The sequence below is a fragment of the Eucalyptus grandis genome, chromosome 11, assembly GCF_016545825.1.
Source record: "Eucalyptus grandis isolate ANBG69807.140 chromosome 11, ASM1654582v1, whole genome shotgun sequence".
NCBI classification, from domain to species: Eukaryota; Viridiplantae; Streptophyta; class Magnoliopsida; order Myrtales; family Myrtaceae; genus Eucalyptus; species Eucalyptus grandis.
This window is the reverse complement of record NC_052622.1, coordinates 13,155,452-13,210,319: the sequence shown is the minus strand read 5'-3', so window position 1 is coordinate 13,210,319 and position 54,868 is coordinate 13,155,452. Positions and strand designations below refer to the sequence as shown.

The window sequence follows — 54,868 nt, the reverse complement described above, 5'->3', positions numbered from 1 at the left end:
GATATTTTACTTTTCATTCGATTAATTCCAGCATATGTATTTGGTAATCAACTATGTGAAATGTTCATAAAAGCTATTGAAATTTGGGTATTCTCAAAATTAAATTAATCTTCAGCATCTTTTGAAATGCCAATTTATTTTCCCAACTGGAAGTCATTTATTAAATAAAGGATATGTTGGACCTCTCTAAGCGGAAGCCTAATTCTCTTTTTCATTGTTCTTTTTATCCTTTACATTTTTTAAATTGGTACCCAATCTCCAATTCCCATTCTAACTGTCATTCAACGCGACGAACGTGAGCTTGCTTTTGCATAATTATTTGGTTATTTGAAAATATAGAAAGTAGAGACAAATTTAGGATCCGTTCATTTGAAAAAATAGATTATTTTCAAGAAATTATATTTCAATTTTTAGATAACAGAAAACTAATCATTCAATAGAAAACATTTTTCATTGACTAAAACAACATAATTTAAATTGGGGGAAAAAACTTCGTCTTTGGACAATCGGAAATCACTTTCTCTAAATCACTAAATAAATATAAAATTAATCAATTTCTTTTAAAATGATTTCCATGGAAAAAATTTTCCTTTATTATGAAGTTTTCAGTAAAACAAACACTAGATTCGTTTATTTCTTGAAAAATGAATTATATGAAAAACACTTCCAAAATAAAATAATTACTTGTATTACTTGATACTCAAGAACCTAAAATCTACTATCTACTCACATTCCGTATGTACTTTTAATTGAACGATTACAGTAAATCATTACCTCTATTGACCATTATTTGCCATAATCCATTGATATTTAAATACACGAAAATTATGAAATATTAATAAAGTAAAAGTCTCAATCATATATATCGTTAAAAATGGAAGCCTAAACAAGTGGTTTCAAATTACACACTTATCATTTGATGCTTTGGAATGTCGCACGATCACTCAAATTAATTGACGACATGAATCTGGAAACTATAGTTAAGAAACAAGTCAAAATTTAATTGACAATATGACTTCAGAAACTAAAAGTGCAGTACATGAAAGTAAAGATAATTGAAAGATAATAAATTTGTTTGTTCACAAACACACTATTCTATAGATAAACGATGTTATTTTAATGGTTATGTCATAATCGCCGCTAAGTAGTTCTTCTATGGTTATAGCCATGTTCTCTTATCTCTGAAAATTTTGTGCCCACACTTTCACGATGTCATGACCTCGTTTCCAAATAGCTGTTCCTTTAAAATCGCGCGTTAGTTGCTCCACAACCTCCATCACTCTCTCTTGATGCCTTAATCGATAATTTGTTGACCTTATTGATCCATACTTTTGTCAACTATCATTAGCCATCCACTGTCGACAACTAAACAATACTAGTCATCGATTTGCGTTAATATCAATAATAATCATTGTGATTGTCGACAATGGGTATATGCTTAATGATACTCTCAACATTCTAGTCATGTGCTTTTATTAATATAGACAATCTAACCATTTTTCAGTGCAAACAACAATTAATATCATTCTATCTTCTGTTTCTCATGAGGTAAATATAAAAAGTTTTTTTATCCCAACTTCGAGGAAATACATGCATTCTATTGATGAGGGTTACTATTACAAAAAATCTTAAATCATTTCCATCGCGACACAAATAATCTAATTTTGTTTATCATTAATAACCTTAAAATTGCTCATTATGACACAAATACTCCCAAATGTTTTTTGTGTCATAAAAACCCTTTATTTATACTAGTATGACAAATTAACCATTGATAGGATTGAAAAAGACGCTAAGTTTGGGTTTTTTGGTCATTAAGAAAAGAATATAGGGTATTTGTGTCACACATACCCTTAACATTTTTTACACAAATGCCTTAAAATTGCTCGTTATGACACAAATACCTCAAATATTTTTTGTGTCATCAAAACTCCTAATTTATACTAGTGTGACAAATTAACCACTGATAGGATTGAAATAGACGCTAAGTTTGGGTTTTTTTTTTGTGATTAAGAAAAGAATATGGGGTGTTTGTGCCATGCCGGGCAAGTTTAGGGAGTCTTTATGTCACGATAGATAAAATTTGAGGTTTTTTGTGATATTAGCCTTCAAGTTAAATTATAAAAGTTTAATTTTATATGATGAACAAGATCCTAATCTAAGAAGGAAAATGTGACAAGCCATATGTCCTCCATATCTCTCACACATTTTACATTTATATAAAATTTCTATCATCCTAATAAAACTTGTTTTCTCTTGACACGACATTCTTCTAATATATTTTCTTTTGATATAACACTCAATTAGTTTCAAATATATTGCATGATATCAATTCGGTCCTAAATTTTCCAATATTGCCAATGTGATCCTAAACTTTTGCGCAAAACTTAATGTAATTCTTCCAATCAATTACCATGAAAATTACTAACGTTACATCTAATTTAGTCACCAATGTCACAGTAACATGGACAATTTATGGAAGGTTATATCAACAACATATTTTCTAAAGAATAATTTATGTCTAAAATAATTTCATGAATAATGATAATATTTTACTCTAATTTACTATCATAAGCAATCCCAACGGTGGTTTTTTGAAAAAAAAATATATTTTTCATCATTTGAAAATGTCTTTGCGAAAATGACTCACGTTACTTTATTCGGCAAATTGGGACGCTTGTCCCTCCTCCACTCACGAACGTTCGAGCGTACCCTCCTTTTTATTAGTAGGAAAACTCATAAATCTCGAGTGGGGTCAATTAAAGAAACGAGATTAAAGGCAATATCTGAAAATCTGCCGACACATCGAGGGCGCCATTTCATACATGGGAAATAAATCCAACAATACAACATATCATCACAACGCTACGGACAACTAACGATGATTACATGAAAAAAAAAAAAAAAAAAAACGAAGAGAAAAGACACGTTCGAAGAAGAAGAAGATGATATCCCACGAAATCTGCAACCGTTGGATGGAGACGCATCGGCCCATCACGTGTTGCCACCTGTCGAGAAAAAACAAAAAAAGTGCGACAAATTAGGATTTTTCGTTAAAACGCCTAAACTCGCACGTATTCTTCGAGATCCTTTTATTAAATATTTTGCACATTCAAAAGCCCGGAAGTGCTGGACACGTGTCATTACGCGCCGTGATCTATAATATCTGGTTTGAAAAAAAATAAAATAAAAGAGACCCGCCTAGTTAGCGGAGTCCCCATGCATGACTCATCAGATAACTCTACCTGCTATTTATTTTGTAAATAATAATCCCATTTTTTCTTTTTTTTTTCTTTTTTTTCCTTTTTTCGGGGGAGAGAGAGAGTGGGGTCCTTCTAACAATTATTGGACTAATAATATTTTTCAATATTATATCCATATATTGAGAGAGAGCTTACTCAATCAAGTTCAGTTCTTGGTAATGGCATAGACGGCATAAATGATACCAGGAAGCCAACCAAAGAGCGTGAGCACCAAACAGATCCAGAACTCCACCTGCATAGAAATACATAAGTCAAAATCGGAATCAAAACCAAAGACCCTCCCAAAAATCATATTTCCTTTTTTTCTTTTCCTTTTTCTGGTATTTTAAGAAACCAGAAAAAAATAAAAAATAAAAAAGATAAATTTTGCGTCCGAAAATAAGACTTTCAACCCCGCATAAAACTGGCAAAACCCTTCCTAAAAAAAGGAAAAAACCCGGAAATCTCGACTTCAAAGCAAATTACTATTTTTTTTTCTCACTCTAAATTAAAAGCAGAGTAAAAAAAGAAAAAAAAAAAAAAGAAAGAGATGAGGAGGGAGATCATCACCTGGCAACCAAACTTGAGGAAGACCCCGAGAGGAGGCAAGATGATGGCGAGGATGATGTCGATGAAGGTCATTGTGCTCTCGTCCGGCATTTTTCCTGTTCCTTTCTCTCTCTTCCGCTAGCTCTCTCTTTACCGAAGTGAAGGAGGAGCGGATTCGCTCTCTGCAGAAAAAGCCCCTTCTCGAACGAGCTCGAGAAAATGGAGAAGAAACAGAGAAATCGAGAGGGAACGGAAGAGCTCGGGAGAGAGAGATTTGAGGGATACTTGCAAGTGAAAGTGAGCAACGGATGGAGGATCGGGGGTCGTACTTATGGCGGCGGGGCCGACGCGTGGCGGCCAAGCCGGGGCAGGGCTTTGCCTTTCTTGGGCTTTGCTTTTGCTTGCTTCTTTTGTACTTTTATTATTTTTTGGATCTGTTTATTAATTACTTATAATTAATTAATTAATCCTTTTTTTTTCATCCCGTTCAACTTATTAGATAAAAGGTTGTAGTAGTTAAGAAAATATTTATGAGCTCTTTAGTTGTTATGTGGATCAATTGATCATGTTGTTCATATTAAAAGTTGACGAGAATGCGTAGGATTTTGACACGTGGAATATTTGATATTTATTTTATCCAGTAATATAATTATATATAATTTTTCTATGTTTATATGTAAAATATTGATGATTATATGTGATTCGATGCTCTGTGAAGGGATTTGGTTTAGCATCGATTTCAAGCATACCACATCATCAAGGCCTATACAAAATAGACCCTAGCATCAATGTGCTGACGCCAATTGGGCAATTGGCCTCCTCTCAACCTTCATTCGATTTTCACTAGGTAATTAGGCTACGGTGATCTCATCTGATCATATACATCGCAGTGATTATGCGAATTTGGACCGAGTTTTATTTCATTGTTCTGTTTGTAATTGTTGTGTTCAACAGTGGAGTGAGAGCGCTGACGTGTCCATCGGAGAGGTCCTATTGAAGCCATGGTAGCCACTTCCTCTCGACTTAAAGCCTCTGTCTCTAGAAGGTGTGTCGGGGGAGCTTCAACGCTAGGCATTCCCAGCGTCCCTCCCGCTTCCTCTCCTTAGATTGACCTCTCGGCGGCGGCGGCGGTGGCGATATGAGGCCATCGAAAGGAGGAGAAGAATCCTTAATTCAACGACATTTCTAGCGCAATAGATGTGTACATAAACTTGCGAATGAGTTTGGCCCTTATTGTTGGTGGTTTTCTAATTTACCTCAATGAGATAGTTCTACTTTTTTGGGTGCCTTCACATGATAAGATGACTATAGTTGGTATAATTACATGCGACTAGATTTAAGGGTGTGAAAGGGCGACTTATGGCGCAACTAGCTTTTCAAACCGTTCGGAAAATAATTTAGTTTTAGAAAAATTATTATTATATTTTGAGATTAGATTTGAATAAATTATACACACTTACTATATGGTTTTACTTCTCTACTGTAATATCCTGGGCATTTTCAAGTTTTTAATGGTGAAAAGAAATCGTAATGGTGATTGAGCAAATTGAGGGTTCCATTACTGGTTGCATTGCCTTTTATTTTGATTTTTAAATCTGCATCCAGTTCCATTTTAAAAAGTAGTGACAATTCCACTAACAACTACATTTATGGTGACATTTATGGTGAAAAGTAGAAATTGTAATGAAAGGGACAGCTCCGGCATAAGAACTAGAAAAGGAATTGTAGTGATTTCACCGGACAAGAAAATTCTATTGATTTCGATTTGACTAAAAAATATAGATATTTGTGGGTTTGAAACTAAAATTGTTATCGATTAAATTATAATAAATTTTTGAAGTCCAAAAAAATATTTGTGACCGATATGAATATCATTTGAAAGTGAGTAGTTTTGATCAGATTCAACTTTCAATTGATTAAGATGCCCATCACATTCATATAAGTTCAAAATTCTTAAGAAAACTTGAACAGTGTAATTTAAATAGATAATTACTTAGGTTTGTTGGATTACAAATATCTCATATAACTTTAAGACAAATACTCACACTTAGGAGATAAGTAATTCACCAAAACAAGCATAACGAGTGATATATAGGTGCGTTGCACAGTATTGAATAACTTCCTCTTTTCCACAAAATAAAAAATGAAAGGTTTTCCAGTGATAATATATCCCGTTGTTAATTACGTACAATAATTTCCTAATACGATAATCGAGAGAATTTTATATGTAATTAACTATAGTACCGTAAATTTGAGAGAAAATAACAAAAGCATTTCAAGGAAATACTTAACAGAAGGAGCTACAAAAAGTTATTAGAATTTTCAATTATCACGGATTTGCAACATTAAAAGTATTAGACACTTTTTTTTTTTTTTTTTTTTTGTTTCGAACAAAACTCATACCATTTAATGAGGCGAGCACAAATACTAAGCGGAAGCAAAATGTGTGGAGAACACTAGAAAAGCGTTCCTCCCGGGGAGAATAATTGATCCTTGCAAATAAGAGTTTTTATATGTCGCTTTTAGAAGCGATCCATAAGGAATTGCTCATTACTGTATACCTATGCTCTCTTATAAGCAAAGAGACAGGCCTCTTACTTTTCCGGGATCTCAAATCTTTTTCTCTTTTTCTCAAATATTATCAAAATCCTCAATTTCATAAATGTCTGTACGCATGCTCTAATGGACAGATTGATAAATATATTCTATTGATATCAAAATCCTCAATTTCATAAATGCCAGATCTAGGCGAGGCCAAGCCTTGCCGTGGCTCAGCGTCTTTGGGGGCAGTGACGCTCTGGTGAGATTGCCGGCCCTCGTCTGGCCCATCACCAATGCCGGCCATGGCCAAAGTTGGCGACTGGCCAACAGGAAGAAGAGGAAGAAGAAGAAGAAAAGAAAGAGAAGAATAAAAGAGAATAGAGAGAAAAATTGATTTTAGAAATTATTCCCGGGAACAATAAGTTATTTTTTATATTTCTTGTTTCTGTTCCAAATCTATTATTGGGAATAAAAATAGATTTTTTGTTCCCGAAAATAAAATTTTTAATAAACACATTTCTATTATTTTTTTGTTCTCTAAACAAAAGAATAGAATTTTTTTTTTAACAAACAGGCCCAAGTTTCCCACGCGTTTGCCAGTTTTGGGCCGGATCTGCGAACGCCATCCGGAGGCCCAAACGCTAAATGGGCCAGACCCGTTTTATTTAAGTCCATCTTCAACCTCGCCAAGGCATTCGGCTTTTGTGTCAGTGCGAACCGAGACTCGTGAGCTTTAGCTTGTGCAGGAGGAAATCTCTCTCACCTTCGCTCCAGATTCTCTCTCCTCTTCCCGTCTCCGAAGCCGACGATCCCTTCCTCCGAATCGGCGGCTAGGGCTCCTCCGCGATTGCGCCGGCCGCTTCTCGATTCAGCCGCCGCGCAAGGTAGCCGCCCCGATCTGGCCCCGCGCTCCGACATGGCGCCCGAAAAGAACAGCTCCGGCACCTCCCGCGAGGAGGCGCCCGTCAAGGTCCCCGCAAAGGACCCCAAGAAGAAGGAAGAGAAGAAGGACGAGGACTTGGTGAGTGCGGTTCTCGGCGCTTTGATTTTGGTTTCCTTTCTTTTTCGCGTTCGATTGGAGCGTCGTTCGAATGCGGGATGTTGTGGGCTGCGTGAGTGCGGCTTTGTGTTGCTTGGGTTGTGCTGTTGAAGTTGGTGATTTTGATGAATGGAGAGCTGAGTCGGGAGTCGGGTGCGGTCTTTGTGGTTTGGAATCTTGGCGTGTCGTGGAAGTGGTACCGGTTAGTTGCTGAGGTGATTATGGAGGAGCTGGTGCGCGTTAATGAATTCATTTCCGTTAAGTTCTTTGTTCGGGGGAGAAATCTTTTCGTTTCTTGCTTGAAAGGTCAAATTATCTGGTAGGAAAGATTTGTTGTTGCTTCCTGTGAGTTTACAATGACTCGACCCATTTTAATTGTTGACAATAATGAACCAAGACTGTGCTGAGACTGAAACTCACTCGTCGAGCGGTTTCCTTACGCCCCCCCTTCCATTGTTTTATGCTGCCGGTGAGTTCTGTAGATGCTATCTCGGGCAGGCTGGTTGATTGGTTGTTTGTGAATGTATTTGCAGTCAGAAGAAGATTTGGCATTGAAACAGCAGCTGGAGCTATATGTGGAAAGGGTTCAGGATCCTGATCCTGGGTTGCAGAAGGTTGCTCTAGAAAGCATGAGGTACTTCTGGTCTTGGAGATATTTTTTGCTTCCATTTCTCCTCCTACTCAACCATTAACTTAAGGGAAATGAAGAATTCTACATTTAGCTTGTCCTTTGTTGGTTATTCCGTCTGCTTGGGGGGACTGGTGTTCTGATTGTTGCAGGTCTGGTGCGAGTATGATATGGCAATTATGCAAAAAAATCTGGCATGCAGCTAGAAGAGGAGTCGAATGGCCAGTTTTAGGAAAATTTGTCAGTAGAAACCGACTATGTAACTATAGGAAGAAGACTACAGAATTGGCATAGGGCTTTTCTGGGGATAATTTGGTGTTTTTTTATTTTAGAATAGGGAAATCTTTATGGCATGCATTTGTACTGTGAATTTGGATGTTATGAACTATATGAGCATTATGTGGATCGAATTAGAGAGGGACTCACCGTTTTTGCTGCTAGAAATGAGACAATCCTTAATAGACACTGGTTGTGGTTGGAACCTAATAATGGAAAGATGTCTCACGAATAGAGTGGCTGTACATGTTTATCTTTCTAACGTGGTCTGATGACACCTATAATCGTCTTTGTAGACAAGAAATTCGTACTTCAACAAGTTCAATGACTTCAGTTCCAAAGCCCCTGAAGTTTCTCCGACCTCATTATGGAACTCTTAAGGCGTATTATGAAACAATGGAGGATTCGGATTTGAAGGTGTAGTATGGATTGAAATGGCATCATTTGCTAGGATACTTCATCTGAATTGCAGTCAATGATCTGGTTTACATTGATGCAGAGATACCTAGCGGACATACTCTCTGTTTTGGCCTTGACAATGTCTGCCGAAGGGGAACGGGTAATTCTTCTTGTGACTTAAAAATCATATTTTGCTGGGCAACATATCTATGACTTGCTTGTAGCCTTGTAGGATGACAACTTATTGAAACTCCAACCTTCTATATTTTTGTTGCCATTGTTCTTAAAAAACATTTATTCGTAGATAGTCACTATCAGTATCTTTCGAAATCATGCCTCATGCCTCCTGATGTAAGATCATCCCACTGAATAGCCTGCATTTATTTTAGGTGTAGTGTAGATGTTTTCCATAACCTTCCCAAGTTCACTTCTCCTACTCCCTTGTAGATTTGATATTGATTTCTTTCTTTTATAAATGGTGTTCCAGGAGAGTCTGAAGTACAGGTTGTTAGGTTCAGAAGGTGATATTGGCTCTTGGGGCCATGAGTATGTCAGGTAATCAGTCTTGATGTTGGATGTGATATATGTGATTTTCTATTGGTTCTCTTTTCCCTCTCCTTTTAATACTGAAATTTTACCTAAAATTTCAGTATATCTAGACAAAGATGTGGTCTATAATGGTTGCGAGTGAATGAATATATTTGCTTGTCAATGTTAATTCGATGTTTTATGTACCCCAGTGGTCAATGTCCCACCTTTTAAGTTGTTGTTAACTGGGGTATAATGATAAAGCTCTGCTATATTTGTAAAGAGGGACAAGTATTTACTGCTCTGAAGAGTTCTGAATTAACATGATCTTTCTGCAATAGCCTCTTCTAGATGCCTAGTTTTGTTGATACTTCTTGAGTCTGGTACAGCTATGTGCCATTAGTATGAGGATTTTGCTGCTCTGCATCAGCCCACTATTTAAGTGGCTGTGGACCAAAAATGAAACCAAAAATTATTTTCAGTTGTTGGTTGTTTGCTCCAACTTTTCATGAACCTTGGAGGAAATGCTTCTCTTGAACCCATAGGATGGAAAATAGCAGCATCTTGGTTCGTTAGACTATATATACATCCATAGTCATTGCTTTTATTTGATTATATGTATTATATTTTTATATATATGGGGAACGATATGGTGATGTTGCTGTCACTTTGTTCTTTCAATTGTGAAATCCTTGCGGAAGGGATTATTTTGAACGTTATTCATTTTCCAGTGCTTGGTGCATGATCTCCATCTGGAGATACTGGGTATTGAGGAATTCTTGTTGTTTTGTGCTTTATCTTGAAGTTACATTGCACTTTGTCTTACCTTAAACTTAACATCTGATCTCAGGAATTTAGCTGGTGAAATTGCTCAAGAGTATACAAAGCGACAGGTAATGTTGGCAAGCTCTTCTCTGTTTTCTTCATATTATGTAAGACAGGTTTTTAAACTCATTCTTGAAGTGCTTTTCTGTTGCCTGCTTATATTTACATTAATTTACATTCTAGTGCTACATGATGTGTAACATCTGGCTTTCACTTATTAGTGTACTTGGGCTTAGTTCTATAGTTCTAATTCCATCAGTGATCCCTATTGACAATACCAACTGCATATGAGATAATTTGTTCTTAAAATTGGCGATCTCAGATATTCTTTGACCAATTTGTATGTTTGACAATGCTTTTTTAAACCTTGGCAGAGTGAGGAGGCTCCTATAAAAGATCTCATGGAGCTTGTAAAACAAATTGTAGCTTTCCATATGAAGGTATTTATCATTGTCTAATTTTCATGTTGGTAGGAAATGGATTAGGATCATTGTATGCAGAAGACACCTTTCCTGGAATTTATTCACAGATAGGTTTGTAACTTTTGATGACGTGTTACTAAACCATTTTATTTTGTTGTAGCACAATGCTGAACCTGAAGCTGTTGACCTGTTAATGGAGGTAAAGTAAATTATTCATGCCAACCTTTTATTTTCTAGTGAGGCTGTTTTGAAGTGAATCTAAGAATATTAAAATGACTTCCAGGTTGAGGACCTTGATATGTTATTGAAGCATGTCGACAGCACTAACTTCAAGAGGACGTGTTTATACCTCACCAGTGCTGCAAGGTATTTGTCATCAAAACAGTGCATAACAGTCAGGGTATTCACTGTGGATTGCTCGGGAAATGGTCTAGGAGCTTAGTAGTCGAGGACTGATTCATGAGTGTGGCTTTTCTCCCTGTCAATTCTCTCTTTTGTATCAATTGCAGATACCTTCCTGGACCTGATGACGGGTTAGTTCTGGATATTGCTTACAAGATCTATCTCAAGTTTGAAGAATATGCCATTGCGCTTCAAATTGCACTGTTCCTAGACAAAACGCAGGTATATTTGGTTAGATATGAATAAACACCTTTTCCTTTCAAGTTGTGTACAGGAATTTCTTGTGAGGAGTTCCACACATATTGGATCTCTCTCTCTCTCTCTCTCTCACTCTCAGAAAATCTAATCTAACACTTGAAAGTACACATGCAGAAAGTGAAGGAGGTCTTCATGTCTTGCAGTGATCTTCTACGGAAGAAACAATTCTGCTATATCCTTGCTCGACATGTGAGTTGTTTCTCAGCTAAATTGAAATGCCTCTTTAATCCTTGCTTCAGATATAGTTGGTGTACATGGCAAGATTGTTTTTGGGTGAATTTAATAGTAATTTGCTATTCTTTTTTGCAGGGCATTACCTTTGAGCTTGATGGAGATATGGTTCCAGATGGAGATGAAAAAGAGGCATTGCAGGAAATTGTCAATAATACCAATTTAAGTGACGGTTATCTTACTCTTGCCCGCGATATTGAGGTTATGGAGCCCAAGTCTCCTGAAGACATCTACAAGGTTTGAACTGCTGATAATTGTTCATGCTTTTGATGACCTGATCTGGTCTTGGTTAGCAAAACTCATTAACTTATTTTATCATCAATATTCGAATCAACCTCTTGGATGCATCATGTTATAAGACACTGCACGTGTAATGAGAGCTGTGTGATTGTTTTAAACAGAAGAGGCCTTTCAAAGAGATGCCCTTAGTGTGGACTACTTGCTGCAAGCTTCTTTGTTTTAGCATGTTACTTTTTGTATGTATCATGTGTTACCTTTTGTTTCTGCAAAACTTTATTCATTCTGATATAGCATTTTAACTTCGGGCTACGGATATACGCCACATGTATAGGTGGCATCATATTTAGTTCTTGTCCCTTAGATCATCTTCCAATATGAAATAATTGACTGAAGGCTTAGCAAGGATTACAGGTTGCTAAAGAGTATGACTGATATATTTTGTCTAATGCATTATATATTCCAATTGTTTCTTGATTTCTAAACTTAAGGTGCAGCGACATGTCACTGACATGAATAGAGTGAGTATGGAGGATGATTTTTGCATGTAATTGATATCCTTGAAAATTAGCTTTCTTAGTGTGTTGCTCTCTCGAAATATTATGATATACTAGAATATGATTTGTAACTTGTTGACCTTGTGCTAATGAAAAATTGAATTGTCACAGGCACATTTGCTCGATGGTCGGGCTAGTGCTGGTGGTGGAAGTGTGGATTCAGCGAGGCAAAACCTGGCTGCTACTTTTGTTAATGCATTTGTAAATGCTGGCTTTGGGCAGGTAATCAAAGAAAAAACATTATCTTTGCAAGATTTCCGTTTTTTAAATTCCTTTGTTGCCTCTGCAGGATAAGTTAATGACAGTTCAATCAGACTCTTCTAGTGGCTCTTCAGGAAATTGGCTTTTCAAAAACAAAGAGCATGGAAAGGCTAGTGCTGCTGCAAGTCTGGTGCGTGTACCTTGCTACTTCAGGATATTTTTGCCAGAAATTTCTTTAGGATCAGATTGTTATGATTTTCTCTGTGGCAGGGAATGATTTTGCTGTGGGATGTTGACACTGGACTGGCCCAACTAGACAAGTACTTCCATAGTAATGACAATCATGTTATAGCTGGTGCTCTGTTGGGTGTTGGGATAGTGAACTGCAATATCAAGAATGACTGCGATCCTGTGAGTTCCCTTTATTGTCTGTTACGCTGATAACATTGTCTATATGTTAAATCTTATTCTTTTTCTTCAATATATCAGGCTCTGGCACTTCTTGGTGATTACATTGATAAAGAAGATGCATCTATTAGAATCGGCGCAATTATGGGCCTTGGACTTGCATATGCCGGCTCTCAGAATGAGCAGGTATGTACACATTTGGGAGAAATGACTCTTTTTCCATTGAACATGTATACTTATGCTCATGCAGTCATTTTTCTTTTGATTAGCATCAAATCCTTTCTATTTTCTTCCAAGTCATCTCACGAGCAACAGCATTTTTAGGGAATTTTGTATAGGTTTGCTGCTGTGAGAAATATTCTTATTGACAAGCATTAATTTGGTTTTTATGAACTTCATTTTCAGATCCGTGCTAAATTGTCCCCGATACTTAATGACGCGAAAGCACCCCTTGATGTGATTGCATTTACTGCAATCTCTCTCGGCTTAATATATGTGGGCTCCTGCAATGAAGAGGTGGCACAGTCAATCATATTTACTCTGATGGACCGCAGCGAGTCAGAGCTGGGAGAGCCTCTTGCTCGTCTTTTACCTCTTGGCCTTGGTCTTCTTTATCTTGGAAAGCAGGTATGTTGATGGAGCCTCTTCAATTCATATTGCTACCATCAGAGCATCTGGGTACTACCTTATTGTTTAACAGATACTGACACAGATATACTGTTTATTAGTGCTCAGTTTCCTTGAATACTCTTCTTATTTTATAGGAAAATGTCGAGGTCACAGCAGAAGTTGCAAAGACTTTCAATGAGAAGATCAGAAAACACTGTGAGATGACCCTCATTTCCTGTGCATATGCTGGAACAGGAAATGTTCTTAAGGTACCTATCTCCACTATAGTTAATAACCCATTGAAACAACTGTCAGAATAATTTGCTGATCTTTATTGGTGCAGGTGCAAAACTTGCTAGGTCATTGTGCACAACATCTCGAGAAGGGGGAAACTCATCAGGCACCTGCTATCCTTGGAATTGCCATGGTTGCAATGGCTGAAGAACTAGGTCTTGAAATGGCAATTCGTTCGTTGGAGCATCTTTTACAATATGGAGAACAAAACATCCGCCGGGCAGTTCCACTGGCTCTTGGGCTTCTATGCATTGCAAATCCAAAGGTAGTTGACATTCATGAATATTTTCTGAAAAAATCTCAACATGAAGCATACGGTACTACCTTATTGGGTTTTGATAGGACTAAGTTTTTAAATGAGCTTAAGTAAGTTTATGATACCATGATCTCAAAGTATTTATATCAAATCATAATCTAATCTGATTGGAAACTATATCCCTAGATATGCCATCAATATGGACAAACCATTTCTGCCCATTTTCTGGGAGGGAATTGATCCTTATTACAAGGGTGTTGACTTTTTTAATCCTGCAGAACTCAGAATGCTTATAGCTCTTACTTGTTTTATGCTGCGTAGGTTAATGTAATGGACACCTTAAGTAGGCTAAGCCATGACACAGATTCTGAAGTTGCAATGGTGAGAAGAAACAGCTATGCTTTGTGCCCCTTTAGTCATTTGAATTGGAATATTGAGGCTGATATTTTTGGTGTTTCTATAGGCTGCTGTTATTTCATTGGGTTTGATAGGTTCTGGAACCAACAATGCTCGAATAGCTGGGATGCTTCGTAATCTTTCTAGCTATTACTACAAGGATGCAAGCCTTCTATTCTGTGTAATGCTCAATACAACTGTTCTCTAATTTGCAGATTATCTTTACAAGATAAGGTTATTATTTGACATGATTTGGCCCCCCTCTGTAGGTGCGGATTGCCCAAGGTCTTGTGCACTTGGGGAAGGGTTTGTTGACTCTTAATCCTTATCATTCAGAACGATTTTTGCTCTCTCCGTAAGTTTTCTTTGCACAATAGATCTGGGATATAATCTGAGATAAGGCACACGTTCTTGAGATTAAATTGAAAGGAATTGATGGTATACTATTGAGTTTCTTTTTAAACATTAACATCACTTGTTATTCTAATGTGCACTTGTCTGTAGGACGGCACTCGCAGGAATAATAACAATGCTTCATGCGTGCCTCGACATGAAAGCCATCATCTTGGGGAAATATCATTATGTTCTTTACTTCCTTGTTCTGGCCATGCAGGTTCATCTCTAGCTGGAAGTCTTGAATTTGGCATTTTTGCTAATTTCGTGCCCTTTAGTAATTTGCGAATTTTTCCTTCGTGGTGTGGCAGCCGAGGATGCTGTTGACGGTGGACGAAAATCTGAAAACGTTATCTGTGCCAGTACGGGTTGGCCAAGCTGTTGATGTTGTCGGGCAGGCAGGTCGTCCCAAGACCATCACTGGCTTCCAGACACATTCGACCCCAGTCCTTCTGGCAGCTGGCGATCGGGCAGAGTTAGCTACTGAGAAGTACTTTAACTCTCTCTAGTAAATTTTCATTTATTCAACTCGGTCATTTGCGGTGCCCTTTAAACTGCGACTGCTTCTTGCAGGTATATTCCGCTCTCTCCTATTCTTGAAGGTTTTGTCATCTTGAAGGAGAATCCAGACTACAGGGAAGATCACTAGTTGGCCTCTTGTGGGGCAAAATTCTACTTCCTCATGGCCCAAAATCTTCTAGGCAAATCAAGTGACTCATCTGCGTCCAGCCTGGGTTCAACTCTTTTACCGGTATCCTCAAATATCTTTTCTTCCGAAGAAAAGGTGAATCAGCGAGCTGGACGTGGACACACGGAAAATAGGCCTCTCGAATGTGCCCCGGGAAAAAAGTTACCTTGTTTGTCGTGGGAAGATGCTTCCTAGTGTAGTGCTTTAGATTATTGCGACAACACAGATAGAAGCAATCTCTCTCTTTTCGCTCAGAGTTATTCCTGTAATTGATTCGATGCTCCGATCACAATGCTTTCATGTGATTTTTGCGGTCATGCATCCAATTGTCTATGGATGGATATTCGTGGACCGCCTTTCTAACGCAGAGGGAATGTGCTATGAAGGTTCATTTTCAGGGGTGTGATGTGAGAATTTATCTAATATCAACAGCAAAAAGTGACTGCGATGCACATTCCCATGTGACGGTCATTCTTTTGACGGTGAATTTCTGACGTTTGGTAGCTGCGATTCTCTCGGGAATTACAAGTTTTCGTCAGAACTTAGGCTATAAATAATCGATGCATGGCAATATTTTAACTCATGAAAAAGAAAAAATTATAAGAAAGAGAAGTGTAGATGCACTCTCGGGCGACCACCAGGCGCGGGGCGACGGGACCTCAGGCAAAAAGCTCGCTTGTGGTCAGTGTAATAACCCTATTGAGCCACTGGCCCGGTGTGCGTGCGGCCCTTGCGAAGCTTTGCTTCAGTTTGTGCAGCCTTGGCTAGGGGCGCCGAGGTTGGTAAAAGAAGAATAATGAAAATTTTCTGTGGGTAAAATGGAGATGAAAAAGAATTGGTCATTTGGAAGTTGTTTTCCTTACAGGGTCTCCAAGCCAAAGCAAGCCGGAGGCGAAACCCCGAGCAGTGTCGCTAGGAAAATGCAAAGCAAATTTGCGGGGCTATATTATTATTATTATTATTATTATTCATGATAACTGGAGCTTAGGCAAATCATAAAAAGCACTTGAAAGAGAAATTGCAATTTTATATCGGATGCAAAAAGTTATGATATAACCGGCGCATGATATTACATATGGATAATGATATAAATTGAACATAAATAAGAAATTAATATTTAGTCAGCAATTATGATAATAACGGTTGTCACCAAAAAAAAAAAAAAAAAACACCAAATCGACTTGAATCTGACCATCTCTTGAGATCAAAATCTACGGTTCTAAAATGCGTCTACAAAACTTCAAGCGACGCATTAAGTCAAGATCGGACTTTGGGCCGGTCTGCGACGAACTTGGGCTGAGCCCATATATCACGAGCCCACTCGCATGGCAGGCCCAAATTCTCTCTTCCTTCCCTCTCCCTCTTCGCGGGGGTCTTAGCTCGCTTCTCCAGCGCCCCATTCTCTCTCTAAGGGTTTTTCGGCGATCCAGAGAAACGGTCATTGCCGATCAGAGTTTCTGAAACCGGCTTACTTCTGGAAAAGGAGTAATCGGCAGATGCCGATGTGAAAGTGATATCGCTTTCCACAGATGAGTTCACCCGAGAGCGCAGGCAAGACCTCCAGGTGAGCGCTCTGCCTTCCCAAGCCCTTTCGGAATTTTCACTGTGTTTCTGCTTCGGTGTCTTCGTCATCGTTGGAGATTTTGCTGAAAAAATTGACCCGAATTCAATCAGAGGGTGTTCCGCAACTTCGACCCCAATCTTCGGACCTAAGAGAAGAAGGCGGTGGAGTACCGCGTTTTAAATGCTTCTGATTCAGTGAGCTTACCCTGAGCTCCGCTATCTCCGTGCGCCACCGGTTTTAAATACTTCCGATTCAGAGAGCTTACCCTGCTTCGCTATCTCCGCGCACATGGCTGCCATCCCGAGCTTCGCTATCTGTGCGCGCATACCACCATCATGACCTGGGATCCCACCATTGTGCGAGTTCTTCCCTTGGAGCCCCTAGCAACTCGTGTTGGAGGTCTCCCATGCTGGTCAGCTTCGCTATCTTCACGCGCATGACCGCCATCCTTGAGTTTCGCTATCTCCGCATGCATGGCTGCCATCATGGCATGGGATGGTACCGTTGTGCGAGTTCTTCCCTTAGAGCCTCCAACAATAACTCCGATCTTCCACGCCAGTTGAGCTCTTACACCGCAATGAGCTCCTCTTAGCAATGAGCTCCTCCCTTCTGGCGTCTACTTCGTCCACAGTCTAGATCTGGTCATCGATCGATCCTTGGATATTGCGACGAACAACTCTAGCTTCGTCATCCATGTGTAAGATCCTCCATTGGATCCCTTGAACTCGATCATCACAGGTTTTTTTCCCTTGGCAGCGCCCTTCTCGACGTCCTCCCACAATCAACGCAGTCACCACTCATGGCGAGATCCTCAATCGGATCGTGGATCAACCATTGCGTTTGATGGCGAGATCCTCAATCTCAGATCATGGATCAGCCATTATGCTTGAAACAACTGTTGCTCTGATATCACTAGTCACGGGCTGATCGATCTGAGCCAATCTTATTCGTGCAACTCTAGGGGCTATTGTGAACTAATCACAGGGTGATCGATTTGAGCCAATCTTAAGGATAGAGAGAAACTCGATCCAATCTACTTGTGTAGCCTTAAGGATAGAGAGAAACTTTAGAAGTTTTGGATTGTATTTACTTGTGATATGAATGAGATGAGTACAATGAGAGAGGAGACCTTATAACAAGGCAAATCGTATCATAGATCTATGTTCAATCTAACGGTGGCCTCAACTACCAACTACCCATTATGTACGAATACAATTACCGTATCGCATTTATTACGTACGAATACAATTACCGTATTGCCCGCCTTCGGGATTATTTAAGAAGACTCGAGAAAATTCTAAATGTCGGGGAAGCCGAGGGTCGATTGATCCATAGATGTGTCACGGCCATCGCTGGGTCCACCTTCATGTGGGCCCACCCAGCATTTTAAAAAAAAAGCAAAAAGAAAAGAAAATAACAAAAAGAAGTGGAAGTTGTTGTGCGTGGGTGTGCACAAAGAAGGAAGAAGAAGGAAGAGGGCTGTAACTTTGCGGCTTTGATTCGAAGGCCAAATATTGACGGAATCGGCTCAAATTTCAGTATGTTGTTCGTGAGACCGAGGGCTATGAGTTGATGGTTTTTGTTCATTGAGAACCGTCTCCGAATTCTCTAGTTGCGGTTAAGGTTTTCTTACTCCAAATTTGTTTGTCTACCTATGTGGTGAGAAGAAGATGATTGTAATGTTGATATTGAGCATCTAGTGTGTGACTAGAGAATAATACTTTGTGTATCATGCTATTCTTGGTGATTAGTGGATGTTTTTGGGTGGTCCGTGGTTTTTCCCGCATCGAGTTTTCCATGTTAAATCTTTGGTGTTGTTATTTGCTTTATCTACTTATCATTTCAGCGTTATATTTGCATTTTGTGAGGTTATATATTGCTGGTTGTTACTGGAGGTTAAGAAATCTTTAGTTGATTTAGCTTCGGGGGAGAAATTAATCTTGGATTGTGTTTGGCCGTGGTGAATTGTTGTACCCGAATTCTCCCCAACACCTTTAACCCTCTTGGATCAGCATTCTTTCGGACCATGACAAGTGTTACTAGGAAAATGCAAAGCAAATTCAAATTTTATAATTATGACTACAAATCATATAATTTTGTAAATATCTAATTTATTTTATGACAATTAGTTTATAAGCCCTCGCTCATAATGATAATATGAATTTTATAAATTATTAATTATAAAATTAAGCCATATTTAAATGATTTCAAATTGATGATAATCATAATATGAAAATAATCATAATTTGAAATTCTAGCAAGGCAAAATACCGAACAACAAATTAATAATCAATTTTACTCAATATTATTAATGACATGTAAAATTGATTAATCATAATATTAGATATTATAAAATCATAATATGTTTTACATTATGGTTTCACATATTACTTCTTTTAAATAACTACCTCTAGCCATTGATGAAATTCTATAAACACAGAAACCCCTCTTGACACCTAATTTGGTTTTTTTTTTTAAATACATATTTAAAAAAATGAAAAAATGCGAGAGGAACTGAGTCGGCCAAATCTGATCAATAATATTGCAAATCATTAATAAATTCTAGGGGTTTCTGTGTTTATAGAATTTCATTAGTTTAGCCTTTGTTAACATAAGTTAATCTTCATTAATTATAACCGATAAATTGACATCAAATTGATTAGTATTGACAAGAATTATAATATTAAATGTAGGTAATTATTAAATTAATCGGTATTGTGCCTATTTGCATATTATTAACATTATATATCACGAATTTTAAATCTATCATATGGTAAGAAATGTGTATAGGAATAAAATTAATATTTACATAGTTGTAAAAAGTATTAAAATTCGGTTTTGGATATATTATCAATCAAATATTTTGTCTTAACGAGCCACCCCGGGAGATTGCCACCTTCCGGACCTTTCACTGGGGGTTTACTAGCTTAGTATGCTAGGAGAAGGTAGTGACCTCCCTCCTGGGGGCCGGAGAGCCCAGGGGGCCATTATCCCGTGCTTCCCCTTCACCGCCCCTTGTGAGAGCCCAGTGGGGTCGTTATCCATTATCCCGTGTTCCTCCCTTTCAATTGCTTAAAAATGGCTTGTGGGGGAAGGGACTTGGGATGGCCTATTTAGGTGGACCAGACTGCTCAGGTCTAATGTCAACGTTTTTCAATAATTGAGTGGAACTATGTAGATCGGACTTTGGGCCGGTCTGCGACGAACTTGGGCCAAGCCCATATATCACGAGCCCATTCGCATGGCGTGCCCAAATTCTCTCCTCTCCTCTCCTCTCCTCTCTTCTTCTCCTTCCCTCTCCCTCTTCCCGGGGGTTTTAGTTCGCTTCTCCAGCGCCCCATTCTCTTTTTAGGGTTTTTCGGCGATCCAGAGAAACGGTCACCGCCGGCGAGAGCTTCTGAAACCGGCTTACTTCTGGCCGAGCAATATCGGCAGACGCCGCGATGAAGGTGAAAGTGATATCGCGTTCCACGGATGAGTTCACCCGAGAGCGCAGCCAGGACCTCCAGGTGAGCCGTGCCGTCCCAAGCTCTTCCGGAAATTTCTTCCGGAAATTTCGCTGCGTTTCTGCTTCGGTTCTTCGTCATCGTTGGATTTTTTGCTAAAAAATCGATCCGAATTCGATCAGAGGGTATTCCGCAACTTCGACCCCAACCTTCGGACCCAAGAGAAGGCGGTGGAGTACGTCCGGGCTCTGAATGCAGCTAAATTGGACAAGGTGAGCTCTTTTTTTTTTTTTTTTTTTTTTTTAAGGGGACTTTTCGGATCCTTGGGTATTTTATGCGATGCGAAGTTCTTCGTCAGCTTCGTTTTCTGACTGGTTTGCTTCCGTACGTGATCGGTTTTCCGTTTCCGTTCTGCCTGCTTATAATGTGGCTGTTCTTCGTTCTTAATTGCGTATCTTGCTCTGTTCATTACTGGCTAGGTTTTCGCAAGGCCCTTTGTTGGAGCCATGGATGGACACGTCGATTCGGTATCGTGTATGGCCAAGAACCCGAATTACTTGAAGGGAATATTTTCTGGCTCTATGGATGGAGGTATGTTGATGTTATGCTCATCCTGTCGTTGTGTTTCCATTAAGCAGTGAATGAGGATGAGTGTGGTGAATGAGGATGAGTGTGGTGCAAGTAACTGTTGATTCGTTATGATACATCGATGTATGAGTTTGAATTTGAGAAATATAATCCTTTAGGAAGCTGCATGAAGTTCTTTTTAAAGTTTTTGATAACATAGTGAGTGACGGTGGAATGGTCTTTGGCCCCAAATCTCCATTGATTGTGACTCCTGCAGCTATTGTTGTTCTTCTTGTTGAGAAATTTCCTGTCCAAGACTCAAAATTTTTCCTGGATTTACGTTATTCGTTTTCCGAAATGGGCAGTGGTGAAATCTGTTGGCATACTTGCATCTAAATTGTATGTGCCATCTATCAAATTTGTTTCCCTGCAGGTGTGAACTGTTGTCTTTGACTAAATAGCTGGAAGACAGCTAATTATATTGTTATTTTCATTTTACAGATATCCGCCTTTGGGACATCGCTTCAAGGTAAGGCTAGTTTGATGTAATTTTCAGATCTTCATGGAGTTTGCATCTAGTGTCTTTATTTTTTTGTAAAGGAAAAATGTATAGTGTAAGCATCTGTTTGAAAATCGATGGACAGGCGAACAGTATGTCAATTTCCTGGTCATCAAGGCCCTGTCAGAGGCTTGGCAGCATCTACAGATGGTCAAATTCTGGTATCCTGCGGAATTGATAGCACGTAAGTCCCATTATTGGCACTTGACAGTTGATAAAGATTTTTGCAATATGTAACATTAACATATGGCAGTTTTTGGACTGGCAAAATTCTGCATGTGTTATACTCCTTACATGGCAAACCTGCTCTTTGGTTGTTCAGGGTTCGATTGTGGAATGTTCCTGTAGCTACTCTTGGGGAGTCTGATGGCACACATGAGAACTTGGCAAAGGTATGCTTGTCGTATTTTGACACTTGTTGGGCCATGAACAGTTGCCCTTTTGAACTAACAACTCAATTTCGTTGCATTCAGCCACTGGCAGTTTATGTATGGAAGAATGCATTCTGGTAAGTTTTATTGTCATCTACCAATTGCGAAATCCAAATCTTTGGGTTCATTTAGATATTCTTGGTATCAAAATTCTTTTATGTAACGCGCAGGGCAGTTGATCACCAATGGGATGGTGAACTTTTTGCTACAGCTGGTGCTCAAGTAGATATTTGGAATCAAAACAGGTGTTTGAAGGCAGTAATATCTCTACTTTCATGTGATGCAACTTAATCTTTTATCGTGACCCTCCATATAATCCTTCTGTGTAGGTCTCAGCCAATAAGCAGTTTCGAATGGGGAACGGATACCGTCATATCTGTAAGATTCAACCCTGGAGAACCTAATGTATTGGCAACATCAGGGAGGTATGTATGCATTGTATTTGTCCCATCCTCCCTTGTCTTTGCCTCTTTTGTTCACATGGTTCAGTAAGATGTTTATTCGAGGTTTCAATGTGCTTTTGTATCCAGCTGTTATGGTTTGTTGTTTGTCAATTTCATCTATGTTCTGGATGCTCAACAAAATATGAACCGCCACCTTCATTTGTCTCAATCAGCTTTGAATTTGATAAATATATTTCCTTTGCTGTTAAATATAAGACATAATAATGGCCTTCTTTTTCCTTGCAGTGACCGCAGCATAACCCTCTATGATTTGCGTATGTCGTCCCCAACGAGAAAAGTTATCATGAGGGTAATTTGGCAAGTTATCACTTCAGTGTTTTATCAAGAGTGCAATCTTTTGAAGATGCAGGAGAAAAATAATAAGAAAACTTCCACCGAGATGACTAATTTTTTTTGAATCAATAATGGTGAATCATGCCGATCAGATGAAGATGCATGCATTCAAATGTTTGTTTTCTTCATTTAGAATATCTTCTCCTTTTAATTTGGAGGTTATCTGAAGAACAACTTAGTGATGTACGGTTTTAGTTATGTAGCCGTTGCTAACTCAGCTCTCTTGTTTCAGACAAAAACTAATGCTATTTCTTGGAACCCAATGGAGCCAATGAACTTCACTGCTGTAAGCGCAACTGTTATATCCTGTTTATACTGTGTTGCAATTCTTTTCTGATAGTTTTCCTTTCTGGTCTTCTCCAATCTTTTAGACTGCGGAGTGTGCTACTGATTGAAAATCTTTCACCTTCTTTTTTCCCCTTTCATTGAAGTGAATCTGACATTTGGTTGACACTTTGAGTTGTGCAAGGCAATGCTATGTAATTAGGGGACTTTCTTTTTGCAAGGTTCTATGTAGATGTGGTGATTTTGTAGATCAGTTGGAACCTAATGGACACTATTGAATGCTATGTCTCAAGAAAAGACAAAAAATTGCGACTGTTGATGCTGAAGGAAGAGGACTTTATTATGTTCTAGATACTATAAAGTACTCCAAATCACTTATCTATGGTTTTTACACGGGCCTTATGTTTTTGTTGTCTCCCTCCGCCTATTAGCTTAAGCTTGCTGCTTTTAAATGTGATATATCATTCCTACTGTGTTTTCAGCTTTTAAGATTATAACTCTTGATGGTTGGCATTGTTGAAGGAATTAGCTGCTAGTTCTGAAGTATCTGTCAGAATTTGTTTTGACAGGGTACTTTTATCTAGGAAAAATATGTACAATTTCCAATTGTTTACATTTATCAAATGTGTTGGCAGATTTTCTTGAGCAGAAAAAATAAACAAGCATAGATTCTGAAGGGGAAAAAATTGAGGTGTTGCTCGAATGTTGTCATTAGGCAATTGTTTTTTTTTTAAAATCTAACCTTGATATGTGTAGCAACTGACCATAGAAGTCCTATGTTGTTTACATGCTTAGGAAGAAGAGTTTTTCTGTTTTCATACATGCCACTTCAACGCTCAGCATAGTAGAACTTACGGTAAAACACTGCTACATGTAGGCAAATGAAGATTGCAATTGCTACAGCTACGATGCTAGAAAGTTGGAAGAAGCCAAATGTGTACACAAGGATCATGTTTCTGCTGTGTAAGATGATGGTTTAGTAGTTTTAGAGACCATTGCAGTCATGTATTTATTGCTGTCATTGTGGATTCCTTGGAATTGAAATCTCTCTCTTTATAGGATGGATATTGATTACTCTCCCACTGGCCGGGAATTTGTAACTGGATCCTATGATAGAACAGTAAGTCCAGTGTTACATTTGCTTTGTGTGAATAAAAAGCTGTGGTCAGTAGAGTCACAATAACCCATGCTCTTTCTCAGGTAAGAATTTTCCAGTATAATGGAGGTCACAGTAGGGAAGTTTATCATACAAAAAGAATGCAAAGGTATCCCCAACTACAGACTTTTGGTTTATAATCTCTCTCTCTTTCCTCTCTCTCTCTCTCTCTCTCTCTCTTCCTCTCTCTCTCTCATGTTCATTAGAGATGTCTTTTAGATGGTAGTATCATTGAAGCCCTTAAATGATAGGGGTCCTTTTGAGGTTGGAATTCCATCGGGTAAGCTCAATCTTATGTCTTCTGACTGGTTTGCTTGCGTGTAGGGTATTTTGTGTCAAGTTCAGTTGCGATGCGAGTTATGTCATATCCGGGAGTGATGACACCAACTTGAGGCTTTGGAAAGCTAAAGCCTCTGAACAGCTGGGAGTTGTAAGTAGTTATCGGCGCTGGTTTATATCAATTTCTGAAACTCTCTTTTGACGATGAAGCATCTGAATGCATGCTTCAGCATAGCTGTGCCAGTGCATGAGCAACAGGACATAGTGCACTTTTCTTTCACAAAGAACCATTGTGATTGGCTAAACAATTGTCATTGTCATGCACAAACATGTATAAGATGTCATTGATGGAAGATTAGATTTGAGGCATGGCTAGAAGAAGGTTGTGTGAATGCCAAAAATAAACGGACTGAAGTTGATTCTTTATAGAATGCTGCTCTGAATCGGCAAATCAAGCTCCTCACATTGTACTTGCATGCCATAGGTTCTTCCAAGAGAGCGCCGCAAGCATGAGTATCATGAAGCTGTCAAGAGTCGATACAAGCACCTCCCTGAAGTAAAGCGTATCGTGAGGTAACAATATCTACTTAAAATCCATGTGCTGATGGGTCTTCATGCTTTTTTGTCTGTGAAAGATGCCAGCAATATCTGAAAACACTACTTTCTGCTTCTAGTGGGAAATAACTCATTAGTCTTCTTTTCACCTTGAATTTCTTTGTATATGCAGGCACAGACACTTGCCTAAACCAATATACAAGGCAGGTATTCTAAGGCGCACCGTGAATGAAGCAGATAGAAGGAAAGAAGAAAGAAGAAAAGCACACAGTGCCCCTGGATCTAGTTCAGCAGAGCCATTACGTAAAAGAAGAATCATCAAAGAAATTGAGTGATGCTTCTTCTTTTAGCGTGTTGTGCTGCATGGCATAATATTTGCATTTCTCAAATCTGTATTGTTGGATGGGGCTCTATCTTTCTCAAGAGGCTGCTTTTGAGTGAAAAGTTAACTTCACCTGAGAGATGAGATAGGGCGACGATGCACAAGCTCCTTTCAGTCTTAACAATTTTGGTAGAATACGGCGGTCCTTTCCTATGAAGGGTGGCCCGAGAGTTAGCCAATGTTTGGTCACGCCAGCTTTTGCCTGGAGCATCACAAGTAGTCAGTTTCTGATCTATTGGCGATTTATCAAGACATGATTTGTTTGTATCATAAGCTTTGATCTTTAACTTGAGTTCAAAATGGAGTGGAGGAGATTTTGTTACCTTGTAAATCAAGAACAAAAAAAAGGATTTTTTTTTAGCGGAACTGGAGTTGAAATTACTGAGCATCAATGCTCTACTTATGTCAGTCTCACGGTGTGGTTGGTTAAGGGTTTGTTTGGTAATAACAACAATTTGTGATGGAAATGATTTTTATTTTATTTTATTCTCCAAACGAATTTTTAAGCATATGAAGCGTTTGATAGTTGCTTAAATTTTTTATTTTCGGAATAGAATTGCGTTTGACATTATACTCAAAGTTTCTAATTCAAACGATTTTCTTTTAATTTTTGTACTACTTATTTCTTTTCTCTCTCTTTTTCTTCAAGCTTTAGCCGATTGCCAACTCGCTAGCCTTGGGATGATCGGTGATCGACTAGATGAGGATTGGCAACCTCATTGGAGTGTCGTCGGCTCTCGACGAGGTTGCGCCTCATCGATGATGGAGCCTTGCTGGCAATTGGGCGAGGCTAGGATCGCCCAATCGTCGATGAGGCTTGACTTCTCTGGGCCACCGTGAGGTCAGCCTTAGCTTGACTAATATAATTCTAACTTCTAAACTTGATAAACAATTTTTTAATATATAGTCCATTCAACTAATTTATGTTAGAATTGACGGTATGTCAATCCAGTTAGTGATAGTTCGAAATTTGTAAACCGTCAATTCGGTCCATAATCTTCAATTTGATAATATAGTTCTAAACTTGATAAATAATTTTTAAACATAGTCCATCTAATTAATTTATGTTAGAATTGACAACACGTGGATCCAGTCAGTGATAGCATGGACGTCCAAATTCATGGCATCTGTTCTCCTGCCAAGTCCTCAAGATTGTCCGTTCTTCTTCTCACAAGTTGTTTACTTCATCCAGCACGTGAGCTGCACTTTCTGTTTACACGTCGCTTCACGTCGTTACCAAAAGAGAAAAGAAAGCGAGAAAATGGGGGAAAAAATTCATTTCTTTCCTGCAAAGCAATTAGGTGTGCGTGTCCTAGCGATGACCCAATTAATAAGGGCCTCAAAGACACCAACAAATCATACCAAAATGCCAAACATAAACAATAGACCCAAAAACAACATTACTTTTAATACAAGAAAAATAAAAATAAAAAAGACTTTTTTTCTTTTTCTAATGTTGGGGCCGACATTAAACAAAATACGATAAAGCCGGTTGCTTCTCGGCGAGGCGTTTCTCGCCGGCCCTCTTTCGGGGAAGCAACCTGCGAACCACTTTCCCGACACGACGCCCTCCACTTCCAGGGCAAAGAATTCCTCGATATTACGAAAACGCCCTCGCCCTCCACGCCTCAAAACCGAGCCACGCGGTGTTGTGACCCGCTCGTCGTCAGAGCACTTCCCGAAAAGCACCACCGAGTCACTCCTCCGTCCGTCGATTTCGCGGAACCGCCGCCGCCGACGGTCGCCGCCGCTGCCGCCGTCGCCGATTCGATCTCCCTCCCCCGCACGGGAGCTCCGGCCGCGTGAAGCCGGATGCGAATCGGGGTCAAATGATCCTCCCCAAGCTCGCCCTCCTCCCATGGCTCCTCTTCGCCTTCTCCTTCCTCTCCTGCCGCCGCGCCGCCGATCCGGGCCGGAGCTGCTCCAACTCGAGCTCCCTCGTCGGGCTCGAATCCGAGCTCAGGATGGTCCAGCACCAGGTGCGCGGCACCGTCAGGGTGATCGACGACTGCTCCTTTAGGGTTTCCCGGTTCGACATGCTCTCCGGGTTCGACGTGCATTGGTGGGGCGCGATCGCGCCCGATTTAGGTAACATGACGTCCGGTTACCCCGTCTCCGATCAGGTCTTGAATCGGACGTACAAAAACGAGTCTTTCACCGTTCGTTTGAGGAGTAATGTTAGCTGGGATCAGATCCCGGTTCTGGCCGTGTGGGACTTGCCCACGGCGTCGGACTTTGGGCATGTGGTGTTTCCGAATAAATCGGAGATGAGCCCGGCCCCAACCCCAACCCCGAATCCTGGGGATGGGGCGGTTAGGGTTTATAGGGAGCCGACGATGTTTGAGAACTGTAAAGTGTTGTCTCCCAATTATCGTGTGTGGTGGACATTGGATGTGGATCAAGATGTTATTGATATAGGGTTAGAAGCGGCAATTGGGACGCAGAATTACATGGCTTTCGGTTGGGCAAACCCGGAAGCCACGTCTGAGTACATGAATGGAGCTGATGTGGCGGTGACGGGGTTCACGGAGGAGGGCACTCCATTCGCAGATGATTATTTTATTACGAGGTACAGTGAGTGTACAATTAATAAGGATGGAAATGCAAAGGGAGTCTGCCCTGATACGATATATGAGCCTACTGACCCCGTTGCAGTGAATAATACTGCATTGGTGTATGGACATAGAAGAGATGGTATTTCCTTCATCAGGTACCGGAGGAAGCTGAGTGTTGTTGATAAGAAGTATGATTTGCCTGTGAATTATAAAGACAATGCGACTGTGATTTGGGCATTGGGGTTGATGAGCCCACCAGATACTCTTAGGCCATATTATCTGCCTCAGAATCATGGAGGTGAGGAGTCTGTGCGATTTGGTCATTTGCCGCTAAATGTGTCCGAAAGGGTCAATGATTGTCTTGGTCCGCTGGATGCAGAGGATAAGGAGGATCAGGATTTGATTATTGCAGATCCGAACATGCCTCTTGTTGTTGTGACTGGTGAGGCAATGCATTACCCAAATCCACCAAACCCTTCAAAAGTGCTTTATATCAATAAGAAGGAGGCACCAGTGCTGCGAGTGGAAAGAGGGGTAAAGGTAAAGTTTTCAATACAAGCAGGGCATGATGTTGCATTCTATATCACTTCAGATTTTCTTGGCGGTAATGCCACTTTGAGGAATACAACAGAGACTGTGTATGCTGGAGGGCCTGAAGCTGAAGGAGTCCCTGCCAGTCCAATGGAGTTGTTTTGGGCACCTGATAGGAACACACCCGATCAAGTTTACTATCAGTCGTTGTATCATCAGAAAATGGGATGGAGAGTTCAAGTGGTTGATGGTGGTTTAGCTGATATGTACAACAACAGCGTTGTTTTGGACGATCAACAGGTAAATTTTTACTGGACTTTGTCTGAGAAATCGATATCCATTGCTGCGCGTGGGGAGAAGAAAAGTGGTTATCTTGCAATTGGATTTGGTAGTGGAATGGTGAACAGCTATGCTTATGTTGGTTGGGTTGACAGTAATGGCACGGGAAGGGTCAATACATACTGGATAGATGGGCAGGATGCATCCAGTGTGCATCCAACAAATGAAAATTTGACATATGTGAGGTGCAAGTCAGAAAATGGGATTATGACAATGGAGTTCACTCGTCCACTGAAACCAGCGTGCAGTCATAGCGACAGGCCAGAATGTAGGAACATAGTCGACCCCACCACTCCTCTTAAAGTGATATGGGCGATGGGTGCTAAATGGACTAATGAGCGCTTAAGTGAGAGAAATATGCATCATGTAACCAGTCAAAGGCCTGTGCGAGTGCTACTTATGCGTGGTTCTGCTGAGGCTGAGCAGGATCTACGGCCAGTATTAGCAGTTCATGGTTTTATGATGTTTCTCGCTTGGGGTATTTTGCTCCCTGGTGGAATATTGGCTGCTAGATACCTGAAACATGTAAAAGGTGACCAATGGTACAAGATACATGTTTACTTGCAGTACTCAGGTTTATCCATTGTCTTGCTTGCCCTTCTATTTGCAGTTGCTGAGCTTCGTGGTTTACGTACGAACTCATTGCATGTAAAGTTTGGCTTCACTGCTATATTTTTGGCCTGTGTACAGCCATTAAATGCATATTTTAGACCGAAAAGACCTGCCAATGGAGAGGAGGTTTCTTCTAAAAGGATTCTTTGGGAATATTTTCATGTGATAGTTGGCAGATTGGCTATTGTTGCTGGTGTGGCTGCCCTGATAAGTGGAATGAAGCTCTTAGGAGCCAGATATGGTGGTGAAAATGTTCATGGACTTGATTGGGCTTTAGTTATCTGGTTCTTGATTGGTGCAGTGATAGTCATGTATCTGGAGTACCATGAAAAGCAGCGGCAAAGGGCGAGAATATATGGAAATGGAAGAAGTAGTTGGGTGTTGGGTAATCTGGAGGAAGATGATTCCTTGGATCTTTTGAGCCCAAGAGGAATTTCTGGAGAAAAGGAGGCTCAACCTACTGGGAGAATGGAAGTTCAGCTAGAACCTTTGGCCAGATAGAAATTTTTGGGCATGAACTCACCAGTTGCAGTTTCCGTTTTTGGACATTTTTCCATGCATGTGGAAAGCATCAGGCCCTTCTTGTCTGTTTGAAAGTTCTTTTGCTGCTCGGTAGGAGCCGAATGCGGATCACCTGGTGATTATTTATGCATTGTACTTTTTATACTCAATACATCTACACTGACACAGTGAAAGGTTTTCTAATCATCAGGTTTTATTCTTTTGTTAGATGAGCTGAGAGTATTCCTATTTCCATGATGTGTATGGTCAGTAATGTAGAAGAGCTTCTTGTGATTTTAGAATCAAATTTTGCTCGAGCTGAACAGCGATATGTACCTGTAAATACATGGAGATTTCTTTATCAAAGTTGAAGCTGCCAACTCCCATTGGTCTTTACCCAATCATTAGCTGATTGGATATGGTTCTTTGATTGTTGAATTATCTGCTTGTGCTTGTGCCATAGCAACCTTCCCAGCTCTTATAATGCTTATTGCTACTAATGATCAATAAGCTATATGCTGAACTAAACTCTCCAAACCGTTCCTTAATGATTTACTTTTACTCTGTGCTTTATCTCGCTGTACTTTTTTGCACTGAGCAATAATCTTGGGGCTAGAGGCTTTGTTCTATTAGCATTTGTTTTCATTGGTCATCACTCTATCTCCGTTACGCTGCGGTTCTTGTTGTTCTTCCCTTGGAGAAATTTCCTGTCCAGGACCTGGTTTTACGTTTTCCATTTTCCAAAATGGCAGTGGTGAAGCCCTTCACATACTTGCATCTTAATTACACGTCATCTATCAAACTTTTTTCCCTGCAAGTGTGAACTGTTAATATTAACTAAATGGCTGGTAGACAGCTAATTGTCATTGTTATTTTCATCTTACGGATATCCGCCTTTGGGACATCGCTTCGAGGTAACACTTGTTCAACGTTGTTTTCAGATCTTCATGTAGTTTGCATCTGGTATCTTTATTTGTTTATAACAGAAAAATGTATAGTATAAGTATCTGTTTAAAAATCTATTGACAGGCGAACAGTATGTCAATATTCCAGTCATCAGAGTCCTGTGAGAGCTTTGATGGTATCTACAAGTGGTTAAATTCTCTTATCCTGTGGAATTGATAGAATCTTTATTGATGTGTGGCAGTTGATCACCAATGGGATTGTGAACTTTTTGATACAGCTGGTGCTCAAGTAGATATTTGGAATTAGAACAGGTGTTCTTGGACAGTAATTTCTCTTCATTTTTGTGATGGTACTTATAATCTTTTATCCTGACACTTCATATTATCCTTCTGTGTAGATCTCACTCAATAAGCAGTTTTGAATGGGGAACGGACACAGTCATATCTGTAAGATTCAACCCTGGAAAATTGGCAACATTAGGAAGGTTTGTATGCATTTCATTTGTCCCATCCTACATTTTCTTTTTGTTCCTTCTTCTCACATGCTCCCGCAAGATGTTCATTGGAGGTTTCACATCTGGTTTTGTTATCCAGCTGTTGTAGTTCGTTATTTGTCTACTTTATCTATGTTTTTGGATGCTCAACAGATGTGATTCACCACTTTCGTTTGTCTCAATCAGCTTTAACTTTGATAAGATTATTTCCTTTGCTATTAAATTTAAGGCATGTCATGATAGCCTTCTTTTTCCTTGCAGTGACTGCAACATAACCCTCTACAAATTGCGTATGTGATCCCAAACAGGAAAAATCATCACTGGGGTAATCTGGCAAGTTGTCACTTCAGTCTTTTACTGGAAGTGAGATTTTTTAGAGATGAAGGAAGAAGTTAATTTGAAAACTTTCACTGAGGCAACTTATTGTCTGAATTGATAGTGTAATATAATCTGGTGAATCATGCTGAGCAGCTTAAGATACATACAACTTTATATGCAGTTATTCTTTGCAGAATATCCTCTCATTCTAATTTAGAGATTAGTTGAAGAACAACTTAATCTATGATGTACAGTTTAGTTATGTAGTCATTACTAACTCAGCTCTTCCTATTCAGACATAGACAAATTCTATTTCTTGAAATGCAATGGAGCTGATGAACTGCACTGCTGTAAAAACAACAGTTAAATCTAGTGTGTATTGTGTTGCAATTCTCTTCTGATAGCATTTCTGTATGTTCTTCTTCAATCTCTTAGACTGCAGCTATTGCAATGATCTGATCAAATAATATTATTATGGTTCGAGAGAAAGTAAGAGTATCTACTCGGACACTACGCGCTGCCCAGGAGTGCACTAGCAATTGAAAATGCTTCACCTTTTTGTTCCCTTTTTCATAATTGACATACGGGGATTAAAGCAAAAATATGTGAAATAAGGCATTGAAGTGAATCTGGAATTTGGTAGATACTTTTTCGAGTTGTGCAAAGGCGTATTATGTAAATGGGTATGTGGATGTGGTGATCTTGTAGATTGGTTGGAACCCAATAAAATGCTACATTTAAGGCAAAAGATTGCATCTGAAAGGACTTTATTTAAAGATTAAGAGGTGATTAGATTGGTTCTTTGAATTTAACCTTATGTTGTTGGCGTCCAATAGATTAAGAGGTGTTTCGATTGGTTTTATGAATTTAACCTAGGTTAAAGTATCCAACATCGTACTTACCAAAAAAAAAAAAAAAAAAAAGTATCCAACATCGTATATGGGCCTTCCATTTATGTTGAACCTGACAATTAGGTTTGACCATAAATCTATTTTGTATGCAAGTGTCACGGGCTGATTGATTTAAGCTTAGATTCACAAGAGATTCACAAAGATCTTAGAGAGAAATTCTAGAAAGAAGTTCTGAATTTGTATTTCACTTGTGAATAGATTGATACAATGAGTGGGAGGAGATCCTATATATACAAGTATAGGATAAATCGTATTCATAGATCTCACCTCAATTTGATGGTGACGGTGACGGTGAAGATCATATCTCCCAAACTTCCAACTATCCACATTTTTTACATACTTGTACATTTATTGTATCTCTTGCCCTTGGGAGTATTCTAGAGTGGGAGTATTCTAGAACACTTGGAAAACCTAAAACTTAAAGATACTAGTTGAGGGTTGCTTGCTCTAAAGGTTGGTTACTGCAATTGTGTAGAACCTTCTTGGATTGTCCCTTTTTTCGGGTTGTGACACAAGGGTCTCGGTCATAATTTCCGCGTGCCATTGGCATTCCTGTGGTTTATAATCTCTCTAGTTGCTTATTCAATTGGTCAGAGAGTTCAGTTGCGACGCGAGTTCTATTATATCTGGGAGTGATGACACCAACCTGAGGCTTTGGGAAGCTAAAACCTGCGGACAGCTGGGAGTTGCAAGTACTGCTGTTGGCACTAGTTTATATCAATTTCTAAAACTCTATCGCCCTGAAGTATCTGCATGCGTACTTCTGCGTAGCAATGCCAGTGCATGGGCAACTGGACAGAGAACCCTTTCCTTTCACTAAGTACCATTGCGATTAGCCAAATAACGGTCATTATCATGCAGAGACATGAAAAAAATGTTAATAGTAAAGCCAGAATCGAGGCATGGGTAGAAGTTGGTTTTATGAGTGCCAAAAATGAACGGACTGATGTTAGACAGAGGCCCCGTAGGAGGCAACCCCCCATAGTTACCTTACGGTGACCACCAGCAATGATCCCAAGATGGCCCCTGGTTACCTGTTTCTCGAGTTGGTTTCACGGTGTGGCTGGTTAAATTAATTCTCCCTGTTCAGTGCGTTCTAATACAGTTCCGGTAAGGAATGAGGGGCCAAAGTCTCTCTATAATCCACCCTATGACCCAGATGTCAGTTCCACCTGAGATGCATCGCCTTTTTTTCTTTGGCCATCCTGAGATGCATCGCCTTTTTTCCTTGGCCATCCTGAGATGCATTATTTTAACTCATCTTTTTTGGTGATGGAATTATACGATAGACGATATCGAGTTACTGAAAATGTCGCACCATTGATCTTCACGATAAAAGAACATGACTTCATCTGTGGTGTATGTAAAAAATACCAATAAAGGGAACATTTTGACCATCCAGGCACCATCGCTTTCTAATATCCACCATACTAAAGGTGGTCCTCATCCAATCAAAATGGAAGGGATTTCACAATCAGATTAATCACTTCATGTTTTTTTTTTTTTTTTTGAACAGGTAATCACTTCATGTTAAACGTTGGAGAAATTTCAAATGAATCAGTGAAGACATAGCTTGTCCATGCTGCATTGGAACTGTCAACTCAGAAGACCTTTCAACATGTTGTCGAAGCAACCAAGCGCCAAATGGTCATAAACCTCGAATAAGAACATGAAAATGGTAATGCCTTTCCCACAGCAGTAAATTGCAAAGACTCTGACTAGTTAAATTTTTGCAGAAACCAATTTTTGTGAAGAAAGCCTCAATGTCTAACAAGCTCATCATTTCCGTTGGTTACTTAACAATGCCGAAGGGTCGACAAGGTCCTACACTTCTACAGGTCATTATAAAATGGTGGTTTGAGATCAATAGCAGATAGCTCGATATTCACTAATCATCATGAGAATGTATAGTATGATTGCTTCAAGATTGCAGTTGCAAGATCCTCTCTATTAAAATTTCAGATGCCACTGCTTGCACCCAATTGTCAATGACAGGAGATCAGGCTAAGCTCGTCTTTTATGATCCTCCTCCTCATCAGAGTCACCACTTTCGCGGAAGCGTGGATTCTTCTCCTACAAAATTAAACAAGACCATAAACTTCCCAAATAACAACATCCAGATAACATGAAGAAACACATAAAGCAGAATCACCATCGTTTGTTCTGTTGTCATATTCATTATCTAAATGTACCAGCCAGCTTTCAGCACGGTTATGACAACAAAAATGGGACATACGAACACACACTCCCTTCTCTCAACTAAATGAACTCTGACATGACAGCATGAAACTATTGGTGGTGCTAACAAGTTGCAAAGTAATTTGCATGCTTCAGACTAGAGGTACATGGTGAACAGCTATAATCCAAAAACCCACTCAAGTGAACCAGCCAGACTAAATTTCTCTATCTCATATTCTTAAGATACAAGTACCGTATCTCCAGTAGATAGATACTTGCAATTTCAGGAAAAATAAAGACACCAAACTGGAATGGATAGACTTGAAGATACAAATACTAATGTTAAACAGTATCTAAAGGTGACATTACCAGTCTCGACTCAGGATCTTGGTCTCTGCTGGATTCATGGTCTGAAGTTCTCTTTGAAGATTCATATGGACGACGGTCATCTTCTCGGTTTCGTTTCCGGTTGTAATCTGTGTTATCAGGTAGAAAGTATAAACAAGTATTGCTCATGAAATTGTTCAAATGTCAAAAGGATCTACAATCATTTTTGCCAATGTCACCTCTACTGTAACGGTATGATCCGCCATGACTCTGGCTTCCACCATGCCTTCCGTCTGAAAAACCATATGGTCATAAGATTTCAATAGTACTCTTCAAATAAAAGGCAATACAAAATAGTCTAAGCGGCACAAGAAAAGCATGGGCCTTGATGCTGCATCGCATTGTAGAGGTATTGGGTATTTCCAGGCATCTGCTGGACTGGGGTAGAGATCGTGAGTTTACACGTTGACTAACGACTCATGTAGCATGAAAGCAGCAATTAATTCCCTGAATTTGGTTAATCCCCTGGTGTATTCATCTTGCAACCAGCAACTCATTCGCCACCGAGGACGTAGTACAAAGACCAGCCCATTTTCCACACTAGAGCACACAGATAGATGTAGTGAAACCAGCCCTAGAACACTTACAAGGAGGTGGCATAACAGGTGGGAAGGAGCCCAAAGAACCAGCACCATAGTCAACAAGCTGCCGTTGCGCTTCCAACTCTTTCTGTACCAACTTCCCATATCCACCTCTACGTGAACATGTTATAGGAAAATTAAATGGCAAATATAAAGTCTTCCAACTATTGTAAGACAGATTTTGAGGAAAAAATACATCAACAATATTTTTCACACAAGATGATATTTCAACTAGTACCTCAAAGAGAGGGAGAGAGAGAGACAGAGAGAGACAGAGAGAGATAAATGTGAAGAAGAACGTTATGAAGGATAACTAAAATCAAAATGAGCAATCCAAGAAACTCAAATATATCCATGGATGAAATTATAAACATTAGTATTTATACGATTTATAAGCTCAGCCAAAAAATTTGTCCGTATTATAAACGTGAAGAAGAACGTTACGAAGGATAACCAATATCAAAATGAGCAATTCAAGAAACTCAAATATATCCATGGATGAAATTACAAACATTAATATTTATACCATTTATGAGCTTGGCTGAAAAATTCCTCCGCATTATCAACCTTAAACGTTTAAACGCCAAACATTCTTTGGATGACAATATGCAGCAGTACCAGTTATTATCATTTGGGCCAAAAGCAGAATGCCAGCACATATCTTCATGCTATTACATAGTTTACTCTAGAAACCATTTCCAACTAAACGGATTTAGTTTTAAAAGGATATTAGACCTTAAGAGGACCAGAGCTATTAGAAATATAATTTTAAAAGGATATCTGGATCATAGTCAGTGCGATATTCATCTCGTACCTGAAGAAAAAAATTAGAAAGAATGATTTAGTTGAAACAAATTAAGTAGCACTAGATTTTTAAACAGAGAAAAGAGGCAATCTCACTTGTCCACCACTTCGACCACGGCCCCATTGCCTTCCTTCCTGAAATCCCCAATCAAAATCTACACGGATCGGACGGTCATCAAGAATTGTCCCACTAATATATTTGACAGCATCTTCGGTATCTTCTCTAGAATAGTATCTACAAGAAGTTTATAAACAAGATAAATTAGAAAACTCGTATACACAGCAAGATAAGTGGGTATAAATATGTCACAGCAATAGGAGCGCCCTCAGTAATGGCTTTAGCTGACACTAATCCAACCGAAGTAAATATAACCAATGTGCTATCATACAAATATGCAAAATTAAAATCACAGTAAGATGGGATAAAAAGATTGTAGTACAAAGAGCATCCGTTATGATGTCAATGGTACACTAAAAACCGCATTGAGTACAGATTGAGCTATTCATTTCCCTTCTGCTAAAGAACACCAGCCTATCCACTTGAGCCATTAGACCTAGCTGATGACATCATTGCTAAAAAGTACTGACACCACCAGCTACTAGAACGAATTATCTTGTTAAATTTCACTAATGCAGTACAAAATCAATTAAGCAATTGAAATTAACCTAATGTGCCTAAAGTGAACAATCCAAGGAAACTTAAGGACTATTAAAGTGAAACTCTATATGAGGTTTTTGAAGATTTAGGCCGTACAAAACAAAACAGAAGCCACAAGGTGTTTTGCTATTCTTATCCAATCCCATGATAATCTTCTTGAGTTCTCCAGCTCTGCTGAAAAGCTCGTAAACTTGTTCTTCAGTTGTGTAGAAGGACATATTCCCAATGTAAACAGTGGTAGAAGACAGCAGTGCTTGTTCAAATTCCTCTTGTGTACCAGAAAATTTTCTGTCTCGGTATGCCGAAAGCTTGTTTTGGTCCTGAGATGAAGAAACAAATCAAAAGAAGGCAAGAAAAGGGAATCACTGCATCCTATCACTCAGATATACACGAAGATGAATATTTTCTTCGCCAAAGCCAAGTCTATTTTATGTTCATGCATCTTTAATCACCCGCAGAACTCATGAAGAAAGAGGGTATCGAGTGATGCCTATGTTAATTCTCTCAAATATTGACAAAAGCTCCAGCCTAGTCCGCAAAACCTTAACCTCAGTCAGACAAAAAGCCCAAAAGAGAAATTGCAAAAGTCGACCAACACATCTCCAGAACAAGCTCTTAATTTCGTCGCAGCCATCGTGCAGCGGGCCTCAGAACCGGAAAAAAAAGCATTAGAGAAACATCCAGATAATCTGCTACACAGAAAGCACCCGGACGAAAAACAAGAAGCCTCCTAACAGCGGCGGCAAAAACCATTCGAAGCAAAAGGGCACATCTTTCTTCAAAGAGTTTTCATCACGGGCGCTCTAAAGACTTCAATGACCAAATAATCTTTAAAAAAACTAGAGAAAAAAAAAATTGATCCGGAATGCCCATCGTGCAATCATCCAACCCAACCAAACCAGAAAACATTTGAATAATCAGGTCCCGCTGGAACTCCCCCAAAAACAAGAGGGTCCATCGGGGCGGGAAAGAACCAAATCAGAACAATCTCCTTCCACAAGCTTTTTCTGGAGCAATCTAAACTCGTCCAATCAATCGCACGGAGCAACGCAGAACGCCGCGCAAATGACGACAGAGAGACGAAATTGCGTACCTTGAACAGAGACGCCATCGCCGGAGAATCTACCAAGAGCCCAAAAAAAAGGGTCAGCAGCCGCTCCCAGCTGAAGCGCGAATCGGTAGCGCGAAGCCGGTAATCATCAACGCGAACCCTAGAGCAGATTGCAGAAGGTGTAGAGAGAGAGAGAGAGAGAATGGCTGGAGCAACTACTGCTACCAGTCCCGGAACGCCGCGAGGGAGACGACGTAGTTTCGGGGTTTCCTCCACGGTCGGAGCTCGGCGGCCCGCTATTTCGGGTCACGGGCCGTGAGAGGGACCCGGGTTTCGGGCTTGGGTTAAACCTGCAGACGGGCGTCTCTATTCCTGAACCGGTGTTACTCTATCCGAGCATCCAAACACTCCGTTTTCGGGGTCCAGTCCCGGAACGCAGCGAGGGAGACGACGCCGTTTTCAGGGGTTTCACGGTCGGAGCTCGCGGGTCCCCATTTCGGGTCACGGGTCGTGAAATCGGATCCGGGTTTCGATCTTGGATGAAACCCGCAGGCGGGCATTTTTATTCCTGGACCGGTGTTACCCTATCCGAGCATCCAAACTCTCCCTCAGAAGGGTTTTAATGCACTGGCGGCTGCTCCAAAACCCTCCTTCGACGACACTTCGTTTGCTCCTCCGCGCACCGATACTCGCCGCGAGAGATGGCCTCCGTCGCCGCCAGATCCATTTTCCGGTCGGCCTCCGCCCGCAGCGCCGCGTCGCGGGTGGCGTCCGGGGCCGCCAAACCCGCCCGGTCCGCGCCCCGCGCCGCCGCGACCAACCGGCCCCTCTCTCATCGGATTTTCAGGTGAGAGTTCACTTTCGATTTCGATTCTTGTCCTGTCTATCATCTTCGCGTCTGCGGTTCGGGCTCGATTCCGGAAGGTGCGGTCTTTTCGTGACGTCTGTCGATTGTGGTCTGAAGGAGCCCCGTGGAGATGAGCGCCTGCGCGGAGACGATGCTGCCGTACCACACCGCTACTTCCTCGGCATTGATGACTTCGATGCTCTCCATCACTCGCCGCTCCTATGGATGGCTTCCCGATGGTAAATTCTCAGCTCCATTCTTTTTTTCCTTTCCAAAGATCGCAACTCTTGCGGAAATTTGAATCGCGCTTGAGCGTTCTTTGGTGGCTTATTTGTCTTTGATTTGCTTGATTGGTACTTAGGCTATGTTAATTCAGAGCGGCATTGAAGCTTATGTTAGTATTCTAGGCTTTTCTGTGTTGTACCTTGTGACTCTATGTTTGCAATTAGTAGGTCAAATGCAGACCGAACGTGTATTGCCATGTGCTACGCTGGTGTGTAAATTTGTGTTTAGATTAACTAGCGTGAACCTTTGTGAAGATATAGTGTGGTTGTCTAGGTGGTCTCACTGATGGGTTTCCCTTCTACTTGATTTTTTAGGTATCTAACCATCACTCGTAGGCCACCTTGATAGCCTTTTCTTGCTTTATATCTTCTGGTGAGTTGCTGCGATATATTTGTTTTAATTGATTTTGATCTCTTTCCCTTGATGTAATGAGGACCTGAGGTTATGTTTGTGCAGTTACTTTCAAAGTTAAGAGTTCAAAATTTTTAGGAATTATACGAGGAAATATAGATTATAGTGTACCTATAGAGAAGTTGGTGGATTCGTATTCAGGGAAAATAAAAGTGCTTTAGAAATGAGAACTATTTTCGTAATTGTAGCTAGTTTTCTTCTAATCGTGGAGAAGAGCGCACTTTTAAAAAAAAAAAAAAAAAATCAATTTCTAAAGTGCACAAGCATTCCTCAGTCATGTTCATAGTATCTTGGTAGTATCGTAGAGAACCGTGAGGGCACCTTGTTGACTGGATGTCTGTGTTTGTGATCAATATCACCAAGAAATGATGCACCTCTTGTCTTGGACATAGATGGTTTTACGTTTCTCCACCTTTATATATCAATAAAGAAGTGCACACTCCTCTTTTTTGTCAATTTTGTAGGCCAAACCAAGACTAGATGAAGGACAAGAAGCAAAGATCAAACCTTTATATTTGGCTCCATTCAAATTCCAGTAGTAGCTTTAAGAGTAGGGAGGATATATCTTCTGTTGTCATGGAACAGTTGTATTGAAACACGGTTCAGTTTATCAAATAATCTAAGCGTTGAATTATCAGAACTTTTCCTTAATTGAACTCTTGTAATCATCTGTTTGTCGTTTTAGATGAAAATTATCCTTTTTGGTTCCATACTATGGTTTTGTTGATCTTTGAGTGCTCTTCGTTGCCAGGATTTACAACTTAATGATGATATGCAATTTTATGTGTTATTGTAAAATTCAAGATAACTCTTGGTTGGAAATGATCCAGCTATCATAGGTTTCGCTTATGAATGAATGTTGTTGCATCACTAGACTTTCATGTTTGGTGTATGGATTTTGAACTTCGGAATGCTGCTCATGTGTGATTTATTACAAGCTTTTTGCATAATTCTTTTGGATGTGATATTCAGACTCCAATAGTTCTTCATTTATTCTAGAATATAGGAATGACATTATTATCAGGAGTTCATTCACTACTCTTTCTCAACAGCTTGCAATGATGACGTGTGATGAGTGCTCAAGGGGTTCATTCTGTGCAAATTCTTAGAGCTTAGAAGCTGAATGAGCTGCAGAGCAGACCAGTCGATACCGTGTGTTCTAAGTCTAGATGGACTAACATCAAGCTAGTTGTAGTTTTCTTTGCAATAAGTGATGCTTCACTTGGCAACCAGAGATTTCTGCTAGGCCACTGTTCATATAGATTTTTGGAGGAACTCTTGCCAAATTTTTGTCTACGATCAGTTTTTTTATCAAATAGAATGCTGATTCTGACATTCAATCAGCTTGCAATGATGATGTATGACCAAGGCATCGGCACAAGTATTGTCAAAGAGTTCATGCATCTGAGAGATCGTGCAACGAGGTCCTGGCAATCCCATTATGGAATTTTCTCTCTTTGGTTCTCGTTTTCTCCTCTTGACTTTCCTTCTAAAAGTATCCTCTTGCACATTTAGGATCAAAGCTGTCATGTTTTTCAATCTGTTCTTTCTTTATTACCCCGACGATAAAGCTTTTAAAGCTGTATTGCTACATTTCTTCTTTAGTTCATTATGACGATAATGTAATGGCATAGAGCAGTTTGTTTAGACCTTGCAAAAGAATGTCTCCGGATGGCCAACATCTTACAATTCCTCTTTCAGAAGGTTGACTATTTCAATGTCCATGGAAAACCTTTAAGGGGAGACTTGATGGAATGAGCCTCGGAATCTCTAATACCACACCCGGTAACTGGGGCTAAAACAAAAAATCTGCAATATGCGAGGAGACTTGTCAACTTACAGTCTAAATAGAATTTTAGGCAATGACCTCATAATCTGATTGCTCTTTACTTTAGACAAATCATCTGGCCTAGAAATAAGCTTCTCAGTCATAGCATAAGAGAGTGGCCCGTGAAGAGCTACAATTTCACTTTTATTTTGACACTTAAAGAATGCTTTAGGTTTTGCCAACTATCCTGTATTTTCATTGTCTTTTGGCCAAGATATCATCGTGGCTTAGCTAGGGATTGTATGAAGTAAGAGTGCAATGCCGGTTAATTGCATCTCAATTTATAGATTTTCCCCCTCTTGCTGACCCCACCTTTTTGTTTTTTAGGTCTGTAATTTCTGGCCCGGGGAAGAATATTCATGCTGGTCACCATGATTTAAGTTACTATTTCATCTTCTTTTTCTTGGTTTTGTAAGTTTCCAAATCGATTTGCATTATTCACTAGTTGTAATAATGAGTAGGAAGAAACAACTTTAGGCGGTTGCCAGCATTTGGGATTGCCCTAATTTTTCTTGAGATTGTTCCCCTTCTTTTCAGGAGATGAATTTTATGTCTTTCTTTGCAAATTTCTCCAACCTTACCTAAACTCGGCTTACACTCGGTTTAACGCACACAGATTCATGTTTCTTCCCATTATAATCTCGAGGATGTTCATAGCAATTTGTATAGGGACCAACAGTTTGAACTTACTTATGGGTTGCATAGATTTGTCCTGATGAATAAATTTCAGGAACTAATGGAATTCCTCCCTTTTTCAATCAACTACATACTCGTACTCTATTAGTATAAACCCCTCAAACGCTTTGGTCACACTTCATGCGGTGCTTCCGGATTGATAATTTTTGGGACTACAATTTATACTAACTTGAATTATGATTTGCATTCGAATGAGCAACCATTTATTCTAAAGTTCAATTATAAAAGAAAAATATTTACTATATTTAGCATTATAATATTTTTTTCCTACTTGCAAAGGACGGGAGGCAACTATAGATACTCAAAAGTGATGGCATTTTGATTTAGGGTGTTTGGTTGGGCATTTTCAAGGGGCTTTGGGCCCCCAAAGCTCATCGGGAGAAATTTTGGGTGTTTGGCAAGGGCTTTTGAATGCCCATTTGCGAAATGTGGGCATTCCAAATGCTCAAAGCCCAATGCTGACATTCTCCCAATGCAAGCTCTACTGTTAGGGTGCGTTTAGGAACCACTTCCCAAAGCTCTTTGGGGTCCAAAGCCCATTAGGTAAATGCAAGTGTGTTTGGCATTTGTTTTTGGGTTTGCATTCCCCAAATGCTAGCTTCACAAGGTTGAGGGCCCGTTTGGGAACCACTTCCCAAAGCTCTTTGGGGGTCCAAAGCCCATTAGGTAAATGCAAGTGTGTTTGGCATTTGTTTTTGGGTTTGCATTCCCCAAATGCTAGCTTCACAAGGTTTACGCGTCATTCACCTTCTTCCCCATGACTTTTTCGAGTTCTTCGCTGCCGCCTTCATTGTCAACGCCGCCTCCACCGTCGACACCTTCCTCTTCTGCGACAGATCCATCCCCTTTGACGAGCGCGAGCAGCATTGGTCGACTCCTTCGGCTCGTGAGAACCAGGCCTCAAGCCACTAGATTTGGCCTTCACCCCCCTTCGACCAACCCGATGGCCCTCCCGCCCGCCGTTCTGGGAGGCCCTCGACTTCGAGTTCTCAACCGGCCCCACCACCGCCTCCACCTCCGCCTCCACCATTGACGCCTTCCTCTTCTACGGTAGATCCATCCCCTTCGACGCAGCATTGCGTCGACTCCCTGCTTTTGTGCTTTGACTTTGGCTCGCACGAATCAGGTTGTCTAGATCAAACGGCCAGATCTGGCCTTTTGATCTGGCCTCTGTGACCATAAACGACGGCGTGCGTCTATGGTCTGGAAGCCAGATTTGGCTGTTCGGCACCGCCGGGCGCCGGATTTGATTTTCAGATTAAAAAAAAAATTAAAAGCAAAATGCCATTTTGTAATAAGTTTTGCCAAACGGTATTTTTACACAAATCACTTTCCAATGCGTAATTTGCTAAATGCCCGAGCATTCCCGAAAACCCCTTTACCCTAAAGATATATGCATTTGGTCAAGGGCATTTTCCCAAAACCAAACCAAACGAGCCCTTAAAAGCCCAAGGCAGGATGGGACTGCTTTGGGCTTTCAGCTTACCGAAAATGTTGAGCTTGAGGGACTATTTTTTTTTCTTCCCAAATTATCCTTATTGATTTTTCGTTTGTCCTATTGCCCTCCCTCACTATTCATCGTCTTCTTCCGCGAGCTTCTTCTTCTTCTGCTTCCGCGAGCGGTCGCCGGCAAGGGGCAGGTAGTCGTCGGCGACCGTCACCTAGACGACTGTTGTCGGGGGGTGGCGCAACCCAAATCTGGGGCGGCAGGGTTGCGGGAGGACCTTGTCGCCCCTGATCTGGGTCGCCCCAGATTCGGGGGTGGCGAGGTCTTCGAAGACCGAATCGGGTTCCCTACACTAAGCCGCCGGACTCTCGCCGATTTCATTTCCTCATTGCGCGGCGTCAACTGCTCTCGAAGCGTCTCTACTCAACCAGTGGGAAGCGGAAGCAAGCCAAGAAATCGAAAATCCGCCGAGCAAAGTCGCCGAATTCTCCCTCCCGACGATTTCATCGTGCGTCCTGAGCTCGACCCTCGATTCCTTCTGTTCAGATGGTGAGCAGCACCCGCTTCTTTGTGGCATTTCATCGAATAGTTAAGTTGCGATCTTGGTGCATGGCCAGAAAGTGGAAGAAGTTAACGTTTTGGCTGCGCATGACAACACTTCGTTCCCGGAAGAGTTTTTTTTTAGAAATAGTTCTTTTCTATTTCGCTCCGGAAACAATTTCTAAGTAAAAGAACCCGTTTGGTAACAACATAAAATTTATACTCTTGGAATAGAAAAAGAAAAGAAATGCGTTTGGTAACGCAACAATTTCTTTTTTGTATTTATTCATTTTTTATTCTTGCCGACGGATCACCGGCCGCTTGTCACCGCCGTCGGAAGCCCATCGGCCGCCGACGACCGCGGCTACCGGCCGCGGGAGGGGGCGGGCCGATGGGCTTCCGGCGGCGGTGAAGGTCGGCGGGCGGGCGGGCGCGGTGGTGAGGGCGGCGGGCGGCGGGCGGCGACGGGCGACATGGCGGTCGTGCGCGGTGGTGGCTGGCGGTGGGCGGTGGCTTCGAGCGGTTGATGGTGGCCGTGGCAAGAAAAAGAAATAAAAGAAAAATAAAAAAGAAAATTAGCTTATTTCTAGAAATTGTTCCCAGAAACAAGAAGCAACTTTTTTTTGCTTCTCATTTCGCTCCAAATCTATTCCCGGCTAACTTTCTATTCCCGAATAGAAAAACAACTTAGCGTTAAAACAGTTTTTTCTTTTTTTGTCCCTAACAAAAGAACAGAAACCATGAGAAACATAAACGTTCTCATGCGCTACCTTTGATGCTGATGGAATTTTGCTGTTTTGCAGGAGGCGACACCAGAAAAGCAATCGCTGTCGCTTGACGGTTGCCTCAAGCTATTGAGAGGTGAGAGAGATGAGCAGCGCCTGGCCGGCCCGCTCTTGGTGACCAAGTTTTGCAAAGGGGATGACCTCGACGCCTTGGATCTAGGTCACCGGGGGTGGAGGTGGCGTCACGCGACCTCATCGCCCCAGTCCGGGTCGCCGAGGTCACTGGCGGCGCCGCCTTTGCTTATCAATTTAAAAAAAAAAAAAAAAATAATTTTTTTTTTTTACCACAAAAATTCTTTTGTAAATGTAATTCTCCAAATATCATTTTGCTCAAAGTACTTTACAAAGGATTTTCAAAGTACAATTTACCAAACATAATTGCATTTTGAAAAACACATTTTTAACTCTTTGCATTTTCCTAAAAACTTTCTCTAAAAAGTCTTCTCAAACGCATCCTTAATGAACTCCGATCGAGGTCCTTGAAAAAAGCTAGACTGTCTCACCATTGACATTTATTGTTGGGCTCGATGCCAATCTGTCCTTACGACATGGGTCCTTATCTTCGAGCCCCGTGCTCTTGACATATGGTGGGATGCCATCTACTGATTTCATACATATGGATGGCCATGCAGCAAAATCCTGTTCAGGCTGTTAAACCCCTTGCCTAGATCATTTCCTGTACGCGACTAGTCGTTAGCTGGGGTAGGCATCGCGGGATCACTAGGGGGATCCTTTCCTTTGGGTGAACCATGAGGATTGGTGCGGAGAGCCCTTGGGGAGGGTTTTTGACGGATCCCTCCAGACCAGCCACTTGAGACTCCCACCCCTGTTAGGTTCTCCTTGAAGTGACTAAGCCTTTTAAGGACATGATCAGGTCCAATCACCATTCATTTTGAGGAGGATAATTTGCAAGGGAGTGTCACACTAAAAATCTTTCTGGTAGTGATGTATGATTACCATGTTTTTTTTTTTTTTTTTTGCTATATAATATAATTTGCATATATTTAGTTTGTTTTTTTTTGGTTAAGAGCATATATTTAGTTTGTTCGCTTCTACTTATCTTTCATTTCTTTCGGTAAATAAACATTTGTGCATGTATATATTGTACAACAACTCAATGAAATTATCTTCTTCTTTTTTCTTTTTTTTTTCTAAAGAAACTTTTATAGAGCCCGTTTGAGTCAACGGAATACTCTTCACTTTTAACCACAATAGAAGAGAAGTACAATAAATCTAAGAAAATGTGATTAGACGAGACTCCTTCACTAATCATTAAAGAAAAAAATTATAGAAAACACGAAATGGGATTCAAACCCAACCCAATGTTTCGCAATGACATAAACTCTATTATTAACAACAAATGTAGAAGATATGATTAGATAAAGCCCGATCACTAGCCATAAAAAGTAAAATAAAAATAGTACGAAACAGAAGACTTGACCGCTTAAATAAAATTGAAAAAAAAAACCCATCTCGAGTATGATGAAGACATGAAATTAACAATTCCAAAAAATCACGTGAAAAATGCTTTTTGTGGAATTACATATGTATTAATCAAAATCTATTAATTTGAATTTAATCCCCTTAACTTGACCCCACTCCTGACCCCTCACTTCCTACTCCCGCATCTTGTCACCTCCACGTAGTGGGCCCAATCGCCCGTCCATATTCCCATCCCCTCGTAATCCGACGGTCCACGGTGCAGCCCGTCACTCCGCCCCGACTCCGGCTCTACTCGGCCACACGCAACCATTTCCTCCGTCGGCTTCCTTAAACTGGCGGTGCCTGGAAACGGAACGAGACGAGACCGGGAAGGAGAAGAGGAGGAGCTCGGCGGTTGAAGAATTGGCCTCGGATCGCACCTGAAAAAGGCCGGAGAGACGCGAATTTGCAGGGCGGATCATGCCAATCCGTCGATTCCGGTGAGCCAATCTCCCTTCTCCGCTGATCAATTCGGTCGCCGGCGTCCCGATCGCCGCCCGTCGGTCGTGTAGTTGAGCTCGGATCCGAGATTGAGAACGCCGGAGAGTGCGGTTTCGTGCTCGACGCCGAATCCTTCACGTCTCTCTCGGATAGGCTATGCTCGATAATTCGCGCTTTGATCTTTCTTGTTTGTGGATTTGCTCGTCGAATGTTTGTGGCGGGAATTAGCTGCGTTTAGCTGTTGGAGCAAGGTTTTGGAGGTTCTTTTTTGTTGAGGACGAAAGGTGAGCAATTATGGTAACTCCTTGACGGTTTGAAAAAAAATTCAGATGATGCGGAGTTCGAATTGGAGCTCCGTGCCGGCGATTGTTCGATGATAGATTATATTCAGCTCTCGTGTTCTGAGCTCGTTCGTTGGTGTAAGCAGATATTTGACATGGGTAGTGTAAAGTCCTACTTTTCCACTTTGTTGCTGAATCAATGTTCACGGTTAGCGAGTGGAACCGAGGAAGCACAGGTTTTAAATAACTGCAGGAGATTGAAAAGATTAGTCATCTAACATAATGAGTGCCAATGGCATTGTGTTTATATTGGCTGGGAAAATTTATTATGCTGCTTGATGCATCTAGGCCGTAGACTTAACTCGTTGGCATTTTGTTGGGATGCTTAGAATGGGGTATTCGTGGCCTACTCAGTTGTAGATATGCGTTGTCATATTATCATAGTTGTCAAATCTCGTCCTCATGAATTGGCATGGATGACTTTGATGAAGATTGGCCTTGGGGTGTCGATGCCCTTCAGTTAATTTATTTGGCCATTGGTGTGACTTATGTATATGTTGATGAATATCTCTTATTCAGGATGGGAGCCTCTGGCGGATGTGCTTCTCATTGTGGCCTCTGAATCTGATAGTGTTGAGATGCATAGAGTTGATTATCAGCTTCAAGGACAACAATGAAGCGATATGTTGATATCAATGACGATGCATCATCTCAGGATTTCTACTGTGACAACCGAATATCCAACAGAAAATACACTATATTGAATTTTATTCCAAAGAACTTATGGGAGCAGTTCAGGTGACCCTCAAATTTTTTTTTTTTTTTTTTGGCGGGGGGGGGTGGGGGTGGGGTTGTTTGTGGGGAGACTAAATATTGCTAGTCAACAAATAAAAAACCTAGAAAATTCAGGTGCAAATTGATTGAGAAACTAAAACAACAGTCACCTGAACATATCCTTATTTAAAAAAGGCAGTCTGCTTACACTTCTTCCACTTCCCATAGCCAATATTTATTCTCATTTACTGAAATCAGGTCTGTATATGTATGTAATACAGTTTTGTTTTTTTTTTTGTTTTCAGCCGGTTCATGAACCAGTATTTTCTATTGATTGCCTGCCTTCAGCTATGGTCACTTATTACTCCAGTGAATCCTGCCAGTACATGGGGTCCTCTCATCTTTATATTTGCTGTCTCAGCAACAAAAGAGGCATGGGATGATTACAATAGATATCTCTCTGACAAAAAGGCAAATGAGAGAGAAGTATGGATTGTCCGTCATGGAGTTAAAAAACTGGTAAATAATCATGCTCAAGTTCCCCTACCTCTTTGTCCTCAAAAAAATGCCCCTGTTCCTTTTTATTTCCCTTTTTCTGCGGAAGGAAGCTGTTTCTTTCTTTTAAATATGTTGAAGAATGGTTACCGATCTTCTTAAGTGGTTTTATCTTGTGGATTGGTTTGTCTATTGCATGTTTGCCACTGATTTGAACTTTTCAGTTTATAGAAGTCTGGCAGTTATAGTTTCAGTCAGTTGTTGTTTTTCCTCTCTGTATATCACAATGCTCTCTACACTGGTAATGGTTTTTATTTAGTATACATAATGTAGAAGTATCGTTGTTGCCTGGTTGTTACACAATTTACGCATAGTTCATGTTCATAACCTTCGGTTTCTAGTGAAATGATGTCTAGAAAGCAAGGCTCTATATATCTCAAATGTGACCTTAATAGGCTAATGGTGGATTTACCAATTCCTGGCATGGCAACATGATGTATGCTGCCAATAGATTTCCAACTAACTCAGCTGTGTCAACCTGTTCCTGAGGTGAAGGGTGTTGCCAATCTTCTTTCATGTTCCGGCATCCCTTTTGGCTCGATACTTCAACTAAAGCAGGACATGCTGCGTACATTGTTTATGTTGGTCTGTTTGATAGTATGCCCCTAGGAAAGATATACCCTGTTTAGGTTGTTAATGTGATTAGTGGTTTTAAAAACTAAGTTTCATCTTTTTGATTGGAAAAGGCGGTTGGATTTGATAATGGTTCGGTTCCTGGAAGCACAGACAAAGAGGAATTGCGTGTAATATTTGCAGACCTCAGAGAGCAACTTGAGATTATGATAATCTACATCATCTTTATCTTCATCTCCTTTTTGAATTAATAATGGTGGGATGAGAGTGCTTCTCATGTTTCAGGTAAGAGTTGAGTTGTAGAACTATGGGGACCTCATATTTCATCATATAAGTTAAATAAAGAGGACACAAAAGAAATGTTTTGCCTCAAAAAGGAGCGGTTGTCTAGTCCACTGGCAGTTGGAGAACCAATTTCAATGATATAAAGTTTATTGACATGATATTCTACTTTGACACATAAAACGATGGTGGTTATTTGTTATTTTAGTTTGATGACGTTGCAGATGTTATACAGATAAGACAGTTATGCTGGATTTGTGCCTCTCTGGGTCTGAAGTTCATTTTTCTTTTTCATTTTTCTTTTAAGCATAACTATAGTTGCTATAATAAGGGTTTGGAGATAGACTCAAGCCCAATGTATCTTAGAATGGGGTCTCTGCATCAATGGAAATGTGTGATATTTGTTGATAGTCTACTTTATATCCTGAAGTGACTTTATTAGTACACTGATTTTCAAGAAAATAACTTTGTGCTTACTTTTCTTTTTAATATTGTACCGTATCTTCTAGATTCAAGCACAGGACATTCGTGTTGGTAACATTGTATGGCTTCGTGAGAATGATGAAGCACCATGTGATCTAGTTTTGCTCGGAACGTCCGATCCACAGGGAGTCTGCTATATAGAGGTAATGAATGAACCTTTCTTGTGTCTAAATGAAAACTTGAGCAGCTTTGTCTTTAGCCAGGGCGGATCCTCTAGTTTCGTTCGTCTTCTATGTTATGGTTGGATGTTAAGCAGATATTAGTGCTGTGCTATCTGTGCGAAAGAATTGGTGTGCGACTCATTGACTGTTGAGCATGCCTGAGAGGGATGATAGACTGCAAACCTAGGTTTTATGGCACATATGCTAGTATGAGGATAGATTAGAATAAAATGTGCTAATAACTTTAATGTTCAAGCTAAAACATGTAAAATCAGGAGTCAAATAATTCATCTAGGTCAGCTGTCCAGTCTATAATCTGTTTAAGAAAATAGTTTTAACATCAATCAGTTACCATCCTCAGCACTTGGTTTTGGGCATTGTGCTAATCCAGTCAGTCACCACTTAGATTTCTCCGGCATTTGGTTTACATCTTGCCACTGAGTGCTTTTGGTCATCTTTTCCAAATATATAAATTTCCATGAGAATTATTATTAGCATATTGATGTGAATCTGAATAGAGAAATATGGTGCAGTCCATCTAATTTTGTTGGTAACACTGCTTTTGTGCTTGTGTGAATTCCATGTCCTTCTTTCAAAAGATTATGTAGTCTCTTGTAACATGTACAGACAGCTGCCCTTGATGGTGAAACCGATCTAAAGACAAGGGTTGTACCTGCTGCTTGCATGGGAATCAATCCTGAACTGTTGCACAAAATCAAGGCAAGAATGTTACCTATATTTTGGTGAACCTAATAAAGCAACATCCTGGTTGTTTATCCTGGCTAATATTATCAAAGGGATCTTCAACAGGGTGTTATTGAGTGCCCCAATCCTGATAGGGACATCAGAAGATTTGATGCTAACCTTCGATTACTTCCTCCATTTCTTGATAATGATGTGTGCCCTTTAACCATAAAAAACACCATTCTTCAAACATGCTACTTGCGGAATACAGAGTGGGCTTGTGGAGTAGCTGTTTATACAGGTGTGTTGGCTAGAACAACTTTACTGCTCAGTATTTTTTTTAATTCTTTGTTTCTTTGAATTTGGCTTGTTAAGAAAAAGGATGAGAAAGATGGGAAGAGATGCGTGCATGTGCCTGTGCATGTTTGCACGCGCGCAGAGAGAGAGAGAGAGAGAGAGAGAGAGAGAGGAGGGAGGGTGGGATGACATCGAGTTGTGATGACCTGGACTGGATAGACATGCCAAATCTGGAAGACAGCTTGCTGCATCGCAGTTAGCCAGTTAAGTATCAAAATACGAGTAACTATGAGCAGAATCTAGATTAATTTGAAATTAGAGAAGGTCCACCATGGCTACAGTGAAGGCAAGCACTGGAGGTTCAAGAAAAGATCTGTAGAAGGTGCTTGGCGGATAGAAGATATCACGATAAAGATACTTCATGATGTATTCAAGTTTAAAAGAAGAAATGGATAGGCAAGACTGGAAATTATGTGGCTGTGTGTTTTTAGCTACATATAGGCATGTGGTAAAAGCATGAACTCTTTTGTGAGTTCATTCGTCATATAACTCTTTTTCTCCAACTCTTTGGTTGGGGAAGTAGCATTAGGATGACAATGCTATTGGTGTTTGCTTCTTTTTACTGTCTTCTTTGGGGTTTTGTGAGGAATGATGTGCTGGAAAGGGAAGTTTCCAATGATAGTCTAATGATTGTAAGTTAAAAGCTGGAGAACTTGGTTTTTGTGGATACACGTATTGTGGCAGAATCTGAGAGAGTTCTAATGACATATGCATTGACATGATTGTTTTCTTTGTCACATAAATAATAACTGTTAATGCCTCATCATGAAGGTTGCAATTAAGGTGCATATTTCTTTTTGATTTATTGCTTCAGGTAATGAAACAAAGATGGGTATGAGCAGAGGTGTACCAGAACCTAAGCTAACTGCTGTAGATGCCATGATTGACAAGTTGACTGGAGCCATATTTATCTTCCAAATAGTCGTTGTAATGGTTTTGGGGATAGCTGGTAATGTATGGAAGGAGACAGAAGCAAGAAAGGTCAGTGAGATCAACAAGGCTCCTACCATGTACTTTCTTGTTGATTGATTTTCGAGTTATACGGTGAACTTCTTTTCCTGGAAAACTTCTACATGTCATTTGTTGGGACATCTATTTGCTTTGTGATTCCACTGTTTTGGTTCCACATTTTAATTATCTTATTTCCTGCACTGCAAAGTTAAAGTACTTTCATAAGTATTGGTTTTTAAAACTTTGTACTTCAGAATAATAGCGCATGGCTGAAGAATAAGTACATATTAAAGCAGGTAGAAAGATATCAAACTAAATGCCAGACACATTAGCTAAGATCATAAACATCTTAGGCTGCGTTTGGTAGTCCGGATTTGAGTCCGGATAGGATAATTTGTTATCCTATCCGATGTTTGGGAATGTCCGCCGGATCGGACAACCTGAATATATCCAGATAAAACGCCGGATAAAAAATCCGGGGGAGGGGGTGGGATAAGCTTGGATTGGATAAGATTTTTTTTAAGGAAAGAAAGAACTTAACAAAAAGAGAAGATATCACTTGCCGTTTTCAATGGTGGCCACTACGGAGGTGGCCACAATTCCTAGATCTAGGGTTTTTCCATGGCCTTTAATTAATTGAATTTTCTATTTTTTAATTTTATAATTTAAATGAATATCATATTTATTTTTTAATCTTATCCTGAAGTGCACCAAACACTTGATAGGATTAGATATGTCCGCCTTTATTATCCAAAGGATTTTAATATCCTACTTTATCCTATCCTATCCTGATTATTATCCGGATGACCAAACGTAGCCTTATTGAATTAAGATCTAGCAATAAAACTCCTGAAGGATGCAGTGTAGTTTTTCATAATGTTCTGGAAACTATGGAAGATTTCCTGGAAAAATTAAACATATTTTAAAGCCAAGCTGTTGGAACTATTTTCTTGACCTTTGAGTTTTTTTTTTTCCAAGTTTCTAGTCATAAGCAATGGGATTTGGTAAAAACGAATTGTGTAGCCTTAATATCTACTAACAATAGACAAGTGAGGTGCTTTCTGAGTTTATGCACATAAATATTCAGTGATTCAATATAATGGAAATGGTTATATGCTAATCTTCAAATGCTTTGACTTTGTGATCTGACACCAAAACTGTGACTTATATAGGAAGAGGCTCTGGGATGTAGCTCTTGTTTGGTTTTTCCTATTATGCCTCTTGAATTTTTTTTCCTTAGTAAACTTAATTCCCTTATGTTTAACTGCAAATTTGCAGCATAAGCTGATTTTGTGTTTCCTTCTTTTTGGGTCCTTTTTTGGTGAAGCAATGGTATGTCATGTATCCACACGAAGGTCCCTGGTATGAGCTCTTGGTCATACCTTTGCGGTTTGAACTTCTTTGTTCCATCATGATTCCCATATCTATTAAGGTGAGATCTCAAGATTATGACTGAAAAATCAAGAAAATTTCTTCTTTTATCATAGCATTTTGATCTTTGTTATTGGAAGTTGACCTATTGCAAGAAAGGTAACTTTAACTATTATCAAAGGAAATATGATGTGGCTTAAGGAAAAAAATAGTTCTATTTTATGTTATCATTCTTTCTCTTGACAGTCCTTGCAAATTAAGTCTGGACTCTTAAGGAGTCTTGCAGCAGTTTTTATGCGCATTATGCAGACATAAAGATTGGTTTTCCATCAAATTGTTATGGAAAACTCATCTAATTATAGCTTGTAAGGCTGCTATTTACATTCGCACAAACAGCTGAAGTCTATGGATTTAGTGATTAATGAAATGAATACTCGTTAGAGAGGTGATCAAAGTCTTGATAAAGTATTAGAGGCTTCTACCTGACTCAGTGCAGGTGGTTGCTTGGGTAGTAAAGATGGAAGTTTGTTGCAAATGCTTAGAGTTGCTTAGTGGTTAGTGCTGGAGCTGGAACTAACTTTTTTAATAAAACCACTTAATTTTTGCTATGCATGGGCAATTGAGCTACTATGTCAACCTTGACTGAATCAAATGATTTTGCTGGTAATGTGCAGCTTTACATAACAAAAAGAGAGAGGTAGCTTGGCCTAATATCCTGTGCTCTATTTCAAGCTGGAGATTACAGAAGTGTTTTAGAGAAATTCTGCACTAAAAGAGCTTCAGATAAATTAGTAACTTTGAGACCTTTGAAAAACTTTTGGCAGGTATCTCTGGACCTCGTGAAAAGTCTGTATGCAAAATTTATTGACTGGGATCAGAAAATGGTTGACCAGGAAACTGGTATCGCTGCCCATGCTGCAAAGTAAGTTGTTTAACTTAAGAAACCTGTATACCTGTATTAGAGTTTGGCATATCTTGAAAGCAGTTTTATGTAGCAAATGTTTTGTCTCCCCTTGGCAGCACAGCAATAAGTGAGGACTTGGGTCAAGTTGAGTACATTCTGACTGACAAAACTGGAACACTCACTGAAAACAAGATGATTTTTAGAAGATGCTGCATCAGCAGCAAATTTTATGGAAATGAAACTGGGGATGCCTCGAAAGGTTCTGATTCTGTCAAAGCATGCGACATCTTTCATTTTATGTGTTCATTCTTTTGAGTCCTTGGAGCATTAGCAGTTAAAATTCTTGTTGCCATTTTGTGCACGAAAACAATCAAAGTAAAAACAACATTCTCTAGGTACTTAGAACCATTAGTGGGGATTGCCATTGGTATTTTTTGTCCAGTGAGGTCTGCGAACTTGCTTGTGTATTTTTGGTCCAGGAGTGGAGTCATACACTTTTTTTTTT

General features: G+C 40.0%; 7 protein-coding genes and 1 long non-coding RNA gene across 17 annotated transcripts in view; 6 read left to right on the top strand and 2 right to left on the bottom strand.

Moving 5' to 3' along the window:
- Window positions 1-2,759: 2,759 nt before the first annotated feature.
- On the bottom strand, window positions 2,760-4,100 carry LOC104424944 (hydrophobic protein RCI2B). The gene is made up of 3 exons (XM_039304382.1): window positions 3,813-4,100; window positions 3,399-3,495; window positions 2,760-3,008 (listed from the first exon to the last, which is right to left on the bottom strand). The coding sequence occupies exons 1-2, from the start codon at window positions 3,900-3,902 to the stop codon at window positions 3,409-3,411; spliced, it is 177 nt and encodes a 58-aa protein (XP_039160316.1). The 5' UTR covers window positions 3,903-4,100; the 3' UTR covers window positions 2,760-3,008; window positions 3,399-3,408.
- Window positions 4,101-7,037: 2,937 nt separating this feature from the next.
- On the top strand, window positions 7,038-15,793 carry LOC104424943 (26S proteasome non-ATPase regulatory subunit 2 homolog A). The gene is made up of 25 exons (XM_010037493.3): window positions 7,038-7,353; window positions 7,905-8,005; window positions 8,572-8,692; window positions 8,775-8,834; window positions 9,162-9,229; window positions 10,053-10,095; window positions 10,402-10,467; window positions 10,610-10,648; window positions 10,733-10,815; window positions 10,959-11,073; window positions 11,224-11,298; window positions 11,419-11,577; window positions 12,246-12,356; window positions 12,424-12,525; window positions 12,606-12,746; window positions 12,825-12,929; window positions 13,149-13,370; window positions 13,508-13,621; window positions 13,696-13,911; window positions 14,224-14,283; window positions 14,366-14,479; window positions 14,568-14,653; window positions 14,803-14,911; window positions 15,003-15,181; window positions 15,265-15,793. Exons 1-25 carry the CDS (start codon window positions 7,249-7,251, stop codon window positions 15,338-15,340), a joined length of 2,670 nt encoding a protein of 889 aa, XP_010035795.2. The 5' UTR covers window positions 7,038-7,248; the 3' UTR covers window positions 15,341-15,793.
- Window positions 15,794-16,633: 840 nt separating this feature from the next.
- Window positions 16,634-18,096, top strand: LOC120289344. The gene is made up of 2 exons (XR_005547271.1): window positions 16,634-16,943; window positions 17,054-18,096. It is a non-coding gene; the product is annotated as an uncharacterized LOC120289344 (long non-coding RNA).
- Window positions 18,097-20,243: 2,147 nt separating this feature from the next.
- LOC104424942 (DDB1- and CUL4-associated factor 13) lies at window positions 20,244-25,881 on the top strand. Its single transcript, XM_010037492.3, has 17 exons — window positions 20,244-20,452; window positions 20,572-20,661; window positions 20,869-20,980; window positions 21,458-21,485; window positions 21,601-21,699; window positions 21,838-21,907; window positions 21,989-22,023; window positions 22,117-22,191; window positions 22,276-22,371; window positions 22,636-22,699; window positions 22,976-23,029; window positions 23,906-23,991; window positions 24,088-24,148; window positions 24,229-24,293; window positions 24,509-24,614; window positions 24,948-25,036; window positions 25,191-25,881. Exons 1-17 carry the CDS (start codon window positions 20,387-20,389, stop codon window positions 25,351-25,353), a joined length of 1,359 nt encoding a protein of 452 aa, XP_010035794.1. The 5' UTR covers window positions 20,244-20,386; the 3' UTR covers window positions 25,354-25,881.
- A 1,047-nt stretch (window positions 25,882-26,928) lies between these two features.
- Window positions 26,929-32,053, top strand: LOC104424941 (cytochrome b561, DM13 and DOMON domain-containing protein At5g54830). Of its 2 annotated transcripts, XM_010037490.3 has the most exons (4): window positions 26,929-30,074; window positions 31,086-31,155; window positions 31,242-31,328; window positions 31,599-32,053. In XM_010037490.3, the coding sequence occupies exon 1, from the start codon at window positions 27,230-27,232 to the stop codon at window positions 29,936-29,938; it is 2,709 nt and encodes a 902-aa protein (XP_010035792.2). In that variant the 5' UTR covers window positions 26,929-27,229; the 3' UTR covers window positions 29,939-30,074; window positions 31,086-31,155; window positions 31,242-31,328; window positions 31,599-32,053. The 2 variants fall into 2 exon arrangements, with proteins under 2 accessions (XP_010035792.2, XP_010035790.2); XM_010037488.3 differs by having other exon boundaries at window positions 26,929-31,155; window positions 31,599-32,045.
- Window positions 32,054-34,227: 2,174 nt separating this feature from the next.
- On the bottom strand, window positions 34,228-38,464 carry LOC104424939 (nuclear cap-binding protein subunit 2). Its single transcript, XM_010037486.3, has 8 exons — window positions 38,268-38,464; window positions 37,271-37,494; window positions 36,613-36,751; window positions 36,493-36,526; window positions 35,719-35,829; window positions 35,311-35,364; window positions 35,114-35,220; window positions 34,228-34,639 (listed from the first exon to the last, which is right to left on the bottom strand). The coding sequence occupies exons 1-8, from the start codon at window positions 38,283-38,285 to the stop codon at window positions 34,571-34,573; spliced, it is 756 nt and encodes a 251-aa protein (XP_010035788.2). The 5' UTR covers window positions 38,286-38,464; the 3' UTR covers window positions 34,228-34,570.
- Window positions 38,465-38,863: 399 nt separating this feature from the next.
- LOC104424937 (protein NUCLEAR FUSION DEFECTIVE 6, mitochondrial) lies at window positions 38,864-42,207 on the top strand. Of its 9 annotated transcripts, none has more exons than XR_001982574.2 (4): window positions 38,864-39,072; window positions 39,190-39,311; window positions 41,113-41,192; window positions 41,924-42,207. XR_001982574.2 is itself a non-coding variant. In XM_010037484.3 (3 exons), the coding sequence occupies exons 1-3, from the start codon at window positions 38,927-38,929 to the stop codon at window positions 41,929-41,931; spliced, it is 276 nt and encodes a 91-aa protein (XP_010035786.1). In that variant the 5' UTR covers window positions 38,864-38,926; the 3' UTR covers window positions 41,932-42,207. The 9 variants fall into 9 exon arrangements, 4 of the variants coding, with proteins under 4 accessions (XP_010035786.1, XP_010035780.1, XP_010035782.1 ...); XR_001982578.2 differs by lacking the exon at window positions 41,113-41,192 and adding an exon at window positions 39,672-39,729 and having other exon boundaries at window positions 38,865-39,072; XR_001982576.2 differs by lacking the exon at window positions 41,924-42,207 and adding an exon at window positions 39,672-39,729 and having other exon boundaries at window positions 38,865-39,072; window positions 41,113-41,427.
- Window positions 42,208-46,761: 4,554 nt separating this feature from the next.
- LOC104424936 (phospholipid-transporting ATPase 2) overlaps window positions 46,762-54,868 on the top strand; it is a 17,246-nt gene continuing 9,139 nt past the window's right edge. The window contains exons 1-10 of the mRNA XM_010037475.3: window positions 46,762-46,986; window positions 47,848-48,066; window positions 48,348-48,561; window positions 49,962-50,078; window positions 50,724-50,816; window positions 50,907-51,081; window positions 51,952-52,118; window positions 53,416-53,520; window positions 54,284-54,381; window positions 54,480-54,622. Coding sequence (XP_010035777.2) covers window positions 47,942-48,066; window positions 48,348-48,561; window positions 49,962-50,078; window positions 50,724-50,816; window positions 50,907-51,081; window positions 51,952-52,118; window positions 53,416-53,520; window positions 54,284-54,381; window positions 54,480-54,622 — 1,237 coding nt within the window. The 5' untranslated portion in view covers window positions 46,762-46,986; window positions 47,848-47,941. The remainder of the gene's footprint in view (window positions 46,987-47,847; window positions 48,067-48,347; window positions 48,562-49,961; window positions 50,079-50,723; window positions 50,817-50,906; window positions 51,082-51,951; window positions 52,119-53,415; window positions 53,521-54,283; window positions 54,382-54,479; window positions 54,623-54,868) is intronic.

Coding starts and splice junctions, on each gene's coding strand:
- LOC104424944 (XM_039304382.1), bottom strand. CDS start 3,902: ATGCCGGACGAGAGCACAATGACCTTCATCGACATCATCCTCGCCATC. Junction 3,496..3,812: donor TCCTCAAGTTTGGTTGCCAG/GTGATGATCTCC, acceptor ATTTCTATGCAG/GTGGAGTTCTGGATCTGTTT.
- LOC104424942 (XM_010037492.3), top strand. CDS start 20,387: ATGAAGGTGAAAGTGATATCGCGTTCCACGGATGAGTTCACCCGAGAG. Junction 20,453..20,571: donor AGCGCAGCCAGGACCTCCAG/GTGAGCCGTGCC, acceptor GAATTCGATCAG/AGGGTATTCCGCAACTTCGA. Junction 24,294..24,508: donor CATACAAAAAGAATGCAAAG/GTATCCCCAACT, acceptor GCTTGCGTGTAG/GGTATTTTGTGTCAAGTTCA.
- LOC104424941 (XM_010037490.3), top strand. CDS start 27,230: ATGATCCTCCCCAAGCTCGCCCTCCTCCCATGGCTCCTCTTCGCCTTC.
- LOC104424939 (XM_010037486.3), bottom strand. Junction 36,752..37,270: donor TGTGGCTTCTGTTTTGTTTT/GTACGGCCTAAA, acceptor AACTTCTTGTAG/ATACTATTCTAGAGAAGATA. Junction 35,221..35,310: donor ATCATACCGTTACAGTAGAG/GTGACATTGGCA, acceptor CTGATAACACAG/ATTACAACCGGAAACGAAAC.
- LOC104424937 (XM_010037478.3), top strand. CDS start 38,927: ATGGCCTCCGTCGCCGCCAGATCCATTTTCCGGTCGGCCTCCGCCCGC. Junction 39,073..39,189: donor CTCTCTCATCGGATTTTCAG/GTGAGAGTTCAC, acceptor TGTGGTCTGAAG/GAGCCCCGTGGAGATGAGCG. Junction 39,312..41,112: donor CTATGGATGGCTTCCCGATG/GTAAATTCTCAG, acceptor ACATTCAATCAG/CTTGCAATGATGATGTATGA.
- LOC104424943 (XM_010037493.3), top strand. CDS start 7,249: ATGGCGCCCGAAAAGAACAGCTCCGGCACCTCCCGCGAGGAGGCGCCC. Junction 7,354..7,904: donor AGAAGAAGGACGAGGACTTG/GTGAGTGCGGTT, acceptor ATGTATTTGCAG/TCAGAAGAAGATTTGGCATT. Junction 12,357..12,423: donor TAAATGCTGGCTTTGGGCAG/GTAATCAAAGAA, acceptor TTGCCTCTGCAG/GATAAGTTAATGACAGTTCA.